Source organism: Carica papaya, chromosome 7, assembly GCF_054855325.1.
Source record: "Carica papaya isolate Zhongbai chromosome 7, ASM5485532v1, whole genome shotgun sequence".
In the NCBI taxonomy this organism is placed as follows: domain Eukaryota; kingdom Viridiplantae; phylum Streptophyta; class Magnoliopsida; order Brassicales; family Caricaceae; genus Carica; species Carica papaya.
Window position 1 is genome coordinate 16,499,478 of NC_142315.1, and position 60,948 is coordinate 16,560,425.

Consider the following 60,948-nt stretch of genomic DNA (forward strand, 5'->3'; position numbering starts at 1 on the left):
AACTACCCAGTCTGCCAGTGGACAGAGAAGTTGAGTTCACTATAACCTACAGCCAGGTACCCAGCCTATTTCGGTTGCTCCTTACCGCATGAGCCGCATTGAGATGGAAGAGCTGAGGAAACAGATCACTGAATTGCAAGACAGTGGTTTTATTAGACACAGTGTGTCCCCTTGGGGTGCTAGAGTCACTTTTGCAAGGAAGGGAGATGGAACGTTGAGACTGTGCATTGATTACAGAGGATTGAACAAGGTTACGATCAAGAACAAGTATCCCCTTCTCCGGATTGATGACCTCTTTGACCAGTTGCAGGGTGCACATGTTTTCTCTAAAATAGACCTGCGATCAGGTTACCATAAGGTGAAGATAAGAACAGAAGACATCTCCAAGACGGCCTTCCGAACTAGGTACGGACACTATGAGTTCCTGGTCATGCCATTTAGGCTAACCAATGCCCCGACAATCTTAATGGATCTAATGAACAGGGTCTTCAAAGAGTTCTTGGATCAATTTGTTATCGTGTTCATTGATGACATCTTAGTCTACTCAAAAAGCAGAGAAGAACATGCTCACTATCTTGCCCAAGTTTTGCAGGTCCTCAGAAACAAGAAGTTATATGCAAAGTTGAGTAAGTGTGGATTCTGGCTTGAGCAGACCGCCTTCCTAGGACACATCATATCGAAGGAAGGGGTATCAGTTAATCCCTAAAAGGTTAAAGCGGTACTTGGCTGGGAGAAACTGACATCAGTTAAGAAAATCTGTAGCTTCATGGGGATGGCAAGTTATTACCGCAGGTTCGTTGAAGGATTCTCTAGTCTAGCAGCTCCTCTAACCCGACTCACAAAGAAGAATGCCAAGTTTGAGTGGAATGAGGACTGCGAAAAAAGTTTTTCAGAATTAAAGAAGTAGCTGACTACTGCACCCGTGCTGTCTTTACTAAGTGGATCGGGAGGGTATATAGTTTATAGTGATGCCTCTTATTTAGGCCTGGGTTGTGTTCTGATGTAGCATGGAAATGTTATAACATATGGGTCCAGACAGTTAAAGAATCATGAGAAGAACTATCCCACCCATGACTTAGAGCTTGCTGCAATCATACACGTCTTGAAAACCTAGCACCATTATTTGTACGGAGAGACCTTTCAGATCTATACCGATCATAAGAGTTTGAAACACATATTCACTCAGAAGGATCTTAACATGCGTCAGAGAAGGTGGATGGAACTCCTTAAGGACTATGATTGTGATATCTTATACCATTCAGGTAAGGGCAACGTGGTAGCAGATGCTCTCAACAGGAAAGGTGCAGGTATCTTAGCCTATTTGATGGTTTCAGAATGTAGGCCAATTGGGGCCACGCAACAGGTTCGACTTCAGGATCTAAAGAGAGTCACATGTTTGGGTCGCCTAACAGTCCAGCCCGAGTTAATCCAGAGAATAAGGGAAGCCCAGTCAGTCGACCCTGCCCTGGTAGCCCGTAAGAAGGATGCAGAACAGGGAGTGAGCTCAGAATTCCGAATCTCTGCCGATGGATTACTTCGTTTCCAAGACAGGGTGTGTGTCCCATATGACAGTGAGTTAAAAAGAGACATCATGACGGAGTCCCATATCTCGAAGTTTGCCATGCATCCAGGAAGCACCAAAATGTACCAAAGCATGCGACCCCGGTTTTGGTGGAATGGGATGAAGAGAGACATAGCCGACTTTGTATCTAAATCTTGGTATGTCAGTAGGTCAAGGCAGAGCATCAGCGCCCAGGTGGGTTATTTCAGCCTTTACCGATCTCGGAGTGGAAGTGGGAACATATCACCATGGACTTCGTATTGGGGCTACCCAAGGCACGTTCAGGACATGATGCCATATAGGTAATTGTTGACCGACTTACCAAGTCTTCCCACTTCCTAGCCATCAGATGACCGATTTCTTGGATAAGTTGGCAAGGATGTATATCTGGAAGATAGTCAGATTGCATGGAGTTCCAGTGATAGTAGTATCCGATAGGCATCCCAGGTTCACTTCTCGGTTTTGGAGTAGCTTTCAACAAGCTATGGGAACAAAGCTGTCTCTTAGTACTGTCTTCCATCCCCAAACTGATGGACAATCAGAAAGGACAATTTGTACACTTGAAGATATGCTCCGAACTTGTGTCCTGGACTCTGGGGGCCATTAGGACAACCATCTACCCCTGATAGAGTTTGCCTACAACAACAGCTACCAAGCAAGCATCGACATGGCTCCATATGAGGCGTTATATGGGCGCCCGTGCAGATCACCAATTTGTTGGGAAGAAGTGGGTGATAGAAGATTGTTCGGCCCGGAGTTGGTAGAGGAGACCACGTCCAAAATAGTTAAAATTAGAAAGAACATTCAGACAGCTCAAAGTAGGCAGAAGAGTTATGCAGATACCCGGAAGAGAGACCTGACGTTTGAAAAAGACGATTGGGTGTTTCTTAAGGTTACTCATTTTAAGGGAATTAGTAGGTTCGGCAGGAGGGGGAAAATTAAACCCCCGATTTATTGGAGCTTTTGAAATCTTAGATAGGATTGGTACTGCTACCTACAGACTAGCACTGCCTCCAGAACTCTCCAAAGTCCACAATGTGTTCCACGTATCCATGCTACGTAAGTAAAACCCGGACCCCTCTCATGTCTTGGCTCATGAACCGCTTCCACTTCAAGAGGACTTGTCTTATGAAGAAGTACCAGTCTGTATCACGGACCGAAAGAGTAGGATATTCCGCAATCGGAAAATATCATTTGTAAAGGTCGTGTGACAGAACCACACGCCCAGAGAGGCTACCTGGGAGCTAGAATCAGATTTTAGAGCCCAGTATCCCCATTTGTTCGACCAAGAGTGAGAGACAAATTTGAGGGACCAAATTTCCTTAAGGGGGGGAGAGTTGTAACACCCAAATTATATTTTTTGTATTGTTTTTATTTTTATTTTTTTGTATTTGAATTTTTTAGATTTTAATTTAATTTAATTTAATTTAATTTAATAAAAATAAAAATAAAAATAATGATAAAATTGGGTAAAATTATTATTTGGATTTAATTGAAATTGATTTTGGGAAAAATGGGTGAAAATTTGGATTCTAGGGATTTTTTGGAAAAAAAATCAGAAACCGGGGGTCAAAACGTAATTTAAAAAAGTTGTGTCACGTCAGCAGTCACGTCAGCAGTTCGGTCAGCAGCCCCGACCAACCAGGACACGCCGTGTGGCAAAAAAACGCTGACACGGGACGGGCCACGTGGGCGATCCACGTGCGCGCGATCGAACGGCCCAGATTCGTTCCTGCGCGCACGAACGGCCCAGATTTCACACGTACGGACAGCCCAGATTCAATCAGGCACGGACGGTCCAGATTTAATCCCAAATAAATTATATCGGACGGTTCAGATTTAATCTTGATGGACAGTTGAGATTAAAAGGCAAAGGGTATAAATAATCCCATCCACACCTGACCACAAAACCCTAGTCGCTAGTGCCTCGCTGGAGAAGGAGAACCAGCCGCCGCCACCCGCTGCCGCACGGGAGAATTTTTCGACCGCCAAAAAAAGTAAATTTTCTCTTCCTGACTCGTTTTTCGATGCTGAATCTACCTATGGCCAAACCGGAGCTAAACCACTAGCCAATCAGCCGAAAAACCCCGCCGAAGTCCGGCGCCCTCGTCGCGGATTCCTTCTGTTTTTGCCTCAGATGAGGCCCTTTCTGGTCTCCGTTCAATGTAATTTTTATACCACTGTGATCACCGTTTTTTTCTTTACAGGTTGACCGGAGCAAAACATCAAAGCGCGACTCATGCCGGAGAAGCCACCACACCCGAGAGCACCGCCGCCGATAAGTCTCAGTTTTTCGTATTTTTTGGCCCACCGAGGGCCCTAGGGTTGTTTTATCGCAGGGACCAATGCAAGTTTGGCCGAATTCGGCCGAAAACGGCCAACTCGAGGCGGATCGCCGCCGCAGGCGGCGGCGCCATCGCCGGAGCACGGCGGAGCCGCCGTGCTGAAATTCTGATATTGGCCGAAAGGGGCCCTAGGTCTGATTTGAGATTTTTTGGGACACGTGCAGGTACCGGTAGTGTGTTTCGGTTTCATGGGAAAAATTCAGATAAATTAGGGACAGCCCGTAGGCGCATTGTAGAACAGATTTTAGAACCCGAAACAAGTAAGGACCTCTCACCCTATTTCCTATCACGGTATTAAAGCTTAATAAATAATTAAACGGTATTTTGTGACTTTATAGATGTATAATTGATTAAGGTTTCCAATGGAGCCCGAGTCTGATACATTTTTAGTCAGTTGTTGTTTGATCTATTTTTTAGTATTAAATGCAGTATGATGTCTGATGTATTTATTTTATGGTCTCGTATGCATGAATCATAGTTTCTTTTATTATGATTGATATTATGGTTAACCTGATACTGTATTGTCTTGTTGGGTGTCAATTACTGGTTTACATGTTGTGTGTGATTGAATGATTAAGACTAAGGAAAATGGCAAAAAGGTTATGCGAATTGAGAAGTGGATAATGTGGACAGCCTGACTAGATATTCTGGGAGATGGTGGACGGACCGGGTCCGTAGGAAATCCTACCGGGAACGTGGTCTCTCATACCGGACGGGGTATGGAGACCTTATGTGTTTTGGCGCCCATACCGGACAGGGTATGGGGACAGTCTGTTTCACCTTATTGAGGTTTATGGTTTTGGCGCCCATACCGAACGGGGTATTGAGGTTTATGGTTTTAGCGCCCATACCGAACGGGGTATGGGGACGGCCCTAGAATCAGGTTATTAATGATAATGGTTCACGTGTAGTGGAGACCCCCTATGGATCCCCACGGATACTAGTAGGCTGGTAAAAGAGGAAATTTATAGTCTGATTATTGAAGTGCAAAAGTAGGACATGTGTTCTGTTACAAAGTCGATATGATTTTATGATGATTATCATGTTACTGTTTTCATAAGTTATTTTCATGAATCTCATCAAGGTAAGTGGACAGTAAAGGTTTTTATGTTAATAAATGAGTTTGTTATAAATTATGCTCCATTTGTCGTTTTTGTTTTCTACCGACCTTTACTTCTGTGGTAGTGAGATAGTGTGATGTCTTTACTGGGTTAGTGTAGCTCATTCCTTACTTAACCATTTCAGATCAGGAAGACGTGGTCCCCGAGCCCGTTCCGCAGGAAGACGGTGAGTTAGACGCCTAAGGACTTTATAACTCTATTTATAGTTTTTATTTCGAGTATCTCTTTTAATTAGCTTATTCTTTCATGTTTTGAATACGTTTTGGGTTATTGTGTAAGGGATGTTAATCAAAATTATTTATTACGTTTCCGCATTTAAGATTATGAATACATACATCTTCATTTAAAATTCCAGGGTCATTACAAATGTAATTAAAACTAGTTGAACCAACAGCATGGCAAGATCATGATAAAATAGAGATAAACATACCACACGAAACTACTAAAACATGGAATATTAAACAATTATTCTACCCAATTCATTAGATGGTAAGTTCTATTTATGTCTTTTATAGACCTTCAGACAAAATCGTTCTAACTTATATCAACTGAGGGTAGAAGGGGTCCCCAAACTACCACTGTGAATGGCAAATATATTCATTTTTATATAAGATATTTCATATATAAACTAATGACCACAGTCGTACTTCATCACTGTGTTTCCTATAGATCAGATAAGACTACTGACCATGACCACACTTCGCCACTATGACCCCTACAGATCAGATCGTGAATCTACTTCCATAAGAGGAAATACTAGTCTCATTCATAGTGAATGGTTCACCAACATATTCGTATATAGATTCAGATATAAAAACAGAAATCCCTAAGAGATAATGGCCAAATAGATTTTTCAATTTTTCATATTTCTTTATTGATTTTCACTCATAATAATCACAAATTTAGGACTCAGTGAGGTTCTAATAACATATTTCGACACTAAGACCCATTTTACCCGACCTTAACCATTGGGTCATGTTTTCAAGCCAAGACCCAATAGAATGATCATTTTCACCATCACCAAAGGCAAGTCAGAGGGCCAAACCGCACATACTTCAAATCATCATGCGTTTAGTCAATCATGCATTTTGTTTTTCAGAACACATGTTCATATTCACATCAGATAGCAAAAAAATCACATTTCATATTCATGGATCAAGATAAGTCAAATCTCAAATTAATTATCTAGAAGTTCACTTAAAAATCTCAAATCAATAATCAGCAAAATTAAGCACACAAGTGGCCACTCTTCAGCAACAAATGTGGACACTTGAAAACAAATTAATGATATTAATATATCTATTAAAAAACATATTTATCATTAAAAAAATTTAATAAAATATAACCAAAGAAAATCATAAACTATGTTTTTATTGAAGTTCTAAGTCCTCTATACAGGAAACCTCACATTTTATTTGTTAAAGAATAACAAAATTATCAAATTACGCTAATTTTTAAGAAAAATAAGTGTAAAGAAGCAAACCCAAATAGGATTTGATTTCAACCTAAAACATGAAGAGATACTTATAATACATGATTATTCTTAGTATTCATTTACTTATAGAAAAAAGAAATAAGATCATCCAAGTGCTAAATAAACTGTTACTGGACTTATTAAAGCTCATGGTTCTCTTTACTGATTTTGGATGCAAATCAAAAACCCTAGATCATCCATTGGCTTAACTCATATATCTCTCTAATCCTAAATCTTTCTTTTATATTTACGCTCTCAAATTTGTAATCAACTCTCTCAAACTAATATCTTCAGAGTTCATAATATGTTTTCATTCTTTTGAAAACCCTAAGCCTTTCTCTTGGATAACCTCTTTCACTTGTCTGTAATTTCTTAACTTTTTTCCCTATTCGCTCAAGCCCTTAATATGTACACCATTTTCTATTTTTTATATACTCAAGCCTCTCCTCCTTTATTTTACTCTTAGTTTCTTCCTTTTGTTTTGCCACAATCGACCTTTTATTATAACCATAATATATGCTTAGTTCTTTATTTCCTCATTTCCCACTATTAGCCTTAAGTTGAGAGTCTAGAGTAAATCTACTATTTCACGCTTGCTTTTTCATTCTCGAGTTAATAAAGTTTATTTTTATTACTTCTGTTCTATTGCTCCTTCTTAAGCCTAGTTAGGTTAACTTTGGGTTTTCTTTTTTGTTAGCTAGAAAAGAATATGTAGAAGCAAAGAAGATGAAGAAGCAGATGTGATTGGTTTTTTGTTTTATTTTAATTAAATTTAAATTTTATTTAATGTTATATTTGTAGTAAGTTAATTTTTGTTTTTTAATTTTCAGGTGTTCGCGTGTGTGGTTGGAAAATGGTCATGTGTGTTTTTATTTTTACTGTTATAAAAATCAACCAGTATTATTGATATCTAAAGTTTAAGATAATGAGTTGCCAAAAAAACCTATAAGGCCTTAGTTTAGAAAAAGTCAAACCACTAGGAGAAACTAAAATTAATTTTTTTAATTTATAAAGATAAAATTACAAAATTATTTATGATGTTAGGCATTATTTACAAGAACATAACTCCATAATAAAATTTTATAAAAAATAATTAGATTAAGTTTGACAATTAACAAAAAGATTACATCAATTATAATACAAACTTAGTCTATTTTTATACTAGTAAAGTGTTAGTCTTGGGCCTTAGGCTTGGTATATACTTGTTGTAGCATCCTCTAGAGAGAGAAAATATACAAAAACAAAACAATGGAAAGAGAGAGAGAGGGAGAGAGAGAGAGAGGTTAATGTGTTTCTCTTGTTTGGAACTTGGGCTTAAAGGGTAGTTGGTCATTTGGTCAATTCTTATATATTAATATTTTCGTATGGCAGATTTAAAATATAAATCTCCACTGTGAGTCTCAACATAAGATTCTATATTATTTGACTTGGTAATATGTTATTTTTTTATTAAGAGATTAAGGATGTTGGGCTTGAATATGTTTCTTTTATTTCAAAATATAGGTTTAATTCTTCGTTTTTCCATTTTCCTATTCGTTTTCCCTATCACTCTTGATACTTATACGCACTAAACAAATACTGATTAATTGATGGACTTTCTTTCAATTTTTTTAGAACAAAATGCCTATAGAGAATAGATTTTTCTTTATTGACCTATTCTACAGTCTTGTAATTTTTATTTTGAATTCTATAAGGTCTTATTGGTCTTATAATTATTTATTATTTGTATAACTTTTCTAAAAATATATCTCCAATCTATTGCTTTTAATTATACAGTTTGAGTTAAGTTTATCTTTTGATAAAATTAAAACTTTGAGATATTTCATTTGATGAGAATATAAATTATATATAAGTTTGTTTTGAACTTTTATTGTGTCCCTACTAATGGGAATAAATATTAGTATTATTAGAAGTATATATTTTCATATTCTGATACAAAGATATATATACATATTTAAACCTATACAGTAGAAGTTACTATGACCTTTGATGCTATCAGAGGGATAAAATGTGATTTTAGCTTTTAGAAACAGTGGTATTAACTTATCTTATATCTTTAGTTTGTCATCACTCAACATATTTATATTAAATTTTTGAGAAAATATCTGTAATTAGTTAAATATTATATTTAATTTGTTATATATTAAATCAACTTTTTTTCATTATCCTTTAAGCGTATATGTTCAATTGATTTGTATTTTATTATTATTTACTAAACTATGAGTTCATCATATATATTTTTTTCCTCACTAATTTAAAATCAAACAGAATGCGTGAGTGACTGAAAAATTTTGAATAAAAATTTTAAAAGTTTAATTATTTGAGTTTTCATTTGTAGCTACATTTTAAAAGAATAATTAATTATTTAACATTTGAGACAAAATTTTGGCTTAATTTGATATTTGTTGTAGAATTTGTATATTTATGAATTTTTTCTCAAAAATATGTAGCATTGTAATATAACTATGAATTTAAGGGTGTTATAATCTCCCTTAATTATATTGCTAGGATTTGGATACCACTAAACTCATTATAAGGTATGATTTCCATAGTTGATGCCTGGGGAATTTAAAAAGAAAATACTAAGAGACTTTATAAATATCCAATTAAAATCTTTGAACATCTATGTGTGTATTAAAAAAAAAATCTCCACAGCTAAGATTTCAAGTTCAATAAAATTAAAATTAACATATTTGATCAAAATGACTAGAAACAAAACTTAAAGATTATATTTTGAACTCATAAGAGAATATTTTATTTTAATAATGATGTTTATTTAGCTCAATAAAAGCGAATAAAAAGATCACTTTTTTGATTTTAATTCAAATGCTCTGGGTGTTATTATCTTCATGAGATGGTAGAATAGTTGAATATGATAAAGTTTCTATAATAATTACTTATAACTAACGGACAAGGAGAAACAAAATTTAAGAAGAGTTTGCTTGTTATGAAAATTCACTGAATTGATATAAATATATATATATATATATATATATACAACTAGTGTTTCTTAGAGGACCAAGACCTTTAGATAATTGTCAAGAATATTCTAAAAAGAAAAGTTATATTGTTCTCCTATCCATGCGATACTTGTGTGTTGGACACACTTGCATTGATATGCAACTAACGAAAAATTAAGAAATTTGAAGTAAAATTTGTGAAGTTGTTAACGAAAATGATCAAGAACCCAATAATTATGAAATGTATAAGATATAGAGGAATGTAATTTATCTTAAGAAAAATAAATTATTATAAATCTTTATTTAACCAGAAGCTTTGGATTTACAAGACTTGGTAAAAAATAATTAAGCAAATGCATCGAGTATTTTCAATAAGATTAAGTCATTTAATTTTAATTAATTAATGAATGTTTAATTACTCAAAATTGGGTATTAAGATTAAAAATTAAAAAAAAAAAATTCCAAATAATACATACCAAACATTATTACGAAATTATTATAAGCCATTTCAAACATAGTAATAAATCACAATTTAATTATTTTATTTCTGTCCTCTTGTTGAATAATTATTAAATATAAGACAAGAAACTCAATATTTTATGAATGGTTGATATGTAAGAAGATTATGAGGATTTTTAAAAAGAATAAAATGATTGCAGCCAGTAATTACACTGTTCATCATCTTTACCACCCACTTTGATACAAACCCAAAGCTTCATTAAACTCTCTTCACTCAACATATTGGAAAACCCTTTTCACCTTCCTCAATGTTGAACAATTCTATTAATTTCAGTCAAATTAAAACTTCACTGTAAAAGTTCAACAATTCAAATGATTTCAATAACTTCACTTACAAAAAGCTCCAACAATCTTCAACAAAAATCTTTACTTAACAAAAAATTGACACAGGTACACAGGATAGAAAATATATAAGAGCATGAGACAACTCTCTCTAAATAGTCCTTTAGGTTCGGTAGAATTGGTGCCTCCTCACAAAAGGAGTCGCATTCACCACATCCGGATGACTATTTATCAATAATATAAATCTCCACAAAGTTGTAACATCATGTATGGGGAGCTGACGTCTGCCTAATGTCAAAAGGTCAAGGAAGTTAGTGACTTGATGACAAGGGAGCTGGCAACCGAAGTCCCGGTGAACGGTAATGGTAAATATAACAGTCTTAAGATAGTGAAAATCCTAATCGGGTAAGTCCCGAAGGCTTAAAAGAAAATTTTTTCTCTACAATAAACAGCTGAGAAACTACGGGAGCAGATAGATTTTGATGATCGGTGGATATACAAAAAGCTGTTTATGAGAACAAGAAAATGGTGAAATACTGCAACTCCAATCAAAATGCAACTGGGTCTGGACCAATACCTATTAAACACTGCAAATATAACAGGATCATGCTTCTTCTAACATAAAGGATTCATGCATCTGAATCTGCTTTCATGCACTACTACAGTTGCTGGACAGTAAGATAAAGCCATTTCTTGGATTGTGGATTGGGTTGTATGTGTTTAGCTAATTGATAAAATATATGAAGGATAATATACATGGATTCAATTGAACTAATACCAAGTATAATTTATTATTCAACCATTGATTTCTGTAAATCAAAAGTATCAAATCCATGTGGGTAAACTATCAACAAAGCAGAAAGATACAGAGTTATATTATTCATCTGGATTGCCGCTTCTTTTTCATCATCATCGTGGCACAACAAATGCATATAGACATCAATTACTCACATGAAACAAGAATAAGGAGCTGATAATTTTCTTACTCCATTAATTAGAACAGTCAGCAGCAATGGAACACCTTGAAAGTGCACTTGGGCGATATCAATTGCAAAATCAGCCTCGCCGTGTGTTCTTGCCTGACAACAGAGTCTTCCTTCTCCACCAACACAGCACCAACGATTCGTTCGTAGCCGCCACCAAAGCCATTTGCCACATAATCAACTATCGCCGCCTGTACCGGTCCGAAGCTAGGGTTATAAGCAGCGGATTCCAAGTACGAACCCTTGTATACCTTTCCTTCGCAATCGATCAACGCCACTCCAGATGGACACCTGCTGTATGGCGCATGGGACCTATTCGCTGCATCCAAAGCCGCGCGCTTCAATTCCTCGGCAAAAGTATCGCCGTTGCAGAGTTCAGAACAACAATTCTCTTTCGCGCCCAATAGAGACAACCCGTTCCGGTGAGGCTCGAGAAGGAGGGGTTCGTCCTTATCCAGGAGGTCATCGGGACCGAACCTATGAGGCAAAAAATACGATAGAGGACGGAATTTGCTGCGATCTTCGTTAGGTTCATCGGAGGTGACGAGGACGTTGATATCTGATGCACCGCGAATTTCTTGGAAGAATTGACGGCAATGGCCGCATGGGGCGGAGGAAACGGCGACGTATCGGAGGTTGGATTCTGCATTGAGGTAGAGATTGGTGACAAGAAATTGCTCCGCGTGCACTGAGTGGTGAAGAGGGAGACCCGGGAACTCCAGGTTGACTCCCAGGAAGATCCGACCCGATGAACCGAGTCCGACGGCGCCAACGTGGTACTTGGAGATGGGTGGACGGGCCAGCGACTGCGCCGGTTTCACCAGAGATGGCAGAAGCTCGAGGACCGTTAGGCCTAATTGGTTCGCCATCGATTCGGCCTCCGTCGGTTCAATAACGAATTTGGGTCTGTCCATAGTAGAGGCGTCGGGTTGACCCGTTTAGGTGAGTGGGTGGGCTTGTTGCAGAGATAGAAAGAAAGATTTCCAGGAAACAAGGGAGAGACGACCGGGGGCAAGGGCAGCTATTTATACGAGGGAAAAATTATTCGGAAGGTAATATTTAAAAGAATAATATATTTTTTAATTTCATTATTAATTTTTTTTCACTTTTGTTAAATAATATATTTTTGAAAGACTAATATATATGTATATCTCATATTACTACATGCAATCTCTAAAAAAATTACTATAAATTTAAATTTTAAGCCACTTCCGGGTATTTTTGTTATAAATTTGTGGTTTATAATTTAAATATTATAAATTAATTTGATACAGTAATAAAATAATTTAATTATACAGGTGAACTACAATTTATTAAGAGTTATAAGTGATGTGAGCATGAACATGGACCAGAAAGAGAATGCCTAATCCAAAAAAAGATGAGAAAATGGGCCGAAAAATAGATCTTATGGTCGGTCCTAAATTTCTATATATTTCTCTATTAATTTAACTACAATCTTTTTTAATTAAAAGAGAAAATTAAATTTATTTTAGTTAGAAAATTAACTTTTAATTTTTAATTTATTTATATATGTCTCCTCTCTTAATTTGACCACAATCTTTTTTAATTAAAAAAAAATATTAAATTTATCTTACTTACAAAATTATTTTTTAATTTTTAATTTTTAATTTATTTTTTATATAATTGCAAATTAAATTAAGAGATTTTTTTTTATTTACTTGACTTAGCCTATAAATAGGCCACCAAGTCTTCATTGTAAGATATTCAGAAATTATTTCAATAATATTAAAAGTATTTCTTTTTAAGAAAGGTTCTTCTACTATCTTGTTGAGTAAGGAGTAGATCTACTTATCAAAATATAATATTTCCATTCTATTTCTTTTATTTTCAGTGACCTTAGTTTATATCATTCTTGATAGTGAGTTAAGTAGGAAAGTGTTTCTATAGGATCAATTCTCTTTATGTCTTTAAATGAAATTGTGTGAGTTCTTAATCACGTTAGTTGATCTTGAGTTTCACATTATTTGGTATTAGAGCTTTGGCTCCATCTAGACCTATTATCTTTTATTTTTGTACTTTTAAATTCTTGCACCGTTTATTTGTTTGTTTTTTTATTCATTTACTAAAAAAAAGATTATCTCATACATCGATCCAAGCAAGACAGTCAATTGATACTTTCTTGCCTTGATAAAATTGTTGTTGAGTACTAATTTTTTTAATATACTTTTCTTACAATTTTGTTTCCTGTGCAAAAAAAAAAAGAGATAAAAAATAAGAAAAAAAGAGAGAAGGAAAAAGAAACAAAGGAAAGAAATCTCATCGGGAAAGTACTTACCTTTTTGGTACTCAACCATCATTCTTTGAAACGGTGTAAGAACCACCTCTACATAAGGCAAAAGCCCCTTTTATTTTACAATTTTTGTACAACCATATGCATTCACACTTACATAATTCATTAAAGGCTACATTTTTTTTATATAGAACATAATGTACATCGGGAATAAATTGGTAGGAATATCTTTCGAATTTTTCCTTGGGGCAATACCGAATCCCTACATCTTCTATAAATTGTCAATTTTTTTTCTCTCAGTTTCTTTTATTGTTCTAAACTTTAGTTTCCTGACACATCTAAGCATTTAAATTGTATCTTAGAGCTTAGCGTAATTGATCACACACTACCTCTTTCTTTGTGTGTTACGCTCTTTCTTCTAGTATTGGTGCGGTATTTGTTCTATAGGACTCCTTGCGATGTCTTAAAACAATACTTGAGAATACTTTATTTCAAGAAGATCTATTCGGCACTCAACTTGAGGGTGGGAGATAGAAAAGTAAAAAGTAAGAATATGTAAAATTATTAGAGGATAAAAGTGAAATGAATAAAATACGAGAGAACTAGTGAAAAGGAAAACTTTTTTTTAACTAACCCTTTTGTAGGAAATCTTTTTAAAATGTCAAGTGAGCATCAAAGCTCTGCTAACATAATGCTCCTTATGGAGGCTATACATGCAGAATTAGCACGGCTTAGTTAGAAGGTAGATAACTTGAGTAGTGGTTGAAGTGAAGCAAGACATAGGACCCCTAATACAAGACGGCCTAGAACTCAATATCTTGAAAATGAGGCCGAGTCCTGTAATGATGAGGGGGAAGATAGGGTGGAGAGGAGAGAAGAAAGGAGGGATGGTAATATCAGCTCCATCAAGATGAGAATATCACCTTTCAAGGGTAGAAATTGTAACACCCAAATAAAAATAAAATTTTTATTTTATTTATTTTTATTTTTATTTATTTGTTTGATTTTTTATTTAATTTAATTTAATGAAAATAAAAATAATAATAGTGATAAAATTGGGTAAAAATATTATTTGGATTTAATTGAAATTGATTTTGGGAAAAAGGGATGAAAAATTTGGATTCTGGGAGTGTTTTTGAAAAGAAAATCAGAAATCGGGGCTCAAAACGCAATTTAAAAAAGTTGTGCCATGTCAGCACCCCGTCAGCAGCCATGTCAGCGGCCCGGTCAGCAGCCCCGACCAACTAGGACGCGCTGCGTGGCAAGGAAACGCTGATCAGGGGATGGGTCACGTGGGCCATCCGCGTGCGCGCGATCGGACGGCCTAGATCCATTCCTGTGAGCACGGACGGCCCAGATTAAATGTGCGCACGGACGGCCCAGATTCACGCGCACAGACGATCCAGATTCAATCAGGCACGAACGGCCTAGATTGCATCACGATGAACGACCCAGATTTAATCCCAATTAAATCGCGATCGAACGGTCCAGATTTAATCTTGATGAACGGCTGAGATTAAAAGGAAAAGGGTATAAATAACCCCACCCACACCTGACCAGAAAACCCTAGCCGCTAGTGCCTCGCCGGAGAAGAAGAACCAGACGCCGGAAGAGCCGGCCGCCGCCACCCGCCGCCGCACCGGGGAAGTTTTCGACCGCTGATTGAGGTAAATTTTCTCCTCCCTGCTCGTTTTTCGATGCTGAGTCCGCCTATGGCCAAACCGGAGCCAAACCACCGGCCAAACAACTGGAAAACCCAGCTAAAACCCAGCGGCGCGGCAGTTTTTGCCTCCGATGAGGCCCTTCCCGGCCTCCGTTTGATGCAAATTTTATACCACTGTGATCACCGTTCTTTTCTCTACAGGTTGATAGAAGCCAAACATCAAAACGCGACTCACGCCGGAGGAGCCGCCGCACCCGAGAGCACCGCCGCTGGTAAGTTTCGGTTTTTCGTGATTTTTTGGCCCACCGAGGGCCCTAGGGTTGTTTTATCACAGGGACCGATGCAAGCGTGGCCAAATTCGACCGAAAACGGTCTAAAACGGCCAACCTGAGGCGAATCGCTGCCGCAAGCAGCGGCGCCGTCGCCGAAGCACGGCGGAGCCGCCGTGCCGGAATTGCGATATTGGCCAAAAGGGGCCCTAGGTCTAATTTGGAATTTTTTGGGACACGTGCAGGTACTAGTAGTGCGTTTTAGTTTCCCGAAAAAAAATTTAGGAAAGATTAGGGACAGCCTGTAGGCGCACTGTAGAGTCGAATTCAGATCCCGAAACAAGTAAGGACCCCTCACCCTATTTCCTATCACGGTATTAAAGCTAAATAAATAATTAAACTGTACTGTGTGACTTTATAGATGTATAATTGATTAAGGTTTCCAATGGAGCCCAAGTCTGATACAGTGTTGGTCTGTTATTATTTGATCTAATTTTCAGTATAAAATGCAGTATGATATTTGATGTAATTATGTTATGTTCTCGTATGCATGAATCATGGTTTCTTTTATTATGGTTTGTATTATGGTGAACCCGGTACTGTATTGTCTTATTTGATGTCAATTACTGGTTTACATGTTGTGTATGATGGGATGATTAAGATTGAGGAAAAAGGCAAAAAAAGGTTATATGAATTGATAAGTAGAAAATGTGAACAGCCTGACTAGATATTCTGGGAGATGGTGGACGGACCGGGTCCGTAGGAAACCCTACCGGGAAGGTGGTCTCTTATACCGGACGGAGTATGGAGACCTTATGTGTTTTGGCGCCCATACCGAACGGGGTATTGAGGTTCAGGGTTTTGGCGCCCATACCGGACGGGGTATGGGGACGGCCCTGGAATCAGGTTATAAATGTAGCGCCCGGGAAATTGAAAAAAAAAAAAAAAAAAAAAGGGGCGGGGGGCCACGTCAGCAGCCACGTCAGCAGTCCCGGCCAACCGTGACCTGCCACGTGGCAAGACCATGTCGATTCGGGAGCGACGTTGGCGATCCGCATATGCACGATCGGACGGCCCAGATCGAACGTGCGATCGGACGGCCCAGATGCAATCGCACGGATGGCCCAGATTCAATAAAAAACGGACGGCCCAGATTAAATCAAAATGGACGGCTGAGATCAAAAGGCAAAAGGGTATAAATAAGACCCCCACACTAGACCACAAACCCTAGCCGCCTGCCCTCGCCAGAGAAGACGAACCAGAAGCCGGCCGCCGCCACCCGCCGCCACACCGGAGGGATTTCCGACCGTCGATCGAGGTAAATTTCATACCCCCGACTCGTTTTTCCACGCTAATTTCCCCTGTGGCCAAATCGGAGCCAAAATTCTGGCCAAACGGCTGAAAAATACGGCCGAAGCCTAGTGGCGCTGCCGTGCCCCTCCTCGGTTTTTGCCTCTGATGAGGCCCTTCCCGGCCTCCGTTTAATGAAATTTTTATATCACCGTGATCACCATTCTTTTCTCTACAGGTTGATCGGAGCCGAATCACCAAAACACGAACTTCACCGGAGAGCCACCGCACCCGAGAGCACCGCCGCCGGTAAGCTTCGGTTTTCGGTAATTTTTTGGCCCCCCGAGGGCCCTAGAGTTGTTTAATCGCAAGGATCGATGCAAGTGTGGCCGAATTCGGCTGAAAACGGCCAAACCGAGGCGAATCGCCGCCGCAAGCGTCGCCGGAGTACGGCGGAGCCGCCGTGCCGGAAATGCGATATTGGCCAAAAGGGGCCCTGGGCCTAATTTGGGATTTTTTGGAACACGTGCAGGTACCAGTAGTGCGTTTCAGTTCCCTGGAAAAAATTCAGGAAAAATTAAGGACAGCCTGTAGGCGCACTGTGAAGCCGTGTTCGGACCCCGAAACAAGTAAGGACCCCTCACCCTATTTCCTATCACGGTATTAAAGTTCAATAAATGATAAAATGGTATTTCATGAATCAACGAATGTGTGAAATTGCTTAAGGTCGCTAATGGAGCCCGAGTCTAGTGTGGTTGTCGGTTAACTGTTATTTGACCTGTTTTACAGTTTTAAACACAGTATGAGGTTTGATGTTTTCATTTATAATTTCGTGTGCATATTTTACTGTTTTATTGATTATGGATTGAATGACCGGGATATTGATGCTGTATGTTGTCTGTTTGGCATAAATTACAGTTTTGCTTGTTTGTATGTGGATTGATGATGCTGACTGAGGAAAAAGAGAATGAAAGATTATGTAAATGGGTAATTGTATAACGTGGTCAGCCTGACTAGATATCTTGGGAGATGGTGGACGGACCGGGTCCGTAGGGAACCCTACTGGGATTGTGGTCTCCCATACCGGACGGGGTATGGAGATCTTATGTGTTTTGGCGCCCATACCGGACGGGGTATTGGGACGGCCCGTTTCACCTCATACCGGACGGGGTAATAAGGTTTATAGTTTTGGTGCCCATACCGGACGGGGTATGGGGACGGCCCTGGAATACGATTTCAAGTGTTAAGGGTTAACGGGTAGCGGGACCCCTATGGATCCCCATGGATACTAGTGGGCTGGTAAAAGAGGAAAAATATGTTGTGTAACGATTGAATTACTAAAGGCTTGATAAGTATTATGTTATACAATTTATATATGATTTCATGATGATGATGATGTTATTGCTTTCGTACACTGTTTTATGGATTCTATCGAGGTAAGTGAATGGTAAAAGTTTTATTATTGATAAAAGGATTTGTTGTAAATTATGCTCCATTAGTCTTTTTGTGTTTTCTACCCACCTTTACCTCCGTGACGGTGAGATATCGTGATGTCTTTACTGGGCTAGTGTAGCTCATTCCTTATTTAATCATTTCAGATCAAGAGGACATCGTTCCCGAGCTGGTTCCGCAGGAGGACGACGAAGGGGACGCCTAAGGACTCCGTAGTCATATTCGTAGCTTTTATTTTCAAGTTTCTCCTTTAGGTAGTTTGATCTTTTATATTTTGTGAGCACGTTTTTGGTTTTAGTGTAAGGGATGTTAATCGAATTTTTGACTTCGCTTCCGCATTGACATTTTTAATATACATTTCATTTAAAATTTCCGGGGCTGTTACAGTTGGTGTAAGAGCCGCATTTCCTCGGATTCATCCCTTACACAATAGTGCCTTAGAGAAATACTCACCGATATATCGTTACTCAATCATTCCTTGTGAATGCAGGTACACGGGAATGAGGAGAGGAAGGCCCCCACTAAACCGAGTGGCCCTAGATAATTCACTTCGGGAGGATTTAGATAGACTATTCGAGATGGTGGAGGCTCTCGTAGCTGCCCAGCGAAGGCAAGAGGAGAGAAGGGAGTTATCGGGACCTCCTCCGCTAGCGCAGGTTGAGCCCCCGCTACAGCAGGCTGATCCCGAGCCACCCAAGCAAGAGCCTGTTCCTCCACAGTACCACCCGGCACCACAGCCGCGGTACGACCCGGTACCCCAGCCACAGTACCAACAGGTGCCGCCACAGCACATTCCAGTACCCCCACCACATCAGCAGGTGCCACCACAGGGTCCCCCAGTCCCTCTACCTCGGGACCCCACTCATTCCTTGATCGACCCCGGCTTCATAGAGAGGTACAAGAGACTGAACCCTTCTACTTTTGCAGGGGGATCCTCTTTCGAAGAGGCCCAATACTGGCTGACAGAGACTAGAGAGCTTTCGAGACCCTGGGAGTAGTTCCTGAGCAGAGGGCTGCCATTGCCTCCTACATGCTGGTAGGGGAAGCAGTACGCTGGTGGGAGCTCAAGCGGGCCACCCTGCCTGCACCAGTTACTTGGGAGCAGTTCCTAGCGGCTTTCCATGCGGAGTATCTCCCTAAACACATCCAACATCTAAAGGAAATGAAATTTGCTCAATTGGTCCAAGGAAATATGACAGTGTCGGAGTATGCCCGTAAGTTCCTGGAGCTGGGCCGACATGTCCCGGAGACATTGTTGGATGAGGGCCGAAAGGCCAGAAAATTCCAGTGGGGTCTCCGCCCGGAGATCAGACAGCACTTACTGGTGATGGAGCTCGAGACATATTCGGCAGTCCTGGCAAAGGCGCAGATCATAGAAAGGAGCTTCGACACCCGCCCTCAGCTAGCGGGAAGTTCCCGACCCTCAGCCCCGCTCCGCAGGCCAGCACCTACCATGCCTGTCCAACCCAGTAAGAGGCCCAGACCCGCCGTCCAGGCCCCTCCTCAGGCTACGGGGGCAGCACGTGGAAAGATCTGCCAGTACTGCGGCAGGGATCATGGGGACCAACCCTGCTACCGCCTCAACAAAACCTGTCGCATATGCGGCAGTGCCCAGCACTATGCAAGGGAGTGCCCTAGGAACCAGAATCAAGGGAGGCCTCCAATCCAGGGCAGAGTTCACAACTTTACCCAGAAGAATGCCGACGCAGGCCCGGACGTGGTACATGGTATGTATACTATCTCTGGCCACATTGCTCATGTTTTGTTTGATACTGGTGCATCACATTCTTTTATTTCACATGTTCTTGCTTCCAAAATTTGTGTATCACCTGATAGACTTGATTCATTATTGCTTGTATCTACCACTGGGGGGGAGACATTGCTAGGAGAGGTTGTCTACAGGGCATGTGCCGTGGAGATAGCAGATAGGAAATTGAGGGTAGACCTGATAGGGTTAGACATAGGAGATTTTGATGTAATCCTAGGAATGGATTGGCTAGCGGCGTATCACGCCACCATAGACTGCTTTAACAAAAGATTGTATTTAATCCTCCCAACGAGGAGCCATTTACAAGTTAATAAAATTATTCGGTACTGATTTCCCCTAATGGCAAATTCTTTTTTTCTTAATTCCCAGTGCCTTAATCTTGTATTTTCTCTAACTAGGTAAACCCAAGAAAGAAGTTTGTATCCAAGAGATTCCAGTAGTCCGAGATTTTCCAGACGTATTTTCAGATGAACTGCCCGGTCTACCAGGGGACAGAGAGGTCCAGTTCACCATAGACTTACAGTCAGGAACCCAGCCCATCTCGGTAGCTCCTTACCGAATGAGCCGCATCGAGATGGAAGAACTAAGGAAACAGATCACTGAGCTACAAAACAGTGGCTTCATTAGACACAGCATTTCCCCATGGGGTGTCGGGGTTACTTTTGCAAAGAAACGAGATGGAACATTGAGACTGTGCATTGATTACAGAAGGATAAACAAGGTAACAATTAAGAACAAGTACCCTTTTCCCCGGATTGATGACCTTTTCGATCAGTTGCAGGGTGCACAGGTCTTTTTTAAAATAGATTTACGATCAGGTTACCATCAGGTAAAAGTGAGAGCAGAAGACATCCCCAAGACGGCATTCCGAACCAAGTACGGACACTATGAGTTCCTGGTTATGCCGTTTGGGCTAACCAATGCCCCGGCCATCTTTATGGATCTAATGAACAGGATCTTCAGAGAATTCTTGGATCAATTTGTCATCGTATTCATCGATGATATCTTAGTCTACTCAAAATGTAGGGAAGAACATGCTCATCATCTTGCCTAACTCCTACAGGTACTAAGGGAAAAGAAGTTGTATGCGAAGTTGAGCAAGTGTGGATTTTGGCTCGAGCAAACCGCCTTCCTAGGACATGTTATATTGAAGGAAGGGGTGTCGGTGAACCCCGAAAAGGTTAAAGCGGTACTTGGTTGAGAAAGGCTGACAACAGTTAAGGAAATTCGCAGTTTCCTAGGGATGACAGGTTATTACCGCCGGTTTGTCGAAGGGTTCTCTAGTCTAGCAGCTCCTCTAACCCGACTCACCAAGAAGAATGCAATGTTTGAATGGAACGAGAACTGCGAAAGGAGTTTTTCAGAGTTGAAGAAGCGACTGACTACCGCACCAGTGCTGGCTCTACTGAGTGGATCAGGAGGGTACACAGTTTATAGTGATACCTCCTATCTGGGCCTGGGTTGTGTCCTAATGCAGCATGGAAAGGTTATAGCATATGGGTCTAGACAGCTAAAGAATCATGAGAAGAACTATCCTACCCATGACTTGGAGCTTGCCGCAATCATACACGCCTTGAAAACCTGGCGCCATTATTTGTATGGAGAGACCTTTCAGATCTACACCGATCATAAGAGTTTGAAGCACATCTTCACTCAGAAGGATCTCAACATGCGTCAGAGAAGGTGGATGGAACTCCTCAAGGACTATGATTGTGACATCCTATACCATCCAGGTAAGGGCAACGTAGTGGCCGATGCCCTCAGCAGGAAAAGTGCAGGCACCCTAGCCCATCTGATGGTTTCAGAGTGTAGGTCCATTGGGGCTACACAGCAGGTTCGCCTGCGAGATCTGAAGAGAGTCACATGTTTGGGCCACCTAACAGTCCAACCCGAGTTAATCCAAAGAATAAAGGAAGCCTAGTCAGTCGACCCCGCCCTAGTAACCCGCAAGAAGGATGCAGAACAGGGAGTGAGCTCAGAATTTCAGATCTCTGCCGACGGATTGATTCGTTTCAAGGACAGAGTGTGTGTCCCAGATGACAGTGAGTTAAAAAGAGACATCATGACAGAGTACCATAGTTCAAGGTTCGCCATGCATCCAGGAAGTACGAAAATGTACCAAACTATGCGACCTCGGTTCTGGTGGAATGGGATGAAGAGAGATATAGCCGACTTTGTATCTAAGTGCTTGGTATGTCAGCAGGTCAAAGCCGAACATCAACGCCCGGGCGGGTTACTTCAGCCTTTACCGATTCCAGAGTGGAAGTGGGAACACATCACTATGGACTTTGTATCGGGACTACCCAAGGCATGATCGGGATATGATGCTATATGGGTAATTGTTGACCGACTCACTAAGTCTTCCCACTTCCTGGCCATCAGAATGACTGATCCTTTGGACAAGTTGGCAAGAATGTACATCCGGGAGGTAGTCAGACTGCATGGAGTTCCAGTAACAGTGGTATCCGACAGGGATCCCAGATTCACTTCTCGGTTTTGGAATAGCTTCCAGCAAGCTATGGGAATAAAGCTGTCTCTTAGTACTGCCTTCCACCCCCAAACCGATGGACAATCAGAGAGGACAATTCGTACGCTGGAGGATATGCTCCGAGCTTGTGTCCTTGACTCCGGGGGCCATTGGGACGACCACCTACCCCTGATAGAGTTTGCTTACAACAACAGTTACCAAGCAAGCATCGGCATGGCCCCATACGAGGTGCTATACGGGCGTCCGTGCAGGTCACTGATTTGTTGGGAGGAAGTGGGCGATAGAAGATTGTTTGGCCCGGATTTGGTAGAAGAAACCACGTCCAAGATAGTTAAGATCAAGAAGAACATCCAGACAGCTCAGAGTAGGCAGAAGAGTTATGCTGATACCCGGAGGAGAGACCTGGCATTTGAGAAATGTGACCGGGTGTTTCTTAAAGTCACCCCCTTCAAGGAAATTAGTAGGTTCGGCAGCAGGGGAAAATTAAACCCCAGATATATTGGACCCTTTGAAATCTTAGACAAGATTGGTACCACTGCCTACAGACTTGCACTGCCTCCTGAGCTCTCACGGGTTCATAATGTGTTTCATGTATCTATGCTACGTAAGTACAATCCGGACCCTTCTCATGTCTTGGCTCATGAACCGCTTCCACTCCGAGAGGACTTGTCTTATGAAGAAGTACCGGTCGGTATCACGGACCGAGAGAGCAGAATACTCCACAACCGGAAAATATCATTTGTAAAAGTCGTGTGGCAGAACCACACGCCCAGGGAGGCTACTTGGGAACTGGAATCAGAATTTAGGGCCTAATATCCCCATCTGTTCGATCAAGAGTAACGAGGTAAATTTGGGGACCAAATTTCTTTAAGGGGGGGAGAGTTATAGCGCCCGGGAAATTAAAAAAAAAAAAAAGGGGGGGGCGGGGCCACGTCAGCAGCCACGTCAGCAGACACAGTCAGCAGTCCCGGCCAACCGTGACCTGCCATGTGGCAAGACCACGTCGATCCGGGAGCCACGTTGGCGATCTGCATATGCGCGATCGGACGGCCCAGATCGAACGTGCGATCGGACGGCCCAGATGCAATCGCACGGACGGCCCAGATTCAATCAAAAACGGACGGCCCAGATTAAATCAAAATGGACGGCTAAGATCAAAAGGCAAAAGGGTATAAATAAGACCCCCACACCAGACCACAAACCCTAGCCGCCTGCCCTCGCCGGAGAAGACGAACCAGAAGCCGGCCACCGCCACCCGCCGCCGCACCGGAGGGATTTCCAACCGCCGATCGAGGTAAATTTCATACCCCCGACTCGTTTTTCCACGTTGATTTTCCTTGTGACCAAATCGAAGCCAAAATCCCGGCCAAAGGGCCGAAGCCCAGCGGCGCTGCCGCGCCCCTCCTCGATTTTTGCCTCTGATGAGGCCCTTCGCGGCCTCCGTTTAATGAAATTTTTATATCACCGTGATCACCATTCTTTTCTCTACAGGTTGATCGGAGCCGAATCACCAAAACACGAACTTCACCGGAGAGCCGCCGCACCCGAGAGCACCGCCCCCGGTAAGCTTCGGTTTTCTGTAATTTTTTGGCCCCCCGAGGGCCCTAGAGTTGTTTAATCGCAAGGATCGATGCAAGTGTGGCCGAATTCGGCCGAAAACGGCCAAACCGAGGTGAATCGCCGCCGCAAGCGGCGGAGCCGTCGCCGGAGTACGGCGGAGCCGCCGTGCTGGAAATGCGATATTTGCCGAAAGGGGCCCTGGGCCTAATTTGGAATTTTTTGGAACACGTGCAAGTACCAGTAGTGCGTTTCAGTTCCCCGAGAAAAATTCAGGGAAAATTAGGGACAGCCTGTAGGCGCACTGTGAAGCCGTGTTCGGACCCCGAAACAAGTAAGGACCCCTCACCCTATTTCCTATCACGGTATTAAAGTTCAATAAATGATAAAATGGTATTTCATGAATCAACGAATGTGTGAAATTGCTTAAGGTTGCTAATGGAGCCCGAGTCTAGTGTGGTTGTCGGTTAACTGTTATTTGGCCTGTTTTACAGTTTTAAACGCAGTATGAGGTTTGATGTTTTCATTTTATAGTTTCGTGTGCATATTTTACTGTTTTATTGATTATGGGTTGAATGACTAGGATATTGATGCTGTATGTTGTCTGTTTGGCATAAATTACCGTTTTGCTTGTTTGTATGTGGATTGATGATGCTGATTGAGGAAAAAGAGAATGAAAGATTATGTAAATGGGTAATTGTATAACGTGGTCAGCCTGACTAGATATCCTGGGAGATGGTGGACGGATCGGGTCCGTAGGGAACCCTACCGGGATTGTGGTCTCCCATACCGGACGGAGTATGGAGATCTTATGTGTTTTGGCGCCCATACCGGACGGGGTATGGGGACGGCCCGTTTCACCCTCATACCGGACGGGGTAATAAGGTTTATAGTTTTGGCGCCCATACCAGACGGGGTATGGGGATGGCCCTGGAATATGATTTCAAGTGTTAAGGGTTAACGGGTAGCGGGACCCCTATGGATCCCCATGGATACTAGTGGGCTGATAAAAGAGGAAAAATATGTTGTGTAACGATTGAATTACGAAAGACTTGATAAGTATTATGTTATACAGTTTATATATGATTTCATGATGATGATGATGTTATTGCTTTCGTACACTGTTTTATGGATTCTATCGAGGTAAGTGAATGGTAAAAGTTTTATTATTGATAAAAGGATTTGTTGTAAATTATGTTCCATTGGTCTTTTTGTGTTTTCTACCCACCTTTACCTCCGTGACGGTGAGATATCGTGATGTCTTTACTGGGCTAGTGTAGCTCATTCCTTATTTAATCATTTCAGATCAAGAGGACATCGTTCCCGAGCCGGTTCCACAGGAGGACGACGAAGGGGACGCCTAAGGACTCCGTAGTCATATTCGTAGCTTTTATTTTCAAGTTTCTCCTTTAGGTAGTTTGATCTTTTATATTTTGTGAGCACGTTTTTGGTTTTAGTGTAAGGGATGTTAATCGAATTTTTGACTTCACTTCCGCATTTGATATTTTTAATATACATTTCATTTTAAATTTCCGGGGCTGTTACAATAAATGTTAAGGGTTCATGGGTAGCCGGACCCCTATGGATCCCCATGGATACTAGTAGGCTGGTAAAAGAAGAAAATATGTTGTTTGATGATTGAAATGCAAAGGCATGATAAGTGTTATGTTATAAAGTTTTTATGATTTCATGATATTGTAAGGTTATTATTTTCATGGATCTCGCTGAGGTAAGTGGATAGTAAAAGATTTTATTATTGATAAAAGAATTTGTTATAAATTATGCTCTATTGGTCATTTTGTTTTCTACCCACCTTTACTTCCGTGGCGGTGAGATAGTGTGATGTCTTTACTAGACTAGTGTAGCTCATTCCTTATTTAACTATTTCAGATCAGGAAGACATCGTTCCCGAGCCCGTTCCGCAGGAAGACGGCGAAGGGGACGCCTAAAGACTCCATAGCTATATTTATAGTTCTTATTCGAGTATCTCTTTTAGTTAGTTTGTTCTTTTATGTTTTCAGTACGTTTTAGTTATTGTGTAAGGGATGCTAATCAAAATTTTTATTACGCTTCCGCATTTGATATTTTTTAATACATATATTTCATTTAAATTTCCGGAGTCGTTACAGAAATGATGCTGAAGTGTACTTGGAGTGGGAGAGGAAGATATAACTAGTCTTTGATTGCCATAACTACTATGAAGAAAAGAAGATCAAACTAGCAGCAGTAGAGTTCACTGACTATGCCTTAGTGTAGTGGGATCAACTACGCCTCACTAGATGGCGTTATAGAGAGTGACCAATTTCCTCTTGGAGAGACATGAAAACAATCAAGGGAAAAAGATTTGTACCCTCTTACTATTATAAAGAGATGCATCAAAAGTTACAATGCTTAACGTAAGGATCTATGTCCGTTGAGGACTATCACAAGGAGATAGAGATGGCCATGATCAAGGCCAATATAGAAGAAGATCCCGAAATAACCATAGTGAGATTCCTTGGAGGTCTCAATAGAGACATCGTCAACATGGTGGAATTACAACACTATATAGAGGTGGAAGATATGGTGCACATGACCATGAAAATTGAGAGACAACTCAAGTATAAAAGACGGGGTACATCATATGTCACCCCTACCTACAGCTCGGAATGACCTAAGAAAGAAAAAAATAAGGGAACAAACAAAAAAAAGAAAAAGTTTGCACTACTTGATATAAAAAGTATGACACCTACCTCATCTCAAAAAATATATAATTAAATATTTTCGGTATCTCGAAATTAGACATATCGCTTCTCAATGCCCAAATAAGAAGATCATGCTATTGAGAGATGATGGTGGAATTGATAGTGCTAGTGATTGCGAGAGCGAAGATAATGATAACATGCCACCACTATAAGATGTTGAGGAAAATGTTGAATATCTAGCTCAGGGGGAAGCTTTGATTATCCAGAGAGTTGTAAACATCCAAGTCAAGTCGGAAAAAAGTAACCCGAGAGAGAATATATTCCACACTCATTATCTTATAAATTGGAATGTGTATAGTCTCATTATAGATGGGGGTAGTTACACCCATGTTGTTAATACTATTTTAGTTGATAAACTTAGGTTGACATGCACGCCTCATCCTCACCCTTACAAGTTACAGTGGTTGACTAATTGTGGAGAGATGAAAGTGACTAAACAGGTATTAGTTTCCTTATCTATTGGACAATACACTGATAAAATACGTTGTGATGTTATGCCCATCCATGCTGGTCACATCCTATTTAGAAGACCTTACTAGTATGATAAATACGCAACTTATGATGGCTATAGAAATCATTATTCTTTTAACATGAGTGGTAAGAATTTTACACTTGCACTGCTATCACCTAAGGTGGTATTCAAAGATCAGCAGCAACTCAAAAACTCTATAAAGTTCAAAGGAAATAAAGGATTGAGAAACATGAAAAGAGAATGTTATTATATGGAACAACAGCTAAGGAGACCATCTTTCAAGAAAAAATTATTAACTCATCTCAAACCTTCTTTGTTAAATAGTGTTGTTTTGCAGGATATTTTCTCAAAAAAAGCAGGATTGGTAAAACCCCTACATAAAAAGTGTCTGATTCGAGGATGAATCGTTTTTGAAGAGGGAAGGGATGATGTGAGTATGAACATGGACTAAAAAGAGAATGCCTAATCCAAAGAAAGAGGAAGAAATAGCCCAAAAAAGAGATCCCTAAATTTTCATTTATCTCCCTATTAATTTGACCACAATCGCTTTTAATTAAAGGGGAAGACTAAATTTATCTTAGTTAGAAAATTAGCTTTTAATTTTTAATTAATTTTCATATGTCTCCCCTCTTAATTTGGTCATAATCTCTTTTAATTAGAAGATAATACTAAATGTATCTTACTTAAGAAATTAATTTTTAATTTTTAATTTTTAATTTATTTCCTGTGTAATTACAAATTTAATTAAGAGAATTTATTATCTTTTTTATTTACTTGGCTTAACCTATAAATAGGCCACCAAATTTTCATTGTAAGATATTCAAAAATTATTTCAATAATATTAAGAGTATTTCTTTTCAAGAGAAGTTCTTCTACCATCTTGTTGAGTAAGGAGTGGATCTACTTATCAATGTATGGCCTTGTGTCATTTTTCTATTCTATTTTTTTTCATTTCCAGTGACCTTAATTCCTATAATTCTTGATAGTGGGTTAAGTAGAAAATATTTCTATAGGATCAATTCCCTTGATGCTTTTGAATAAAATTATGTGAGTTCCTGATCACGTTGGTTGATTTTGGGTTCAGCATCCATAAGATTCGGTTTAATTTTTTTGATTTACTTGAGTTGAATTAAAATCAAATGAAGTTAAAATTTTAAATAATTTACTTGTATTACTTATAAAGCATAATATTTACATAATTTACTGTAAAACAAATAATTCGTTCTAATTGTCTATGATCTTAATATAAAATTTTATAAAATATTTTATAAAAATATATACAATGAGAAGGTATTTCTTTATTATTGTGCAATAGTACGATTCTTATAATTTAATTTAATTCAAAATATTTTATTAAAAATTGAATGCAACTTGTCACATGCATGTAGACCTAGATTGGTTGCTTAATTTATTTGTCAAATAATTTTTTCTTTTAATTTTTTAAAATTTAATTTCATGACAAAATGACAAGTTCCCACGTAATAAATAGTTAATATAGAGTATAAGATATATAATTTGAGATCACAATAATAAGATTTTAGTACAATAAATATTTTTTTTAATACTTGATTTTTATTAAATACATTTAAGAAAAAAGAATTTTTACCATATATTTTTTTCTCATTTGAGGTAGTGATATTTCAATTAAGATGGAATTTTCAACCTTTGTATTTATTGAATGTCTTATAATTGGCATATTAAAATTGGTCTAGCATTTATAGGTTGTATCAAAATTTATTATGATTTTTGAAATTTTTTAATGGATCTTGCCTACTCTAATTTTATGTACAATGATTTTTTTTTTTTTAAGTAGGTGCCCTAGGGAACAAATGTGTCTCTAAATTTTTTAAGTTATAAGTTATTAATTTCTAAATGTTTCGTAAAAGTTAGGCAACCCAACCTCATTAGGTCACTACGTTTTAGTAATTTACTTGTATACATATCATATCGAATATTAGAAATTAATTTAGAATAAACTTTATTGAATAAATATATTCCCATGTTTATGGCATACCCAAAAAATAATGTAGGTTAAAAAAAGTCTTAGTCATCATGGACCAACTATGTCACGTGAGGTTAGATTCCTTTTGCTATATGCCGAGACAAGGCTTTCAAGGATAGTTTTATTACTTTTCATGTAATCTAATTTTTTTCAAATACTTATTGTAATAATCTTATATAAAAAAGTATATAATTAATTTTCAGAAGTCATCATTAATCTAATTAATGTGGAAGGAGATACCAACATTTGTATTAATCATATTACGAAATTGGAATCCATACTTGTATGAGATAAGAATGTATAAGATTATTTATCTTATAATGTAAGTTAAATGAGAAAAACTTAATCCTCATAATTTATTTATATTATCTACTATTATACAAAATCATTATAAAGCTAACTCCCATAATAATTAAAGCTAACTCCCATAATAATTCAAACTATCAGCAACTAAGAATATGAGTGAGATTTCAACTAAAAAAATTCTCGATAATGCTTAGACTACGATAGAAGAAAGTTAGTTGTCTCCCAATAGATTCCATTAGTATAATTTGTGAGGATGTGATATTTTACTATTTTCAATACATATTTTGTTATGAATCATACCCTATCTTATAAGACAATGATCTAAGCTTACTTACTTAAATTACATAAATTTAAGTTAAATAAAATAACTTAACCTTATTAATCATAACAGAGTCATAAAAACATTACATCTCTTAAATGTAAAACATAAACATATGTATGATACTCTTAATCTTCTTTCTTATACTGCAAAAGAAAAGTACGAAACGATAACTTTAATCTCGTAGTTTAGCTTCAAAAATTTTTCTTCGATCACTGCTCACTCTGCAGCAGAATTTTCGGTATCTGGAGGGTGATTGGGGAGGAGATAAAATATCTCAATAAGCAATATTTTGAAATTACAGCATACTATATGTAATATATAATTTTTTTTATACATAACAAAAACATATATATATTTTTTAAAAAAACAGATATACAAATCAGAAGACGAATGCATAAATCAGAAAACATATTCACAATTATTTTATTGTATACTTCAATACCATTATAGAGGATAAATAGGTTACCATACATTATACGTAGGCACACATACTTATTATTGATTCTTCATGTACTTGAACATAGAACAACATACATGAGTACCTTAAACCACTACTAACCCCTGAACACGGAATGATTAGGGCACGCAGATCAGACTATTTTTTCATACACGCAAATATGAAAAGGTTATATATGGGTACACACTTATCATTTCATCAATACACCCGAACACATAATGGTTTGTATGGCCACATTGAAGCCTACCATAATGCATGTGCTTTCAGAACAATTCATTTCTATAATAAGTGATGCACATATATCAAAATCACATTTTCAAAAAACAAAGTAAAATAATACTTATATCGAAGTAAAACTTTAACAAATATTTATCTAGTAAATATGAAAGTATACATTATATATTTTTCAAAAATAAGTAAGCGATAATATCACACCATTTACTTGCATATTTTTATACTGAAAATATATAAAATACTTTAAAGCTACGTAGACTAATGAATCCATAATATCCACTTATCTTAAGTCCTTAGTAGTCGTATTTCAAATCTTTCCATTTTCTTGTAGAGCATGTAATCTTAATTTTGACAGAATTATGACTTTATTTATGACATTTCTTTCTAAAAAATCCAACAGAGTTTCAGGATTATTTTGGTCATTTTCTTGGCTCAAAAATATTCAGCACAATACTCAAAAACTAATTCCAAAAATCAAAGAGAAATCGAACTTCAAAACTTAAGAAAAAGACTTACTTTTCTAACAGTTTATAACCTCTTTTTGACCGTGAGCCTTCTTCCTCTTCCTTTGCTCTCATAAATTTAGCAGAGTTTTTTTAAAGTTTTTATCTAAAAACATCAAAATATTCTCACAAAATCACACACTTTATGCTCCTTTTTCTTCTCTCACCTTTATGTTTTGCACTATTTTTCTCTCATCCACAATGTCTCTTCCTCCATTCTCTCACCCCCTATTTATAGGAGTGGGGAGCCACGAGAGAAAGGTTGCTACCATTCTATCATGTTATTTCATCTAAAAGTTGTCATCTTTCATCATGTTATTTTATTTAAAAGGTTACCAATTTTTACATGCTGATTTATCTAAAAAGTTACCACTTTTCACATTCCACTTTATTTAAAAGGTTATCATTTTTCAAATGCCACTTCATCTAAAAGGTTCTGACTTTTAAAATCTAATTCATATAAAAGTTATTACTTTCTGTTATGTCACTTCATTTAAAAGTTACTATTTTTTATTATATCACTTCATTTAAAAGGTTTTGATGTAATCCTATACAGCCCAAAATTAGTTCTAAAGATGCAATTCTGCATTAAGGGGGGATCTTGCAGGTCCTGCCATAAACAGGAATGGGCCAAATTTGTTCATGCAAAAGGTTTAAGGGCCAAGTGGTGACCCATGGATTTGGAGAAATTATAAGGCAAAGAAGAAGGTCCATTTTTAGCCTAACTCGAGCAGGCCAACCTTATGGATAAGATGGGCCACAACCTAAAGATACTGCACGCCCGAAGAAAATGGCCTATGCAAACCAAGCACGTGCAACCCACATGTACACAACATGCACATATGCATAGTAAGGGTGCCGCATAGGCAGGCCTAATAGCTATGTGGCATGGCCCAACAGACTCGTAAGCCCCGCGCGCGTGCAGGCCCATTCGACCATACGCGCACCCAGCCCACAACTAGGCCAATTGCGTGCCCAGCCCACAGTCGGGCTAATTGTAGGCCCAGCAATCCCACGCTCAGCCCCCTGACACGGACCGTTTCATGCGATCCGCACATACCAGTTGGCCCAATCCGCATAGGTTGCCCAACCCATGACCCGGTCAGCCTTTTCCCCACTTTTAATTAATTATTTTAATTTTTATTTTAAGTGGACCCCACTTTTTAATTTTTTATGTTTTAAATTAATTGCTACATGTTTTAATTAATTTTTCTATGTTTTTATATGAAAATCACATGAGATAAAGCTTATCTTATTTTAATTATGATTTTAATATAAATTCTACCTGTAGATTTATTTAATTGATTATCTTATAATTAGATGAGATAGAATAAATATTTTATTATCTAATTATTCTAAAATTATATATAATTTTATCTAGGATATTATCTCATTAATTTTTTCAAGTGATTGTGATCATTTAGAACTATCCCTAAAAAGCCTACCCATAGGTTGTAAATACAACATTAATTACAATCAATTTGAGAGAAATTCTTGAAAGCTTAGGTTTTTCTTCAATTAGCATATTGCTAATTTAGCTTCTTCAAGTTCTTAAAAAAAAAAGAGACTTCAGAAATCTTTTTGAGCTAGTGAGGATCAACTTATCAGTAAATTTGGGGTATTGTTCATATTCTTTATTTTTGCATTTCTTTTAGGATTGTGAATTCAATTAGAGGGAAGAGTTTTCCGCGCGGTTAAGTTTTTGGTATTGCATATGTTGAGTGGGTTATATGAGTTGATTCCATACTCTCCATACCCTCCCGTCTCAGGTTCTTACTTTTTTCCATGGCTCTTCATACTTATTCTAGCTTCTTCATCCTTATCCATCATTTTTTTGTTTGATTCTAAACTATGTCTTTAACCTTATTATATATAATCAAACACATATAAAGACTAAATTAAATATATCAATTATAAGAAATTAACTTAGGGGTATTTTCGAGTTATCACATATTTAAAAAATGATAGTCAATAGTTATCTTTTTCAAACTTAAGTGAAATTTATGCTTCATTTGGTTATTAAAATTTTCCTATAGTTTTCTATTTTTATTGTCTTTAAGCATGAGTGTAAAGTAGTATATATATACATATAATGCAACACTTAAATGGTAACAAACATAGAGTTAAATAATTATTTTTTTCATTTAATTTTGTTGATAAAAAATAGAGTGCTAATGGGAAATCCTTTTTTCTAATCTATTACACAATTTTATATAAAACTTTTGCAAAGAAATTTTTATTTTTATAAAAGAACTTAGAGAGGATGTAACTCTTTAAACCCAAGAATTACTAACTCGAAAACTTTTGAACATAAACCATTAACTCTTAAGATATCAAGTTCAATTAATTAGTAGCGTATGACTTTATCTCTTATAAGAATTTGAACCATCAAATATTTTTTAGATGTAAGATTGGTGTATCATAGTCTTAACAACTCAAATTATTAATTTCTTCATCAAGATCAACATTAAATTCACAAATTAAAATCCAAAATGTCACAAGATCTAAGATTGCACTAGTCTTGAGTCACCTAGTAGGCATGTATTCTATATTATTTATAAAATTACAAGTCCACTAGACTATTAGCTCATAATTCATAAATGCTAACTATTGGTGTTTTTGAGGTACTTACACTAGTTATATATAAGATTGTTATAAAGTATAAGATTGTGATATTTATTTCTTGACTTTGTTGAAAAATAGAAGAAATGTGGCATTTATTTTTTGATTATCTTAGAAGACTAGTTATAAATATTAATGAATCAGCTATTGTAAAATAGAAATACTCCTAAAAAAATTTATCCTTTTTTGTTAATTTAGCTTATTATATCTTCTATAAATTGATAATGTATAAAGTATTATTTGGAGAATACTAATAATAAAAAAAATCAAAATATATTCTATCTACTCTATATTCTCTCAATCTATATGGAAGCATAGCTTGCAATTATTAGCTTTTTTTTTCTAGTTCTTTACTCATTCCCCTATTTCTTCCTATTTTCCCAACTACAGTAATCACTAAAATGCCACGTCTGACATTTCATGAGAATTTGTTGTTAGTCATATAAACGTTTAACTTATTTAAATGACAAAATAAATGAAGATTAGTGGAAGTAAAAAATCGATAAATACCTCTTGTCGTTACTTAATTTGAACAATTGGCTTACTTTCCTCTCTGTGTTGGATTCTTCTTACCACTCAAGAACCTTATACAATGGAGCAATGTATTGAAAGAGATTTTTGTGTTTAGGGACCCAACAAACCTGTTTCTATTTATAGACATTTTTCATCAAAAACATTATGTGCAATTAATGAGCAATTCAATTTTATAACGTTTTTCTCATTAAAAAATGTAACAAAAATATTTAGTTCTGTAAAATTTTTCTCATTAAGAAAATGTAACGGAAATACTCTATGAAAAATTTATGGATTTGAGTTATTACATGGACCATTAAGGAAAAAATAACTTTATTCTCCCACTTAGTCCATATATCTCATTAATAATACCAAATTTTATGAATCTTTTCTCTTAAGAAAAGAAGAAAAATACATGAATCATGGCAATAAGTTGTGACATCCCAGGTGCCAGTTAAGGCAATTGGGTGTCAGATATAGATTCAGAATAACGAGTGCATGATAATATTTATGAAGCGAAATCAAGACCTTAACAAATCCCTTACAGATACAGATATATAGTTCTAAATACATACATCACTGATGCCAGAAGTAGCTACAAAATACAAAATATCAGGGCCACTTATTTCATTATGCTACTAGAATTCATCTGAATGTGGGAACAGACATGCATTCAGACTTGTGGATCCATGAGATTCTCATAGACTTTCAAGGGTAGGTTTGTCTGTGGTTCCTCATTTTCTTCCTCATCTAGGGGGGAATGAAAATAATGAGTTTCATATGCTCAGTAAGGAAAACAATATTAAATTAATATCTTAAGATTTCAAAAATTTATTATTTTATCTTACCGTTTATCTTTCTCGTTTACCTAACTCATCATTAGGAAAAATATTTATTTGAATATCAAAAATAGTACGTCAATACAAAAAATTAAATATACATATATCATGCCAAATAATATAAAAATTCAAATAAATCATGAAATACTCAGATATTTCGTGTCATGCTTCACGAAGTCATTACAAACTTTTATCTCTGAAGGTAGATACAGATACAGATTTTCAACTGCCCAAGTGGAATGAGCAGATTATATACAGATACGACAATTTGCTCAGACCCATTCTCGGCTGGCCAAACTATGGTACGATCTATGACCACGGTTATACCAATCATAGTGGTTTTATCATATAATCTATAGTCACGACATTACTTAGCCACAGGTGACCCCTGCAGATAGTGTGATACCACTCTCGTTAGAGGACATGCTATCATCCACTAGGAGTGGTCCTCTTACATCTTTTCAGACCAGATAGGGGATGGAGAAATAGATACCCTTCATAAATAAAAAGCCTAACGAGACACTTAATGCAATATGCATATCAGTACAGATACATTTCGGACCATATAGGTTTCATTCCAATTTTATCTTTATCTTTTTTTTTTTTTTTTTACTTTTAGTATCATAGATTACATATTACATTTATTATATGCAAATTCATCAAGTATCAGTAAATCACATAGCATACTTGAAAATTAAAACAATTCGACTCATTTGAATACAGAGGCAAGCAAAACAGGCAAAATAACTATCATATTAAATTTTCTTATATAAAAATACTCCTTAAGACATCGAAAGTAACACTAAATTCCTTGCCGAAACCTCGATGTTTTCTCCTTCACTATTTTTCTTTCTTTTTTTTTTCACTATTTTACTATTTCACTCTCTCTCTCTCTCTCTCTCTCTCTCTCTCTCTCTCTCTCTTTCTCTCTATCTTTTTAAATCTATGAAAAATAGAAGAAATGGAAGTGTGGAGAGGAAGGGAAGGGGAAGGGCAATTTATAGAATTTTAGAACCATTTAATTTGCACCAAGTGGCGAAATTCGAAAAAAGAGAGGAGGAAAAGATTCTTGGCACTAAAAATGAGGGAGGAAAATTTCCTCCACTAGCGCCTCCCATGGCAGTGACGGAGCTCTACCCAAGGTGGCAGAGCCCAGCCGGTGCACTGCAGGCTAGCCTGCAGATGCATAGGCCTGCTGCCGCGCGCACAGGGCCTAGGTGTATTGGGCGCTGCGCGCATAGGCCTACTGCACACAAGCCCCAGGCACAAAGGGCCTGTTCACGCAGGGCTACAGCGCGAACGGTGCGCGCACAGTGTGCGGTGCCAGTCTATGCGTAAAGTGACACGTGGATGGTCCGCCTACATGCGCAGGCCCTAACCCCACGCCGTGCACGCAGAGGGGACATGTGCACAGCGTGCGTACATGTGGAGGGGACGTGTGCGTTGTGCGCACATCCCATGCATGCTGGTGTGTGGATGGGATATACACGCTGTGCGCATGCCCTGCGGCCACTGTGCGTGCATGCGCGCGCGCACAGTGCCTAGCACCCATGCGTGCAAACTTGTTTCCCTGCGGGATTTTTTTCCGCAAGTTGGTTTTCTCCTGTTTTACCATTTTCTGATTTTTTTTCTAATTTTTTCTTTTTGAAATAAAACAAAATAATGTTAAATAAATAAAAATAAAAATAATAATAAAATTAATAAAATAAATAAAAATAGATTAAAATCACGGATCTTAAAAATGGGGTAAATTAATTTAAATTTAGAGCGGCTGAAGGCTCGAATAAATAAAGTTTCCAAATCATTTTAGCACAGAGATGAACGGGGTGTTACATAAGTCCTCTAAAAATCAAGTGTTATCTTCTATGTATCACTACGCATTTTACTTCTTTAATTTTGTCCATTATTACTTAATGAATAAATCTTATATTTATTATATGTCTAAACTTTAACGATATTTCTCAAAATAAACAAATAAATATGCACACAAGAATACCGAAATGAGAAATATCACAAATAAATAGAGTTTCATTCGCTTTTATAATGAAATCTACATAGTGGAACTAAGTCCCATCTTGACCACTTGATCTTTAAATTTCAATGGTGGCATACTTTTACTAAAAGGATCAACTATCATCAATTCAATTGTAACGTGTTCTATGATCATTTTCTTATCTTTAACATGTTTTCTTATGGTTAAGTACTTAATTTTGATGCGTTTACTTCGACTACAACTTTTGTTATTTTTAACCATGAAGGCAACAGCTGAATTGTTACAATATATTCTCGATGACCTAGAAATTAAATCAATGATTCTAAGCTCATAAATAAAACTCTTTAACCACATTTCATGTGAGGTAGCCTCAAAACACGAAACGAACTCAACCTCCATAGTGGAAGTAGCAGTCAAGGTTTGTTTAGCATTCCTCCAAGCTATAACTTCAGATGTTGATTTTTATGAATTAACTCAGCCAGCAAAGTCTAAATAAGAGTAGCCAATCACCTCCAAGTTATCAGTTCGTCTATATATAAACATATAACCTTTTATTCCTTGAAGATATCTCATAACTTTCTTTGTAACTCCCCAGTGGTCAATACTTGGATTACTCTAATATATCTTCCTAATATTCTAACAACAAATGCAATGTCAGGTCTTGTGCAAACCTGAACATACATTAGGCTTTTAGAAACTGAAGCATATAGAATGTTCTTCATTTGTTCCCTCTTTAAATCGTTTTTCAGGCATTGGTTCAAATTAAACTTATCACCCTTCATAATGAGAGTTATACTTGGTGAACAATCTTTTATCCAAAATCTCTATAAAATTTTATTAATATAGGTTTCTTGAGACAGGCCTATAATGCATCGATTTCTATCTTTATGAATCTTAATGCCTATAACATAGAATGCATGATCCATATCTTTCATATCAAAATTTTTATAGAGAAATTGTTTCACCTCATACAACATTCCCTTATCATTACTTGCAAATAAAATATCATCCATATAAGGAAACAATTTTGTTCCCATTGATCTTTGGTATATACACTGATCCAAATGTTCTCTATAAAACCAAATGAAGAAATAACATCATGAAATTTCAAATACCACTAACAAGAGGCATGTTTCAATCCATATATGGATTTCTTTAACTTGCACACTAAGTGTTCACCATCACTAAAGGAGAATCCTTCTAGTTGTTTCATGTAAACCTCTTCCTTTATATCACCATTAAGGAATGTTGTTTTCACATCCATTTATTACAGCGCTAGGTCAAAATGAGTTATTAATTTCAACATAATTCATAAGGAATCTTTTTTAGATACATGAGAAAATGTCTCTATGTAGTCAATTCCTTCCTTTTTAGTGAATCCTTTTATAACGAGATGGGTCTTATATCTTTCAATGTTGCCTAATGAGTCTTTCTTTATTTTAAAGACTCATTTGTAGCCAATTACTTTCGCACCATTAGGAAACTCAACAAGATCACACACCTCTTTACTCTTCATGTAATCCATTTTATCTTTCATGGCATTAAACTATAATTTTGACTCTCTACAACTCATGGCTTGTGAAAATGACTCAAGATCATTTTTTGTTCCATATTATAGTCAGACTCTTATAGATACACAATGTAATCACTAGAAATTGCTAACTTTCTCTCTTTAGTAAATCTTCTTAATGTTGCAACAACAGGATCTTGAGGATTCTGTTATTGTTCAACTCGTTGTTCAGGGTTTTCTGGCATCTCTTGGACAATTTGATATACCGGAATCTTGTCAGCATCTTGTGGAACTTTAACAATTGGTTGCTCAACACCTGTTTGTTCTTCAAGGGTGCTATGAATGATGACCAACCTATCTCCTGAAGTGGAAGGTTGATCTCTCACAGAAACTATATTCTGAAATTGATCGCTCCTAATTAAGTCATTCTAAAAATATTTTACATTTATTGACTCCACAATCCTAGTGCTGTGAGATGGAAAATAGAATCTATATCATTTGGATCTTTCAACATATCCAATGAAATACCCACTAATGGTTCTCTGAGTCCTTTTTTTTTTTGAATTATAAACTCTTACTTCATAGACATTTCCATATGCGTATATGTTGTAAACTTAGTTTCTAACTATTGAATAACTCAAATTGTGTCTTTGGGACAGTTTTTGTTGGAACTTAGTTTAATATATACACCACTGTCTCAAGAGATTTGGTGTGCTATATTTTTATCATATTTTTTGTGCTCTTATTACTTAAATTTGTACAAAATTAGAATGCATTTGGAGTCACAAAATCAAGTTACAAGCAGAACCGTGATGCAGATGCTTTGATGAAAAAAAGAGAAAAAAAAAGGCTGAAAAAAAAAAAGAGAAAATGAAGAAATTGACCCAAACCAGCGACAGTAGCCTAGGCCCAGATCTGCAAACCAGCCCAGCAAAACTTAATAAAATATGTTTTTTTTTTAAAAAAAAAGAAGAAAATGTATATATATATGTATATATATATACATATATATATATGTAGAAACATAAAGAGGTAGGGGAGGCCTCTGAAAAGGAAAAGAGTTGATGAGGAAATAAAAAAAAGAGTTGAAGAGGAAATAGGCCTCTGAAAAAGAAAAAGAGCTGAAGAAGAAATAAAAAAAAAAGAAGAAGAGTTGTAGAGGAAAGAGGACGCTGAAAAGGGTGGAAAAGGTGTGCGAAATAGGATCTCTTCTCTTCTTTTCACATATAAAAAAGGGGTAACAGAGGTGGAGAGGGCAGTAACTAGCAGACGGGAAAAAAAAAGAAAAAAAAGAGAAAAAAGTTGCAGAGACATGGAGAGAGAGAGAGAGAGAGAGACAGGAGCTAGAGAGAGAAAGCAGATTTCAAATATGCAAAACTTGTAGAAGCTAGAGCAAAACTAGTTGTCGAATTGGTGGAGAATCCCAAGCACAAGTAGAAGGTGGAGCTTGACAGAGGGTAAATCCTGACGGCGAGTTTGGAGAAAGCAGGACGACTGTTGATTGAAGAGCAGAAGGATGATCAAAGCAGAGAGTTTAAAAGGGAGAGAAACTAATCAACTTTTAATATATTTTTATTTAGATAGAAATTTTAAGAATTTTTGGAACTTGAATGTTTGAATTTTTTTTTATAAATTTATTCTTGATTATTACATGATTATTTTTCTCTCAAATATAATTATTATTGTATAATTGAACATGTTTAGCTAAACTTTCTTCACTAGAGTAATTAACGTAGTTTAAATTAAAGGTAAATTTGTGATTTAATTTTTAGCTTTTTTCTTGTTATAATTTAACAGTATTGAACTTAATTAAATTGTGAGAATTAATTAGCTCATAACTTTAAATTTGTGATTAATAGTTTTAGAGTAATATGAGTAAAATTTCTTTAATTAGATATATACTATTAAACATTAGTAGAGACTTAAATGAGAGTACTATAGTAGAATTAACATGGATTAATTATATTATTACAGATTTAATTGAATCAAATTAATAATTATTATAAAGGTTAACAATTATTAATTTATAAACCTAGAAAAAATGTTAGGAGGGAAACTGAAAATATGTTAAGATAGTTTGACAATTGTAGATTAGATTAAATCAATTACGAAATTAAAACTCGAATATACCCAAAATTCAGGTGAAATCAATTACTCCTGTTCATCCTCGTTGATAAGTTTTCTTTAGTTTAATTATTTTGCTTTGATTAAGCTGATTTAATTTTTATAAAAATTTAATTTCAATTTCTAAATAATAGTAAAATTTTTTACAAATTTGATACTTGACACCAATTCTTGTGAAACAACACTTTGCTCATTACTTTACTACTTGAATGATTTCATGTACTTATGAATTCGCCCACCAAATTTTTTGGCACTGTTGTCAGAGATTGTTAGTATCAATATTAATACCAAGGGTTCTATTATTAATCTAGATTTTATTTTATTTTTTTAATTTTTAATTTAAGTTTAACTTTTTTATTTTATTTATTTATATATACAAATTTTTAATATTTTTTTATTTTTTTATTTTTAGTTTACTTGCATTTTTTGTTTTTATTTTTTATTTTATTTCATTTTAATTTAATTTATTTATATTTTAATTTATTATTTTTAATTTAACTGTAATTTTTTATTTTGTTTTGTTTATTTTATTTTATTTGAGCGGATCACGAGGTTTTTTTTTTTTGCTTTTAGTTGGTATATGAGTCGATTGAACAACACATAACTGCTTCCTATAAATTCAGAGATTGAAAAGACTTGTAAACAATTAAATCGAGAGAGAAGTGAACGCTTAGCAGTAGAAAGACAAACAAGAGTTAAAATGGATGAACACGAAGAAATTTGATGAACATGAGATGTTTTGAATGAGAATAACAAGAGAACACTCAAAGACTTTGCTACTCTTTCACTTTTAGGAGCTTCATCCAGCATAGTTCTATCGAGTGTCAACGCTAATAACTTCAAGATTAAACCTACCATAATTCAGATGATCCAAACCTCAATTTTACCAAATGATATTATAATGTGCATCTATTTAATTTTTTAGAAATTTGTGATACTTTCAAACAAAATAGTGTTTCTAATGATGCAATTAAACTTAGACTTTTTCCTTTTTCTTTAAGAGATAAAGCTAAGAATTGGTTGCATTTTCTTTTTGCAGGTACAGTTACTACATGGGAAGATCTACCTCAAAACTTTTTGGCTAAATTTTTTCCACCAATTAAGACAATAATGATGAAAAACGACATCACAAGTTTCTATCAAATGGATGGAGATATATTGTATGAGGCATGGGAACGATTCAAGGAGTTGATTATAAGATGTCTTCATCATGGGTTGCCTAAGTGGTTGTTGGTCCAAACTTTTTATAACGAATTGAGCCAACAAATCAGGGTCACAATCGATACAGCTGCTGGAGGTGCTTTGATGGGGAAGTCTACGGATGATGCTTATGAGCTATTAGAAGAGATGGCCATGAACTACTATCAATGGCCAACAGAAAGACTTTAACCCAAGAAAAATACTAGAATATATGATATTAATGCTTTAACTGCTCTTAACGTAAAAATTGATTTTTTTTTTAAGAAAATTGATCAAAAGAGTATTAATGATGTTAATTCTCATGTGCAGGGTTTATTTGAAGATCCTTTTCAAGGGCATGAAGCAGAACAAGTAAGTTTTGTAGCTAGGCAGGGCAAGGCAGGACACCATACAATCCATTCTCTAATACATAAAATCATGGGATGAGAAATCATCTAAATTTTTCATGGAAGAATCAACAGAATATGGTCAGGCCTCTCCCAGGATTTCAGCTTCAAGAAAAGAAGCAGTCACTTGAAGATATGATTGCAGTCATTCATAAAAATACAATAGAGTTTGCAACAAAAATTGAATTAGCCATTCAGAATCAATAATTAATATTGCGAAACTAGTAAGCTTCGATCAAGAACCTAGAGATCCAGATAGGCAATTAACAAGCATGATCAACAGAAGAATTCAAGGTACCTTACCAAGTAACACAACGACAAATCCAAAAAAAAGGCCAAGGCAATTACCTTGAGTATTATAAAACATTAGTAGATACAAGAAAGGAGGAAGCAACTACAGTGGTAAAGGTAGAGAAAGAGAAGGAAGAACAAGAATAAGAGAGGAAACAAGTAGTGGTCAAACCCTATGTGCCACCAGTTCCATTTCTACTGCACTTAAACAACATAATGAAGATAAGAATTTCCTTAAATTTTTTTATATATTTTAAAAATACTTCACATTGATATTCCTTTTGTAGAGGCTTTTACTCAAATGCCAAGTTATGCAAAGTTTCTTAAGTAGATTTTAGCAAAGAAGAAGAGCTTGGAAGACCATGAGACTGTTATTCTCATAGAGGAATATAGGGCCATCATTCATAATAAGCTCCCTTATAAAGTGAAAGATCCAAGGAGTTTTAATATACCTTGTAATATTGGAAATTTTGATTTTAATAAAGCTCTTTGTGATCTTGGTGTTAGTAATAACTTAATGCTTATTCTATGTTCAAAAAATTAGGTATTGGCAAGGTGAAGCCCACAATAATGTCATTGCAGTTAGTAAATAGATTAGTGAGATACCCTTTGTGAATAGTAGATGATGTGCGAGTAAAGGTGGAGAACTTCATATTCCTCATCAACTTTGTGGTGCTAGACATGGAAGTTGATAGAGAAGTTCCCCTCACACTTAGAAGACCTTTCCTTACAACGGGTAAGACATTAATCGATGTGTATGACAGTAAGTTAATGTTGCGAGCTGGGGGTGAACAAGTAACTTTTAATATTTTTAATACCTCAAAATTTCCTTTGAATACTGATGAAAGCTTTAATATTGATATAATTGATGAGTGTGTGTCCAAAAATCGCACCAAGATAAGAAAAGACCTTGATGGCAAGGAAGTAGCTAATTCAAATGAAGAGAATGGGCAAGAAGAGGATGATGTAATATAGGAGAAGTTGGAAATAAGTATGTACACCAAGAAACCTTCCATTGAGGAGCCACCCAAACTTGAGCTAAAATAGTTACCTTCACACCTAATGTATGCATATTTGGGTAAGAACTCCATTCTTCTTGTGATTTTTTCTGAGTCTTTAGATAAAAAAACAAGAAGAAGCTTTATTGTGTGTGCTTAGGAAAAGAATTAGGGCCATAGGTTAGGGTATAAATGATATAAAAAGTATTAGTTCGCTGTACATGCACAAAAATTTAATGGAAAATAACTATAAACCTTCTATTGAGTATCAATGTAGGTTAAATCCTCATATGAAAGATGTAGTGAAGGCTGAAGTGATTAAACTCTTGGATGTAGGGATTATTTACCCTATTTTAGATAGTGAGTGGGTAGGCCCTGTACATATAGTACCTAAAAAAGGGGGCATGATTGTATTCACCAATGAAAAAAAATGAATTGATCCCAACTAGGATGGTTACAGGATGGCGTGTGTGCATAGACTATAAAAAGCTAAATGAAGCCACCCGGAAGGACCACTTCCCTTTACCCTTTATAGACCAAATATTAGAGCGATTAGCAGGCTATGCTTACTATTATTTTTTAGATGGTTATTCAGGGTATTACCCAATTCCGATTGCACTTGAGGACCGAAAAAATACTATCTTTACATATCCATATGGTACCTTTATATATCGAAGGATGCCATTTGGATTATGTAACGCACCCGTGACTTTTCAAAGGTGCATGATATCCATATTTCATTATATGATTGAGGTATTTATGGATTATTTTTCTATTTTTGGTTCTTCTCTTGATTTATATCTTGCTAATCTTGATAGAGTATTGCAACGATATGAAGAAGTTAATTTGGTACTGAATTGCAAAAAATGCCACTTTATGGTACAAAAAGGTATTGTATTAAAGCATACAATTTCCAAGAGTAGAATAAAGGTGGAAGAGCCAAGATTGAAGTCATTGAGAGATTTCCACCACCTACTTCTGTGAAGGGTGTGAGGAGCTTCCATGGGCATGCGGGCTTTTATTGATGATTCATAAAGGATTTTTCAAAAATTACTAAACTCTTGTGTCAATTACTTATTAAAGATGCACCATTTGATTTTAACGAAGAATGTTTATGTGTTTTTGACAGGTTGAAAAAAGAACTCATTTCAGCTTCAATTATTGTAGCACTAGATTGGTCCTTGCCATTTGAGTTGATATGTGATGCTAGCGATTATGCTATTGGTGCTATGTTTGGTCAACTAAAGGACAAGAAGTTGCGGATGTTAAACGATGTGCAACTTAACTATGCCACAACTGAAAATGAGCTTCTTGCTATAGTTTTTGCTTTTGGTAAATTTAGATCATATCTCATTGGAGTTAAAACTATAAGTTTTACTGATCATTCTACAATTAAATACCTCCTTATAAAAAAATATGCTAAACCTCATCTAACACATTGGGTTTTATTGTTGTAGGACTTTAATATTGAAATTAAAGACAAGCAAAGAGCAGAGAACTTAATAACAGATCAGTTATCGCAATTGGAGAGGGCCAAGGCCGAGAAGGATTAGGTGGACATCAACGAGTCTTTTCCCGATGAACAACTTTTTGCTATGATGATAGCTCAAGCCCCATGGTATGCAGACATTGTGAACTACTTGCAGTGTAATATAATTCCTCCTAAGTTTTCATATCAACAAAAAAAATTATTCTTTTTGATATAAAATACTATTATTGGGAAGAATCATATTTATATAAATATTGTGCATACCAAGTTATAAGGAAATGTGTTCAGGATATTTTGATGCATTGCCATTCATTGGCATGTGAATGAGATTTTAGGGCAAATAAAACTACAACAAAAATACTCAAATGTGGATTCTATTGGCCATCCATATTTAATGATGCTACTGTCTATGTGGCTTCATGTGATAGATGTCAAAGGATGGACAACTTCTCAAAAAGGAAGGAGATGTCGCTAACAAATATTTTAGAGGTTGAATTGTTTAATGTATGGGGAATTGATTTCATGGGACCTTTTCCTCCATCCTTTGGGAATTTGTACATTCTGGTGGTGGTTGATTATGTTTCTAAATGGGTAGAAGTTGTTCCCCTTTACAATAATGATGCCAAGAGTGTGATAAATTTCCTTAGAAATAATATATTCACAAGATTCAGCATACCTCAAGCAATCATCAGTGATGGAGTTAAGTATTTTTATAACCATTATTTAGATAACTTATTAGCTAAATATGGTGTTACTCATCATATAGGTACCCCTTACCATCCTCAAATAAGCGGTCAAATGGAGATCTCTAATAGGAAAATCAAGCGCATCTTGGAAGCAATTATAAATAGAGTGAGGAAAGATTGGTCAAAGAAGCTAGATGATGTATTATGGGCATACAAGGCTGCATTTAAAACATCGATTGCTATATTTCCCTATCGTCTAGTATATGGAAAAACATGTCATCTTTTGGTGGAACTCAAACATATGGCTTATTGGGCTATGAAGTTGTTGAATTTCAATTCCAAGGATATGAGTGACAAGTGCTTATTGTAGTTAAATGCCTTGGAAGAATTTAGACTGCATGCCTATGAGAATGTGAAAATCTATAAAGAGCGAACCAAAAGTTGGCCTGATAAACACATTAAAAGGCAAGAATTACAAGTTGGTCAACAAGGCTCTCTATAATACATGCCTTCGATTATTTTTAGGAAAGTTAAATCCCGTTAGACAAGACCCTTCAGCATCACTAAGGTGTTCCCTTATGGAACTATTGAGCTTCAATAAAAAGAGTAGAAGTTTAAGGTTAATGGTCAACATGTGTAGCTGTATTTGGGATGAGATTTTGAGAAGTTGAAGTCTGTCTTAGTTCTCACTTGAGTCATTTGTTGTAAAGTCGAGCTAACGATTATAAACAAAACGCTGATTGAGAGACAACCCAATATAGATAGTATTAAATAGATAAGTACAATTTTTTTTAAATTTTTTTAATTTAATAGAATCCTAGTTTTTCTTGTTCATTTATTTTTATTTTATTGATTTATTTGTCTTTCTTTCTTTGTACCTCTCTTTTTTACTTTATAATTTTTTTACTAACACTTATGGATTCTTAATTGTGGTCTAGCCAATATGATTTCTGATGTTAATGATATCTACTTTAGATTAAAACAGCTCTCAGGGCAAAATTCTAGTGATCACTTTTGGAGCAGGCTACATGGATACCACATAAGGGGAGTATTTCATTTCTTCACTATTTTATTTTTATTTTCTTCGACATAATGTGTTAATAAACAGTGAGGACACTGTTCATAGTAAGTTTGGGGATATTAGGTATTTAAAGTTTATATTGCCATTTTTTGAAATTTATATATTTTTATACACTAAAAGGCTAAACTTTTCACCATTAGTAGTCAGTGAAGCAGGATGGAATTGAGATTTTATCCTGACTAAGATTGTAGCTACTTTGAAAAGAAAATAAGACATATTTGCAAATAATAATTAGATTAATTAGTAATTTTTTTCCTTAGCTTAATCGGTATAAGGACAATTGCATAGGAACATAATCTAGAGCTTAACACTTGTGACATAGAAATTGTGAGTTTGATTTTTATCTTTTAGCTAGTCCTAAATTAATGTTTGAGTGAATGAAACAAATCAGCTAGCATGTTTTCGGTGAGATAGAATGTAAAACACACTCATTCAAAAAAAGTAATAATAATAATAATAAATACTTTAAGTGAAAAGGTGAGATGGAGCGTAAAATGCACTCACTAACAAAAATACGTTTGGGATAAAAGTGTGAGATGGAGCGTAAAACACACTCACAATGAAAGAAATTATGAAAATATACATATAGTAAATAGTGTTAAGTTCACTATTTTGGTTGAAGTAGTAAAAAGGTAAGGTTAAACAAAGCATAATTTATGAATCAAGGGTACTTATGTATTGAAATTATGCAAATTTTATTGAGGGATATAAGAGTAAATTGTATATTTATATTTTGCAACATTCCTCTTGAATTTTCAATTGAACAACAATTTCAAAAAATGAATAGGATTTCAATATTAATCAAGATGAATAGATGAATGCGGTGGAAGAGTTTGATTTTAAGTATTTCTTTTTTATCTTTTGCTTGAGGACAAGCAAAATATTTAAGTTTGGCAGTATTTGAGATGCTATATTTTTATCATATTTTTTTTGCTCTTATTACTTAAATTTGTTCAAAATTAGAATGTATTTGGAGTTACAAAATCAAGTTACAATCAAAATTGTGATGCAGGTGCTTTGATGAAGAAAAGAGAAAAAGAAAGGTTGAAAAGAAAAGAAGAGAAGATGAAGAAATCGGCCCAATCCAACAACAACAGCCCAAGCCTACATTTGTAAACCAACCCAGTGACACTCAATAAAACATATTGTTTTGGGAAAAAAAAGAAAAAGAAAAAAATATATGTATGTATAGATATATGCAAAAATATAAAGAGGCGGTGGAGGCCTCTGAAAAGGAAAAGGGCTTATGAGGAAATAAAAAAAAAAGAGTTAGAAGAGGAAAGAGGACACTGAAAAGGGAATAAAAGGCGTGCGAAATATGATCTCTTATCTTCCTTTCGCATATAAAAAAGGAGTAACAAATAGGGAGAAGGTAGTAGCTAACAGAAGGAAATAAAAAAAAAAAAGAAAAAAATAAAGAAGCTTACAGAGACAAAGAGAAAGATTGAAGGGAGCTAGAGAGAGAAAGCATATTTCAAATATGCAAAACTTGCAAAAGTGAAACAAGAACTAGTTGTCGGATTGGTGGAGAATCCTGAGCGCGAGTAGAAGGTGGAGCTTGACAGAGGGTAGATCCCGACGGTGAGTTTGGAGAAACCTAGAGTGCCCCTGATTGGAGAGCAGAAGGACGAGCAAAACAGTGGGTCTGAAAGGGAAAGAAAATGATCAAATATTTTAGATAGAATTTTAAGAATTTTTGGAACTTGAATGCTTGAATTTTTTTTATAAATTTATTCTCTATTATTACATGATTATTTTTCTCTCATATATTATTATTATTGCTCAATCCACCATGTGTGGTTAAACTTTCTTCACTAGAGTAATTGATGTAGCCTGAATCAAAAGTAAATTTGTGATTTAATTTTTAACTTTCTTTTGATTGCAATTTAGCTATTGAACTTAATTGGCTAGCTCAAAGTTTTATTTGTAATTGATAGTTTTAGAGTAACGTGAGTGACATTCCATTAATTAGACATATGTTGTTAAGTTTAATAGAGACTTGAACGGGACTAATATAGTCGAATTAACATGGATTAATCGTATTATCACAGATTTAATTAAATCAAATTAATAATTGTTATAAAAGGTTCAAAGTTGTTAATTTATAAATTTAGGGAATGCTGGAAGGAAAACCGAAAGTATATTAGGATAGTTCGACAATTACGGACTAGATTAAATTGATTGTAAAACTAAAACTTGAATATACTCAAGATTCATGTGAAATCAATTACTCTTGTGCATTCCTGTTGGTAAGTTTTCTTAAATTTAATTATTTTACTTTGATTAAGTTGAATTAATTTTTATAAAAATTTAATTTCGATTTCTAGATAATAGTATATTTTTTTACAAATTTGATACTTGATACACAATTCCTATGAGACGATACTCTAATCATCACTTTATTATTTGAACGATTTCTTGCACTTACGAATTCGCCCACCAAGCTTCAATGCATAATGAATTAGGTAGTTTAGAGCTACTAAGCATACTATGTACCATGTCTATTAAAGTTCAGTTCCTTCTTTCTGTTATGCCATTCTGATATAGAGAACCAGACATAGTGTATTGGGCAACTATCCCATTTTCTATAAGAAACTTTACAAATAGACCAAGTGTTTCTCCATCTTCAATGTATCATCTACCATAATACTCTCCACCTCTATCAATCCTCACAATCTTAATTTGTTTCTCGCATTATTTCTCTACTTCAGCCTTGAAAGCTTTAAAGGCATATAAGGCTTCATCTTTATTATGAAGCATATAGAGATACATGTATCATGAGTAGTCATCTATAAAGATGATGAAGTATTTTTGACCATATGCGTCCATGTTTGGACAACAGATATCCGAATGTATGATTTCTAATATATTTGAGCTCCTTTTGTCACATTTCTTTGACTTGTTGGTCTGTTTGCCCTTAATGCAGTCAAACAAGTGCCAAACTTAGTAAAATTCAAAGTTTGAAGTATATTAATCTTTTAATTCTATCAACATAGATGTACTTTAGTTTCTGGTGCCATAAAATAGAAGAGTTCTCGTTCATAACATATTATTTAATACCAGCTTGAACATGCATAACATCATAAGTTATTTCATTTTGTAAACTAAGAGAGAAAAGACTATCAGACAATACACTATTTCCAACAAGTTTAGATTTATGAAATAAATTAAAACGAGTATCTAAAAAATTAAAGGAATATCCAAAAGGTACAAGTCTTAAAACTGAATTCAAATTTCTAGAGAAACTTAAAATATAAAATACTTGTTTTAACTTCAAAATAAAACCACTATTTTAAACCGAATTACATGTTCTTATGGTCTCCATATGTGAATGCATCTTGCAACCTGAATAGGTGCATTGCTCTCTTGCTACTGGTTTCCTAAGCTTTTGTAAACCCTATAAGGAATTTGAAATATAGATTGTAGAACTAGAATCAATCCACCATGTGTTATGACCAACACAAACATATTAGACTCATAACAAACTAATGAGATTTGATTACCTTTCTTCTCAAACCAGTTCTGAAATTTAGCACATCAACTATATTGGCTTGATTTTTCTTCTTTCCTTATGTTGTCGTAAAAACACTTTCTCCTTGTTCCATTATCAACCTCCCTTCCTCTTGAACACATAGGAAAAAAGTTCATTAATTGATCCCTTATCCTTATGCGTGTTGTATGAGATTTTGAAGAGTCCATACTACTGTGAGAGAGTGTTCAAAATATAATGCATGAGGAAAGTATCAAACATCTCAACCTCAAGTTTCTTTAGTTGAGAAGCAATGTCCTTAATCTGCATGATGTGCTCACACACACCTTTCACACTAGTGAGCATTAGGGATGAAAACTTCATAATTAGGGTGCTAGCAAGTGCCTTATTTGAAGCTTCAAATTGTTCATCAATTGCCTTTAGTAATGCCTTGACATCGATACACTGTTTGACAGAACCACGAATATCAGTAATAATTTTATCTTAATGAGCATCACACTGAGGCGGTTAGACCACTCTCACTGCTCATGATCAGCAATTTAAACTGGAGTGCTAGTTTTAGAAATCATTGGTTCATCTTTCCTAATAGTATAGTTGGTGTCCATGCACCCTAAATGAAGGAGAATTTCTTTCATTACAAACCTTATAGTTGTCACCATTTAATTCGAGAATATCAACTTTAATATAAGAGAAATTCGCAAGTTACATAACTGCAAAAATACATGTTTATCATTAATTGGGGTAATTAACAAAAATTATGATTCAGCAATGCAAATCATATAAATAATGAATCTAATGATATAAAAATTACCTGTAGGTTAAATTTTTAATTCAGCTATATTCATACTTTATGATAGAATTATTCATTTTGTTTTATAAATAATTTGATATTTTATCTTTTCCTAATAAAGCTATTAAATTGCTCTCCATAATTCATGTGTGTAAATTATGAAATATTATCTAATACTTTATCCTAATTAATTATGCAAAATATAATTAATTTCCTATGGGATAAATTTATTATATTGACCATAATTAATCATAGTACTATTTATAATTATCTTATGTGATCCTTAAACATGATACATAATTTTATTTAATTAAAGATGTTATGGCTACTCTCCAATTAAATACGATTATGTGAATCACTAGACATTAAATCAAAATTTAATTGCTAATTAATTATTCAATTTATAACTTCTTTATGAGATTTCAATCATAATGTAATTTTATCTAATTAAAGGTGCTATGGCTAGTCTCTAATTAGACAAAATTATATTGATTACTTCTCATGAATTTTATTCAAAATGATTTGTTAAATACATTATGCAACATCATGAATGAAATTATTTACTTTTTCCTAAAATTGTATGCATAGAACAATAAATACATAAAATAAATAAAAAATTTAAGTATATAAACTTAAATATTAATAAAATTAAAATTTTTTAAATTTAAGATCATACTTTAATGAAAATTTACAGAAGACAACAAAATTTGTGAAATTTTCATAAAATGTTAAATTTAAGAAATGCTAATAAATAATGTCAAAACTTTTCCAAAATTACCTCTTTTTTTTTTTGAAAATTTTGGCCATAAAAAATGACATGTCGTTTGGAATAGACTTAAGCCAAAACGACGTGTCATTCGAATGTTGAGTTTGGGTCCCTTGTGCAATAAAATAACGTGTAGCTTTTCCTAAATCCCATGAAAAATGATATGACATTTTTAGCCTCAAGGAACACCAATAACATCATTCCAAATGACATTTTACGCAAACTTTTGTAAACATTCAAACACAAACAAGACAGAGATTATATATAGTTATGATACCAAATCTAAGTCATCTAAACGCTTAACATATTTAAATAACAAAATAAATGAAAATTAATGGAAGCAAAAGATCAATAAATACCTCCCACCATTGCTTAGTTTGAATAGTTGGCTTCTGTTTTCTCTATGTGTTGGATTCTTCTAAGCACTCAAAAACCTCATATGATTGAGCAATGTATTGAAGTAGATTTTTGTGCTTAGGGACCCAACAAAATTGCTTCTATTTATAAACATTTTTCCATCAAAATATTGTGCAATTAATGGGCAATTTAATTTTATAACCTTTTTCATTAAAAAACGTAACGAAAATACTTAATTTTGTAACATTTTTCTCATTAAAAAAATGTAACAAAAGAACTTTATGAAGGATTTATGGATTTGAGTTATTACACGAACCATTGAAGGAAAAATAACTTATATTAGCCATTATCCTAATATAATCCCCTTAGTGTAACCTAGTCAAGAGATAATAAAATCTAGCCTAACTCTCAGTTTTACTTTATCCAAATCACAACGATTCACTTGAATGGTGATGATTTCTTAGATGTTCTTAATTGCTTTATATATATATTCAGAAGTGTGGAAAGGTGGATTATTTAATAGGCGAAAAAGATAGCCCCTGCTGAGGATAATTAGGCCTATACAACATGGGATCCTAAAATTTCAATGGTAATGGAATGACTCATCAATATGAAAAAAGATATTAATGTTAACTACATATGTTATCTAACAGTGTAGGAACTTTGAAATAATGTAAGCCAAATGTATTCGGATTTATGAATAAATATCAAATTTTTTAGTTAACTCCCTAACTTAGAGATATGCGTTAAGAAGAAAATATTGTCTCTATATATTTTAACTCATTAAAGCGCATTAAGATATCCATCTATTTAATACATATGAATAGAAATATGTGAAAGATAGCCATCATTATAAGAAAGTAATTGAAGACAATTGGATTCTTAGCTTCTTTGTTAGCCTCAACATTGAGCTTGATGAGGTAAAGGGGAGAATTGTTAGGAGATAACATCTTCCCTCAATTGGTGAAATTTTTTCAAAGGCAAATAAAAATGATAGTTGAACCAATATGATGCCAAGTAATAAAGGACCAGCAACTACCACTAGAAACATTGTCTTAATGGTTGCCCATGCAAATTCTAACAAGACAATCCCTAATCCAGCTCCTTTATAGTGCAAGCCAAATGATAAACCATGATTTGGTGTTAATGTTGCAACAAACCTTAATAACCAACAACATATATAATATTGATGCGTCTTAGACAACACTAGCAAGTGCACTAGTCGTATCAGTAATAGAGATATGTGAATCTGAGTATCGTCCCACGAAGATCAAATTTTATAAATCAATTATTATACTGAAAACAGTTATTTGAGAAATACTGATCGAATGAAAGTAAATTAAAGTAATTTATAAAACTAAATAAAATTTCAGAAAATTAAACAACCATAGTGAATCAAAGATAATTCAATCAATAAAACAATATTAGAGTTCATAATCTCCCTAAACTTGCTTATATATCAATATTGATAATGAAATCTGAGTTAAGAGTGGCAGATTAATTCTAAAGCCTTATTAACCTTATTAAGGGATATAAGCTTTCATATTTAAATAAAACTCTTATTTAGACACTTTAATAAAAATTTGCATACCTAATTATCTAATCTTATTTAGGAACACGAATACATGCCATAAGTCAATTTTATATTATTTATTCGAAAAAATCTATTATTAAACCTGTTATATAAAATATTAATAATCATGTATTGAAATCTCATTAATTAAAAATCCTAACTTCTCCATCCGACACATCATTAAGGAATTCAATAAACAAAATATCAATACAAGCATTAAACTCAATGAATTTACATAAAACTAACTCAAATATCATTAATCAAAATCAATACCCATCATAGTTTTAGGTTCATATTTTTCCTAACAGAAACAAACTTACTCCATAATTAAATCTAAAAAAAAATAGAAACTAAAAGAAAACATGATAAAATAAAATCAAATTCTAAATTGTATCTTCGTCTTAAGCTTGATATCCTCTTTAATGGAGTTTTGAATCTTCAAGGAAAAAGAAGAAGAAACTCTCTAACTTTAAACAATTTCTCTAAAAGTGTAAAAACCCTTAATACTAATCATATGTCCTACATATACTAGGATAAAAAAACAAAATACCCTAAATACAAATTCTAAGTGAAATAGGAAAGAAAACAAGGCATCCTAAGTAATTTAGGAAAAGTAAAAATTCTACTCTTGTCGTGCATGACCATCTACATGACCGTGCACTTGCTCAGGCGGATTACTGCCTTTAAAATTCTATGTGGCTCACTTTAGGACTGATGTGCATCGCCACTTGCATGAGCATGCATATGCCAGTATAGGTTTATGCCCTTTTGTGCCCTCATCCAAAACTTTCCAAATTCTCCCAAAATCATCTAAAGTTCATAAAATAAACTAAAATGACTAAATAAACTAAAATTAAATGAAAAATAATGAAAATTACTCAAAACTAACAAAAACTCAAGCAAAAACAATCCATATTTTGTATAAAATACACAAATATCAAACCACCCCACACTTTGCTCTTTGCTCGTCCTCGAGTAAAGTTAAAATTAAAGCAAAGTAAATAATCATTTTAACATAACAATTGAACTCCTAAATTCAATAACATAGGTTTCATACTCAACTTCAATCAACAAAATCCCATAGAAACTCAATTAAATAAAAGCTAGAGAATGAAAAAAATTATATTAACATAGAAGAAAAGCCTCATTCATCCATAAGCATACAAGAATTGCAAATCATTAACAATCATGCTCTCTAACCTCCAAAATTGACCCATTTTATTTATTTTGATGTCTTTTTTTTTTAAATTTAGCACCTTATTGGCTTACTAGAGTGTCATCCAACCTTTTGATGCGAAGGAAAACATTAGTGATGCTGGCACCCGATCACTCAGTTAGTTACAACTCTAAGTGGCTACTAGCTCTATTCATAACTACCATTTTATTTTTTGAGATAAATTAATTCACTAAGATGTAAGCCCTCCCTACTAGAGGCAACTACGTTCCTAGGGCTTAAACTTGAAAACTTTAGTTAAGCTAGTATAGCAATGAACTGCTATGTTACACCATTTGGTGGTATAAAATTAAGTGATCAACGGAGCAACTTTTTTATGGTGTTTTTTTTTTAACTTCTTTTTTTTTTTTTTTTTGAGAAAATACGGACAAATAAGAAAGTATAAGGAACACAAAAGTTAGTAAAAAGAAGAACTAATACTACTTAAAATGTTCACAAGGTTAATCTCTATATCAATATAATACAAGAAATTCTAAAACTTTTAAAAAATTTAAATCACTTATAATAAAGATGAAATCCATGGAATGTACTAGATCTACAAGATTGAAATAAAGGATTTTTATTAGTACGTTAAAATTCTCCAACACTTAAGTTTAGCAATTCAACAACAAGCTCAAGCTTGATAAACACAATGCTAAGTATACATGAATTCACAAAATTTTCAATTACCCCACCCCACACTTTTATAATAAGCATTGTCCTCAATACTAAGAAAAATAATCAAATGAGATAATAAAAATTTAAGCATTAGAGTATAGAATACTCCCCTGAAATTTTTTTGTGAAGACAAACTATTTGCAATCACTTCTAATGCGATAGGGAAGAATGTTTTTGGTTATCTTCTTCCATGTAATCATCCAATTTTTGCTCAATTCTATCCAAGCGATCACTGTGGCTATAAAGGATAATTGAAATCTCTTCAAACTTGGAATTTACATTAGTATTTAACATTTCAATTGAAGACAAGATTTGTTTAAGAGAAATAGATGAAGAGGAGGTAGTTGTATCTTTATTTAAATCCTCAATTTGGTAAGTTTGGTGACCATCTGCATCTGGCAAACAATATCAGTCCCCTACTTTGCTACACAAATGCATAGCTCTCAATGCTTCTAAATCTATAAATTAAATGCCTACCGATGGGGTTTTTAACTCAATAATTCCCAAATGATTTGCAATAGCAGTTATCATTCCCCCATCTAATATATCACCTTTTTGATGGTTTGTTAGGGGATAAAATGATATAGGAGAAATGCTCCTCCATTTACCTTTATACCATTTTTCATTCACTAAAGAAAATAAATCAAAATAAGTGACCCTCATTGCTAGTTTCTCTCCCGAAGAAAATGTGGTTGAGCATACGATGGATATACTTGTGTGAAGGTTTAAGAAAACTAGATGCTCAAGATCGGCTAGCTCTAAAATTTTCTACATTAGGTGCATATGTTCTCCATACCTCACTAGGTGAAAAAAATGACTATTCATCACTAGTTGCTTTAAGGTGTTTAAGGCCATCATTCGGGAACCCAAAGACCTTATCTGTTTTTAGTAAAGGAATAGAAAAATTTCTGTTGTACATCCTAAAGTTAATCATATCATGATCATTGCAATTATACACGTTAAGTCGTAATTTAACAATGCTCAAAAATTCTATTATTAATGCATGATATATATGAGGGCTTTTACATGTTGAAAAATCTTATCAATCCTATATTTTCTATCAACACAGAAATCTGATAAAAAATAAATTCAAGTGGTGTAAGGTTTCAAGATGGAGGTAGCTGTTGATGCCAATTGATTGATTTTTTTAGTTTCACACACCTTTCCCGTTGTTCCATATTGATAAATTGAATTAAAGTTGATCCTACTGTGGGCTGGACGGGTGTAGCATTGTCTCTTCCTCTATTTATAAGTTTATGTGCTACTTTCTTCATTTGTTTGGGATGCATGCTTGAAAACTAGTATGGACGAATCTCTGCTACTAAGGTTGTGAATGAACAGAGATTATTTTTAGGCAAATAAAATCGCGAAATCTGTTGAGGTTTGCAATAGGTGAATGAATTGGAATGCGTTGTAAGATGGCAGGGAAATATTGTTTGAATGGTTGAGTTCTACGATGGCTATCTAATGTTCACAAAATCGTGAGAGGGAATCGTGCGCAGTTTGCGATTGCTGGCGACTAGTGGACAACGGTGAGTATCGGTCTGTTGCGCATGCAATAGTTGGATAACGACGAGGGATTGGGTGACAGTGATGAGTTTGTTGGAGAACGATTATGCTACCTTGCATAACAACTAGAGCACCACTTGTTGGAGGGTCGCGGCTAGGTTACTATTCATAAAATTGAACGTTGCGCGCGACTGGTGACTAGTGGCGATAGCGGTGAGGCAAGGTGCTAGTGAACGACGGTCATATTGGTTAACAGTGGCGATATTTGGTATTGTGGGTGTCAGCTGCAAAGAACAAAACTAAAAAGAAGAGTGAAGATTTTCGTCTTTTTTTAAATAGTTAAAATTAAATTTTTAATTTTTTTAAAGTTTAAAGACATGGGCATGCAATTGCCCATACAGATGGTCATGCACTTTACTATCCCTCTTTCTTAGTTAAGTCTGAATGTGCATGAGCGACTGCATGACCATGTAGATGCTCATGTAGCTTGCTGCCCTCTGTTGTTTGTCATGTCTAACACCTCCAAAACCCTGTCAAGTGAGAAAAACTTACTTAGACTATCCCACAAGACAAATCCAAGAAGTAACCCCATGCTTAAACCGAACATAGCACTTAGAATTGACAAAATATATTGAAAATAATGAATAATTACTCTTAAAAATTAAAAAAAAAAATGATTAATATAAGGGTAGAGAAGTAGTTCTAAATTATAGTCGTTAGCTTGACTTTCTTTTAGAGCTTAGTCTCTCAATTTAAAGGCTTCGGTTGCTGGATTGAACCGCCCTTCAAAAAATGACTTAAGCCTTTGCCTATTAATTTTAAAAATATCTTCATATTTTTTTATATTTGATCTTAATTGCTCCAAAGTCAAAAGTACTTACCACTTCATATGGTCCTCTCATTTGGATTTAAGTTTACTAGGGAATAACATCAACTTACTATCATAAAGTAGCACCTTTTGACCTGGTATGAACTCTTTTTTACAATTTGCTTGTCATGCCAATCCTTTGTCCTCTTCTTGTAAATGTTTGCATTCTTACATGCCCATTGATGAAACTCTTTTAATTCATTTAGTTGCAACAAACGATTATCACCTTTATTTTGAATATAAAAATTTAAAAACTTAGTAGCCCAATAATCTCTATTCTCAAGTCTAACTAGATAGTGACAAGCTTTACCAAAAACTAACCTAAATGGTGATGAACAAATGAGTGTTTCAGAAGTAGTTTGATACGCCCATAATGCATCATCTAACTTGATTGTCCAATCTTTCCTAGAAGCATTAACAGTTTTCTTTAAAATTCTTTTTACCTCTTGGTTAGGATCTCCTACTTGTCCACTTATTTGTGCATGATAAGCTGTAGAAACCGTATGTCTAATCCCATATTTCTTTAACAACTCTCTAAATTGGTGATTATAAAAATATTTTCCACCATCACTAATAATAGCTCTAAAGGTTCCATATCTTGTAAAAATATTCTATCTGAGGAATTAAACTAAAATTTTTGAGTCATTGGTTCTTGTAGTTATAGTTTCTACCCGTTTTGACGCATAATCAACAATTACAATAATATACTAATTCCCGTATGAAGATGGAAAAGGTCCCATAAAGTCTGTACCCCAAACATCAAATATTTTGCACACATGAATATTGGTTAGGGGAATTTCGTCCCTTTTTTAGATATTATATGTATGTTGGTAACGATCACAACTAGTGTGACACCCCGCACCTTTGCGCTTCATGTAGTATTAAGACTCCATTTTATTCGGGCCTTTAGCCATTAAATTTTTGTAGTGGAAAATTATTTTATTTTATTTTGAATTTTTGCCATTTTTCCTTAATTTATCATAAATTTTATTTTAAATTATTAACAAATTCAAAATAAAAGAGAAAGGAAAAATTTTTGGAAGGAAAACACAATGGGAAAAGCCTAGCCCACACGAGGGACACTCGCATGCCAAGCCAGCTGGGCGTGCGCGCAGGTGCACGCCCCATCAGCCAAACGCCCACGTCACACCCAGTCTACGCGTGAATCCCTCGCGCAAACACGCACATTAGGCGCGTGCGACCTAGCACTCGCCCTGCACGCTCGGATATCGTGTGTAGCCCTATCATGTCAAGCAGGCAGCTCCACGCTCGCCTGTGTGATGCAGCCGCATAGGACAACCTATGCATGCGCAGACCTCGCATTGCACTTGCGTCAATGCGCCGTCCGATCGAGCAGACTAGCTTGTTGTGCGCCGTAGACCTGGACTGCGTGTGGCACTTCGAGCCCCGCGCTGCCATTGCCGCCATCGGTGCCACCTTACGAGTTATGCCCCTCCTTGGCTAGATGAATCATGATGACATCATCATTTCTCTCTCCTCACATATTCACGACATTTGTTGCAAATCTGACAGTTCTCTTCTTTTATAAATAAAAACCTCCTCCACTACTCTTCCTCACCCATTTTCACCCTCAAAGATTAAAATTCTAGAGAGAGAGAATTAAACAAAGAAAAATGAAAAAGAGAAGAAAAAGGGACAAACTTACAAAGAGTTATCAGTAATTGGTAAGAGATTCAATATTTTCTTACACATTATAAGAGGTATTTTTAGAAAAGAAATAAAAAAATTAATGTTGATTTTTATTGCATGATTGTGGCATAATTTTTAAAGAAATGAATGTTAATTTTATTGCATGATTGTGGCATGATTTTGAGGGTGTGATGAGTTTTTAATTATAATGTTTTTTTAAATATACATGCATTATGTAAAGGCTTAGTTTGTTATTTTATGAACGAATTGAAATGCAATTGATACAAGGAATCACATGAAATTATTGACATGGCATGGAAAACATGAATAGATACATGAAACATGAATTAATCCATTAGACTATTTTATCTACTTCTTTTGTCCTCCTCATGTCTGAAGAGATGTGAGATGACCACTCTCTGTAGATGACGACGTGAAAGCGCATAGGAGATCCTAGGACCACTGTGAAGAAGTGTGGTCGTGGTCATAATCTTTAGAATCACAAAGGTTTGCAAAGTCGTGGTCATAGATCGTGCTATGGTATAGTGAGTCGCAAATTAGCTATGTTGTGGTGAACCACAAATCAGTTATGGTGTAGTGAGCCGCAAATATGTTGTAGTTGAGCAGGTCATAAATTATCATCAATGTCACCACAGTAGTAGTTGGGAGTCCGTATTAGCCAATAGATAAAAACTCGTAACGGACTTCGCGTAAAGTATGGTAAAAGACTTAATAACAGTTATTATTATGATTTGTTTGATTTGCTCACTCGATGAGTTATCTGTATTATTATTTTATTTGATGATCATGATATCAAAAATTTTCTTAAATCAAATCTACTTCTATGGATCGTTGTAAATGATAAGTAGAAAAATGAATTTTTCTTAAACATTTTTAATTCTATAAAATTTCTTAGTTATGTCAATTTAATACTATAACGATCCCGGAAATTTAAAAAGAAATGCATATAATAATTTGGGTGCGGAAGCGAAATAAAGGTTAAGGTTAACATCCCTTACATGATAACTTAAAAGTACTAAACAAACATCATAGAATAAATTCTCTGTAAGAAATACGAGAAATGGAAAAAATGAAGGAAACTATAAAGTATCTAGCTTCTACTCGCAGCCTTCTTGCGGATTGAGCTCGGGAACGAGGTCCTCCTGATCTGAAATGGTTAAATAAGGAGTGAGCTACACTAACCCAATAAGGACATCACACTATATCGTCGGCACAGAAGTAAAGGTTGGTAGAAAATAAAAAACAACCATTGTGTAGCTCACTAAATTTAAATAAATT

General features: G+C 35.4%; 2 protein-coding genes and 1 non-coding gene across 4 annotated transcripts; 1 reads left to right on the top strand and 2 right to left on the bottom strand.

Annotated features, from left to right (window-relative positions):
- Positions 1–10,275: 10,275 nt before the first annotated feature.
- LOC110825465 (cytidine deaminase 1) lies at positions 10,276–12,257 on the bottom strand. 2 transcript variants are annotated; one of them, XM_088208187.1, is made up of 2 exons: positions 11,249–12,257; positions 10,276–10,546 (listed from the first exon to the last, which is right to left on the bottom strand). In XM_088208187.1, the coding sequence occupies exon 1, from the start codon at positions 12,157–12,159 to the stop codon at positions 11,266–11,268; it is 894 nt and encodes a 297-aa protein (XP_088064313.1). In that variant the 5' UTR covers positions 12,160–12,257; the 3' UTR covers positions 10,276–10,546; positions 11,249–11,265. The 2 variants fall into 2 exon arrangements, with proteins under 2 accessions (XP_088064313.1, XP_021911620.1); XM_022055928.2 differs by having other exon boundaries at positions 10,276–10,550.
- Positions 12,258–41,536: 29,279 nt separating this feature from the next.
- On the top strand, positions 41,537–42,201 carry LOC148253009 (uncharacterized; the record flags this gene model as incomplete). Its single annotated transcript, XM_088207950.1, has 1 exon — positions 41,537–42,201. A coding segment is annotated over one exon (477 nt), but the record flags the coding sequence as incomplete, so codon positions are not given.
- Positions 41,735–41,841, bottom strand: LOC148253010 (small nucleolar RNA R71). The gene has a single exon (XR_015813766.1). It is a non-coding gene; the product is annotated as a small nucleolar RNA R71 (small nucleolar RNA).
- Positions 42,202–60,948: the final 18,747 nt, after the last annotated feature.

What these genes read in the sequence shown, in the direction of transcription:
- LOC110825465 (XM_088208187.1), bottom strand. Translation starts at nt 12,159, where the DNA reads ATGGACAGACCCAAATTCGTTATTGAACCGACGGAGGCCGAATCGATG.